General features: G+C 55.8%; 1 protein-coding gene across 7 annotated transcripts; it reads right to left on the bottom strand.

Annotated features, from left to right (window-relative positions):
* Nucleotides 1–12,531: 12,531 nt before the first annotated feature.
* On the bottom strand, nucleotides 12,532–60,780 carry GNAS (GNAS complex locus). 7 transcript variants are annotated; one of them, XM_062204414.1, is made up of 16 exons: nucleotides 58,884–60,780; nucleotides 58,633–58,697; nucleotides 41,051–41,065; nucleotides 28,605–28,653; nucleotides 25,527–25,590; nucleotides 22,670–22,714; nucleotides 18,628–18,682; nucleotides 18,421–18,540; nucleotides 17,016–17,113; nucleotides 14,222–14,276; nucleotides 14,048–14,121; nucleotides 13,900–13,958; nucleotides 13,672–13,792; nucleotides 13,443–13,573; nucleotides 13,242–13,309; nucleotides 12,532–13,032 (listed from the first exon to the last, which is right to left on the bottom strand). In XM_062204414.1, the coding sequence occupies exons 1-16, from the start codon at nucleotides 60,778–60,780 to the stop codon at nucleotides 12,886–12,888; spliced, it is 3,063 nt and encodes a 1,020-aa protein (XP_062060398.1). In that variant the 3' UTR covers nucleotides 12,532–12,885. The 7 variants fall into 7 exon arrangements, with proteins under 7 accessions (XP_062060398.1, XP_062060399.1, XP_062060405.1 ...); XM_062204415.1 differs by lacking the exons at nucleotides 28,605–28,653; nucleotides 41,051–41,065; nucleotides 58,633–58,697 and having other exon boundaries at nucleotides 25,527–25,599; XM_062204421.1 differs by lacking the exons at nucleotides 28,605–28,653; nucleotides 41,051–41,065; nucleotides 58,633–58,697; nucleotides 58,884–60,780 and adding an exon at nucleotides 31,458–31,541 and having other exon boundaries at nucleotides 25,527–25,599.
* Nucleotides 60,781–69,531: the final 8,751 nt, after the last annotated feature.

The following is a 69,531-nucleotide window of genomic DNA, read 5'->3' as shown; positions in this document are numbered from 1 at the left end:
ACCCGAAATGTTCACAGCAGCTGAGACGGGGTCAGGCCGTGCCAGGGGCCTGGAACTCCACCCAGGTGGCCCACGTGGTATTTGAGCCGCCACCTGCTGCTTCCAGGCTGTGTGCGCAGCGGCAGGAGCTGGAACTGGCAGAAGAGCCAGGTCTTGAACCCAGGCCCCACCACATGGGACGCAGGCTCTGAAGCTGTCTCAGCCAGTGCCCCAAAGGCTCACCGGGCTTTTGCTTAACAACACGTAGACTTCCTGTCTTGGAGGAAACCTGTTTCACGGAGACTCGAACACAAGTCAGGTGAACTCGTGTTGTCACAGGCACACCCCAGAGACTCCAGTGCTCGCTCTGCTGTTACTGTTTAATAAAAATAAAAGCCTTAAGGCGAGTGATAAGCTACTATTACGACTTCAAGTTATCACTGAAACTATTATAAGAATGTTTGAACCTCTATAGTAAGATAATGGAAATGCGTATAGCTGTAGATGGAAGCAATTATAGAATTCCATATGGGGTAATTTCTCAATTGCTTGTACAATGAGCTATAATTTTGTGGGTAAAGGCGTAATGATTTGTTATGCACTGTCTGACTCTTTGCATTTTACCTGTATCACCCGCGATGTTTAGAGCTCCAGTTACTAATTAAGGAAAGGCCCCCTCTTCTGTGAGATTGAGTCATTTCTGCATTTGATTCTTGTTCCTAGAGGCCGATAAGAATTATTCTAACTATTCCACGGATACTAATTCTCTTCTTTGAGATGAGTAGCTAGAACCCTTCCCTAAAACGCTGCATACCAGCAGTCTGCTCTCTCTCTCTCTCTCTCTCTCTGTCTGATTTATTTATTTATTTTGAAAGTCAGAGTTGCAGAGAGAGAGAGAGAGAGAGATCTTCCATCTGCTGGCCCACTCTCTAGGTGGTGGCCAAAGGCTAGCACTGGACCAGGCCGAAGCCAGGAGCTTTATCCGAGCTTCATGAGAGGCAGGGTGCAAGTACGTGGGCCATCTTCCACTGCTTCTCCTGGGCCATTAGCAAAGGCCCAGCTTGGAAGTACAGCAGCCAGGACAGGAACCGGCACCCACAGGGGTTGCAGGCAGCTTTCCCTGCTATGCCACAGTGCTAGCCCCGGTTTGGTTTCTCTTACCGCTTATGTTTTTCTTAGGAACCTGTCTTTGATGAGTAGCTTCTCAAGGCTAATCTATGAGTGATCTGAAACTAAGGAAGTTTTCAGTGCAGAACTGAGAAAAGTGTAGTTTCAAGTTAACTGAAGGAAACTAGACTGGAGGGTTTCTCAAACGTTGGGAGGCTAAGACATTTTGGTCTTGAAATCTATCAGGGGGCCAGTGCTGTGGTGCAGTGGGTGGAGCCGCGACCTGCAGTGCCAGCACCCCCTATGGGTGCCAGTTCTTGTCCCAGCTGCTCCACTTCTGATCCAGCTCCCTGCTAATGGCCTGGGAAAAGCAGTGCAACATGGCCCAAGTGCTTGGGCCCCTGCACTCCTGTGGGAGACCCAGAAGAAGCTCCTGGCTCCTGGCTTCAGATCGGCACAGCTTCAGCCATTGCAGCCATCTGAGGAGTGAATCAACGGATGGAAGACCTACATCTCTCTCTCTCTCTCTCCCTCTCTCTCTCTCCTTCTGCCTCTGTAACTCTGCCTTTCAAATAAAAAAATTAATCTTTTAAAAAATTTACAAAAAAAGAGACCCATCAGAAAATGTTGTCATTCTGGATGCTGCCACCAAAGGGACTTGACAGCTGGGAGGGGAGACAACACGAGGGGGAGATATCGACTAGCCACAGACTGGGTGCAATCGGTTCCTAATGGCCCTTCAGGCGTTGGGGAAGCACTGTGAAATGACAAAGCTGCAGCCCGTGGGTGAGAAGGCGCTCCCCCGGCCGTCCCGACAGTGTTCAGAGATTCTGTCTGCTAATGATCTATGAAGCTCTGAAGGCAGCGCCAATCAGAGCACCTTCACCTTTGCCCTCGGGCTGCTTGGTGATCCCAGCCCCGCACACCACTTCCCTTTCTCAAAGTCCTTCTTCCCCGAGCGCAGCCGACCCCAGCCGGCTGTGGCCTGGGAGGCTCCCTGACCCTGGGGCGCGGGGACACCGTGTTTTTTCTTCCTTTCGCACCTCTTTGAAAGCGAAGAACGAATTCTTGTCTCGGGTTCATGGATCCTCGCTTCTGGCAGATGACTCCAACTGTTCTCAGGCTTGGAATTTTTCTCTGAAGCAGAAAAGTGTATGTGTGTGTGTGTGTGTGCATGGGCAAGCATGTGTATGTGCGCATATGTACACGTACATGTGTGTGTCCATATATATGTGTGTATGTATACATGTGCACAATGCACTATATGTTACTGTATATGTGTGCACGCACACGTGTATGTGTGTATGTGCATACATGCATGTACGCATACATGTGTGTCTGTATATACGTGTGTATGTATACATGTGCACAATGCACTATATGTTACTGTATATGTGTCTACACACATGTATGTGTGCATGTGCACACATACATGTTCGCATGCATGTGTGTGTGTGTAGATTGCTGTAGGAAGACAGGGCCCTGGCTTCACAGTGACTGAGAGCCACATGGCCGAGTTCATCAGTTTCGAGAAAAGGAACTGGGATGCCCCCGCTGCTCCCTGGCTGGTTCCCTGCACCTCTCTTGCCTGGGCTGTTGACTTTGTGGCAGGCACTGCTCTGGGGAGACAGTAGCACCGTTCATTCCAGACCCCGGCCTCTGAGCCTAGGCTTCTCCACTCTCTCCCCACCTCCAGCCTCAAGTCCTAGCCCTTCCCCGGGGACACGTGTCTCTAACTTAGGAAGGACTCTGCAAAGCAAGGCTGGAGCTCTCTAAGCAGCAAGATAGAGACGTCCTTAACAATGGAGCATGCACGTGTGTGCAAACATGAGCTGTAGCATGCAGGGTATACCCTGCACCCTGTAGTGTGTGGGTGCACCCTATAGTATGTGGGTACACCCTGTAGCATGTGGGGTACACCCTGTACTATGTGGGTACACCCTGTAGTATGTGGGGTGTGCCACCTGGAGCTCCTGCCTCAGACCCTCCAACTCTCAGCGCACAAGTCACCTCCTATATAAATCCAGAACTTAATCCCAAGCCACTCATGTTGGACACAGGAACCAAGAGAACACAGTGGGGGAGAAGAGGCAGCCTCTTCCATGCATGGCGCTGGCAACACTGGATATCCATATACGGCATGAAGCTAGACATTCCCAACCTCTCCTATGGGTCAAGGATCCAAAGGTGAGACCCCAAACAACAAAACCACCAGAAGAAAACAGAGGAACCATGTCAAGACGTTGGGAGCAAGATTTTTGGGATCTGACCTCAAATGTGCAGGTGACGAAAGCACAAATGGATAGATGGGATGTCACAAAACTAGCTTCTACTGAGCAGAGCGAAGCGACAGCTCCAGGATGGGAGAGAGTAGCCCAGCACCATGCATCTGACGGGGTTAATGGCCGGAATGCGTAAGCAGCTCAAACAACACCAAAAAACAAGTCCCAACAAGCAAACGAAAGATCCAATTAAAAAACAAGCTAATCATTGGAATAGATTCTTCCCAAAAGAAATACAAGTGATAATAAGTAAATGAAGAAATGCCGACGTCACTAGTCACCAAAGACATGCGAACCAAAGCCACCGAGGTATGAACTCGCCCCAGTTAGCGTGGCCACTACCAAAGAGACGTAAACATACCAGACGCTGGCGTGCACATTGTGACACGGCAGGTTGAGCTGCACGGGGGCTGTCTCGTCTCCTATCAGAGTCCCGCCTCTGCCTTCTGATTCAGCTCCCTACTAACGCGCCTGGGAGGCAGCAGACGATGGCTCCTGGGCTTAGATTCCTGCTACCCTCATGGGAAACTCAGGTGCAGTCCCTGGCTCCTGGCTACAGTCTGCCTTAGCCCTAGCTGTGGGTATTTGGAGAGTGAATTAGTAGAATGTTTCTGTCTTCCTCTCTCTCTCTGTGTGTGTGTGTGTGTGCGTGTGTCTGTCCCCCTTTCTTCTGAATAAATGAATAAATAAGCATTAAAAAAATAAATTCCAGGGCCAGTGTTATGGCATAGCAAGTGAGGCTGCCGCCTGCAACACTGGCACCCTGTATCAGTGTTGGTTTGTGTCCTGGCTGCTCCACTTCTGATCCAAGCTCCTTGCTGATGGCTTGGGAAGGCAGCAGAGGATGGCCCAGGTGTTTGGGCCCCTGCAACCCACAAGGGAGACCTGGATAAGGCTCCTGGCTACTGACTGGCACAGCCCTGGCCATTGCAGCCATTTGGGGAGTGAACCAGTGGATGGAAGACCTCTTTGTCTCTCCCTTTTTCTGTAGCTCTTTCAAATTAATTTAAAACACACACACACATCATATACACATGTATATATGTGTATATAATGTGTGTCTGTGTGTGTGTATATATATATATATATTCTGGTGAGGATATAGAGAAAGGGGAATTTGTATATGCTGTTGGTAGGAATGTAAACTAATACAGAACTTCAAACATTATGGAGGATCCTTAAAGAACTAAAAGAAAGGGGCACATTGTGGTTCCTTGGGCGGGTAAATCTGGCGTCTGCAGTGCCGGCTGGTTCAAATCCCAGCTGCTCCACTTCCGGTCCAGCTCTCTGCTATGGCCTGGGAAAGCAGTGGAAGATGACCCAAGTCCTTGGGCCCTTGTACCCATGTGGGAGACCTGGAGGAAGCTCCTGGCTCCTGGCTTTGGATCAGTGCAGCCCTGGCAGTCATGGCCGAATGTGGAACGAACAAGCAGATGGAAGACTTCTCTCTCTCTCTTTCTCTCTCTCTCTTCCTCTCTCTCTCTCTCCTCTCTCTCTCTCTCTCTAACTCTGCCTTTCAAATAAATTAAATAAATCTTGAAAACAAATAGTCTGTTCTATGACAAAGGATGCAAACATTTGTTCTTAAAACATGGAACGTGACTTCTAATGGATTTATGCGAGGAAGGTACCAGAAACCGGGATGAAGCAAGGTGAACTCGGGAGTGTATGCCCGTCATCCCCTCTCCTGCTTCCCCAGCCCCACAGAGCGGATTCCTGTTGGGCAGGCGGGGGACTTGCCTCCCAGGAGGAGGGTTGCCTTCAGCAGCCCAGGTGGCCCTCAGCGCTGAGCACTGGAGAGGAGACCCTCAGCGAACTTGGGATCGGGAAGGAACAACTCGATGGGTGCGAATGTCCCAGGGTCAGCGACATCCCTGAGTTGGTTTGCAATCACAGAGTTTTGGGACTTTTCCATTTTTTTTTTAAGATTTATTTATTTGAAAAGCGGAGTTACAGAGAGGCAGAGGCAGAGAGAGAGAGAGAGAGAGAGAGAGAGGTCCTCCATCTGCTGGTCCACTCTCCAGATGGCCGCAACGGCAGGAGCTGAGCCGATCTGAAGCCAGGAGCCAGGGGCTTCTTCCAGGTCTCCCTTCTGGGTGCAGGGACCCAAGGACTCTGGCCATCCTCCACTGCTTCTCCAGGCCATAGCAGAGAGCAGGATCAGAAGTGGAGCAGCCAGGACTCGCACTGGTGCACATATGTGATGCTGGCGCTGCAGGCAGAGGCTTAGCCCACTGTGCCACAGCACCAGCCCCAGTAAGTGGTCCAGTGTTGCGCTCCTCGACTTCACAGATGGTGAAATGAGAATAGTGAGAATCACGGCCATGAGTTATTTCCTGAAAAGCCCTCGGTCCAGGGCCAGGCAGGCAGCGGGGTCTCAATAAGGCAATCGCTCCGACGTCATCTTAGTTTGCCACGACACTCAGGAACCACAACTGTGATGACATTCCTCCATGGGACGGTGTGCAATGGCGTCCTTAACCCTGGGAGGTTTTCAAAAGTTAAACTCGGCAGTGGCGCTGTGGCCCAGGAAGCTAAGCTGCTGCTTGCAGTGTTGGCATTGCACATCGGAGCACCAGTTCAAGTCCCAGCTGCTCCGCTTCTGAGTCGGCTCCCCGCTAATGCGCCTGGGAAGGTGATGGAGGACGGCCCCTGCCACCCACCTGGGAGCCCCAGAGGGAGTTTTTGGGCTCCTGGCTTCAGCTTGGCCCAGCTCCGGCTATTGTGGCCACTAGGGGAATGAACCAGTGGATGGAAGACCTCTCTCTCCCTGCCTGCCTCTGTCTCTCCCTCTCTTTGTCACTCTGCCTTTCAAACAAAGAAATCTTAATAAAGAAAAATTTAATCTTGAAATTTTAAGACTTTTCTGTCATTTTTGATTTTAGGCTTTTTGATTAAAATGTCGAAGCTACGCAAAAACAGAATAGAAGATGAGCCCCATGCGCCCATCTTCCTCTGAAACAGGCGCGACTCACGGACGCTCTTCTCCCACCTCTCCCCCCATCCATGCTGCGCCGGCCCCGCTGGCGCTGTCCATCTCCCCACTCCACGTTCAGTGACTCACTGCTGGGGTGTCGAGGTCAACATGGTGGGAGGATTTACACCTTGGAGGTCGGCGAGCACTGCACAGCAAGACCTGCCCACCTGCCGGAGGGCTGGTTATTAAACATTTGTTGCTTGGGGCCAGTGCTGTGGCGCAGCGGGTAAAGCCGACGCCTGCAGTGCCGGCATCCCATATGGGCACCGGTTTGAGTCCCAGCTGCTCCACTTCTGATCCTGCTCTCCGCTGTGGCCTGGAGAAGCAGTGGAGGATGGTCCAAGTCCTTCGGCCCCTGCACCCACGTGGGAGACCCGGCAGAAGCTCCTGGCTCCTGGCTTCAGATCGGCGCAGCTCCAGCCGTTGTGGCCATCTGGAGAGTGGACCAGCAGATGGAGGACCTCTCTCTCTCTCTCTCTCCCTCTCTGTGTCTGTAAATCTACCTCTCAAATAAATAAATAAAATATTTTAAAACATGTTGAATTTTGAGATTTTATATAATATAAACTATATTAAGAATATTATAGAGATATATGTATATAACACATGAATTTATGTAGTTATTAGATTAGGAAAGTGTCCATTAATATTTTATTGAATTTTTAAAACATAAATGAGTAGTAAGTTTTAGGAAATGTTACTGTATTTGCTGATATTGAACCAGCCTTGAATTCCTAGAATGAATCTTACTTGGGCACGGTGTATTATTTTTCTTAATGTAATATGGGATACTATTTGCTTATATTTTAAGATATTTACATTGATATTCTTAAGTGAGATTATTCTATACTTTTATTTTTTGCTGTAATATTTTGCAATATAGTTTATGTTGTAATTAATAAAAAATTTGAAATTTTCTTTTCCCTCTCCTCTGGAATGGGCTAAGGGGTTTGGGGTCGCTTGACTTGTTAGCAGGGCTCCCCCACCCCGAAACTGTCCGGACCTGCTGCTTTCCTTTATCTCGTTAGAGACACAGCTCACAGCCGGAGCAGTGTGCGGCTCTCAGCGCTTTCTCGGCTGGAATGCGTCTGTTCAGCCAGCCCTGGAGAAGGCGCACGCTTGCTGGCACCTGGAGCTCCACCTCCCTCACTGCTGCCCACGAGCCCCTGCCGCACCCGGAGCCTGGAGCCTGGTGGCCACAGAGCTCTAATGTGTTCTGTATTTTTCCTATGGGAACCGATTTGCTTAGATTTTTTATATCTCTTCTGATAAATGGTATTTTTCTAGAAATTATTTCATCTTGGCTTTAAATTATTTGCATAGCACTGCTCATCAGTCTTTTATGAGTTGAACATTTGTTTTTCTTTTTAACCTGTTGCCCTTCCTAAGTCTTAAAACATTGGATACATTTTTGCTAACGTTCCAGCAAGCTGTACGTCACAGGAAATTGTAAACTGTGGGTGTGGGTGTGTGTGCTCGTGTTACTGCGAACACAGTCGTCTGTCTATTGTCTGTCTGTCCAGTTGTCTACCCGCTCACGTAGGTGTGTGTGTGTATTTCCCAGAGTGAGGAGCGAACGGAAGGTTCTCTACCAAAGAGAGGTCTGGCCGGGCTATCTCTTCTCTCCCCTCTGCTCGTGGCTATGATGTGATACCATCTTCAGCCATGAAAAGAGAAGTCGAGAGAATTCCGGAAGGATCAGCCCCGCCACTGTAAGCTGCTGCATTGGCACCAGGAATCATTGACCTCCGGAGGCCCGCGAGGGAGACGTCGACGCGGGTTCCTGCCACTCTAACTCGGGTGTCTGTTACTTGAGGATGAACACATTCCTAACAGGTGCAGTAACCAGATAGGAGAAACAGAAAAGTCTAGTTGTTTGTAGTACGTGAGTGTTTAAATGCAGGAAAATTGGGGCCGGCGCTGTGGCCCTGGCCTGCAGTGCCAGCATCCCAAATGGGCGTCAATTCTAATCCTGGCTGCTCCACTTCCCATCCAGCTCTCTGCTGTGGCCTGGGAAAGCAGCAGAAGATGGCCCAAGTCCTTGGGCCCCTGCACCCGCGTGGGAGACCTGGAGGAAGCTCCTGGCTCCTGGCTTCAGACTGGCTCAGCTCTGGCCACTGCGACCAGTTGGGGAGTGAACCAGTGTTTGGAAGACCTCTCTCTCTCTCTCTCTCTCTCTCTCTCTGCCTCTCCTTCTCTCTCTGTGTAACTCTGACATTCAAATAAATAAATAAATAAATCTTTTTTTTTTTAAAGAAATAATATGAGCACTTGGCTGGCTCGTTCCGTGTTACTCTTTATACTTATCTTTATTTTTATTGTTTTTGAAAGATTTACTTTCTTTGAAAGGCAGAGTTACACAGAGAGGGAGAGACAGAGAGAGATCTTCCACATGCTGGCTAACTCCCCAGATGGCTGCAAGGGCAGGGGCTGGGCCTGGTGGAAGTCAGGAGCCCAGAGCTCCGTCTCGGTCCCCCATGCGGATGGCAGGGCTCAAGCACCTGGGCCATCTTCCATTGCTGTCCCAGGTGCGTTAGCAGGAGCTGGCTGGGAAGTGCAGCAGCCAGGACTTGAACCAGCGCCCATATGGGATGGCGGTGTCACAGGTGGCTTATCCCTGTGCCACAATGCTCCCCAACCAAATTCTGAGATCCTGTTTGGGATGCCCACATCTCCTGTGGGAGTCCCTGGGTTCAGGTCCCAGCTCTGCTTCCAATTCCAGCTTCCTGCTAGCGTGTGCCCTGGGGGGCAGCAGGCGGGGGCTCAGTTCCCTGAGTCCCTGCCACCTGTGTGGAAGACACCGGGGGGGGGGGGCTCCTGGCTTTGGCCTGGCCTAGCCCTGGCTGTTGCCATGGAGGTGCCCCCCTCCCACGTCTCTCTGACTCCCCCAGCCATAAAACCCAAAAAGCAAAAACTGTCCTCAGGGAGGCCCGGCCCAGCGACTCCATGCAAGGTGGAATTCCTCCCCAGACGCCTCCCGCTCCCCACCTCCCCACCCCATCCCTGCTGTCTCTGAGCCCTCCTCCCCTTCTGTAATTCTTCTGATTGCTCGGTAAACATCTGTGTTCTCGCTGAACATGAACCGCGGGAGAGTGAAGTCCCACTGGCTGGCACTAATTCCAGACTGTATTTGTTGGATGGATGATGGTAAAAACCATCCAACAAACATTGTACGAACACCATTGGCGTCGGCAGGTATGCTGAGGCGGCTGTTTCTTTTGGTACAATTTTGCTTCGATTTAAATAAAAGTGGAGGTGGATTACAAACTCTGCTTGATTCTAGACCCTTATACTGTGAGGGGCTGGGACTGGTGATTTAAAATTATTATTATTTTTTAGTCCCCAAAAGGTCAATTTCTGTAGTATTTGGCTTGCATCTTTATAAAATGTGGCACAAATTGTACCTTTAGAAAAATGTGTTGTTTTGCATTTGAATAGATTTAAAATTCAGCTTAAAAATTGTTTAAATAAGTGCTTTGTAATCAGAGATTTAGCTGAAACTCTTCATAATCCTTTTTGCTTTCTGAAGATTCTAGAACTTTATTTTTTAAGATTTATTTATTTATTTGAAAGGCAGAGTTACAGAGAAGGAGAGAGAGAGAGAGAAAGAGAGAGAGAGAGAGGTCTTCCATCCACTGATTCATTCTCCAGTTGGCTGCAATGGCCAGAGCTGTACCGATCTGAAGCCAGGAGCCAGGAGCTTCTTCCGGGTCTCCCACATGGGTGCAGGTGTCCAAGGACTTGGGCCATCTTCTACTGCTTTCCCAGGCCATAGCGGAGAGCCAGATCAGAAGTGGAGCAGCCAGGACTCAAACCAGCACCCATAAGGGATGCCGGTGCTGCAGGTGGCGGCTTTACCCGCCACGCCACAGCACCGCCCCTAGAAATTAAATTTTAAAATAGCACCATAAAAGTTACATTTCATACCAGGGTCCCAGGGAAAATGGAACAAAAATGTTAGAAAGAGAAGAGGCAATCTAAGGCCGCCAGCAGGTCTCAGACACTGCTGCGTGACCCAGGGCCTCTGAGAGGCACCACCACGCACACTCCAAGGCGTGGACTCTCACAGAAACCCTGAGCAGCTCCCCAAGGTCCCAGGCCGTGGGCTCCTGACAACAGGAGTCGCAGAATGTCAGGAGACCCCTCCTGCTTCCCGCCGTGTCACACAGTGGTCAAGCAGTGGGCCTTGGCCATCGGAGTGTGCAGCCTATCCCAGGACTCACTGGTAGGATGGGGTGACAGCTGAACCGCTCTCCCTGGACACATACTGGGTACCTGGTGAACTGTGACGTCAGCTGTCCTCCTAGAAGACCCCAGAGATCGCCGCCAGTGTGGACCCACAAGGTGGGATTCTGGGGTGTGCTCTCCCTTGGCATAACCGCTCCTCAGCCCGGGAATGTGGTTTCCAATTTTGATGGATATGCGACTGGTGCTGGGCCAGCCTTTTATATGATCTGGACGAGGGTCCAGAATTTCTGGGGGGAGGGACAGGCGGGTGGCCATCTGGGCAGAGGGCTGGGCACAGGGCTCAGTCTTGGTTTTCTGCTGAACACAGCATTGGTTGGAAGGGGATTTGTGTGGGGCACAGGGCTTCCAGGTGCAGCTATCTGCTGCCCGGAGTGTAGCCTGGGCCTTGGAGGATTATGGGGACCACTGGGGGGCTTCTGGCTGTATTTGCATAGTAAACCTCAACTCCTGCATGGGTTGTGTCTATTTGGGGAGCCTTGGAGGATTCCGGGTATTTGTGGGGGGTCTCTGGTTACAGCTCCATAGCAAACCCTGATTTTTGCTTGGATTGTATTTACTTGGGGGGGGGCCCTTGGAGGATTCCGGGTATTTGTGGGGGGTCTCTGGCTACAGCTCCATAGCAAACCCTGATTTTTGCTTGGATTGTATTTACTTGGGGGGGGGCCCTTGGAGGATTCCGGGTATTTGTGGGGGGTCTCTGGCTATAGCTCCATAGCAAACCCTGACTTCTACTTAGACGGTTCATTTGGGGCGTTTGAGGGCACTTAAATCTGCACAGCCAACAGCCACCACACGCACTGTTTCACTGATGCCTTTGGATAGTGTACGGAGATGGGGGCGCCTGCTCCACTTCTGGTTGCCTGCTCACCTCCGGTGAGTGCATTGCTCTGTAAATTGTACAGGAAGTGGATTTGGGACCTGGATTGCAGAACGATCCTGACCGACCCCCTCTTGGCTAGTGTCAGAGGCTGCAGGGCTGGACGCCGTGAGGGTGGGCAGTGCTGACCGCTTCCTGCCACCCTTCCAGGGAGCCAGCACAGGGGACCAGAGTGAGCAGGGACACACTGGGGGCGAGCCCGTGTGGAGGTCAGGTCCGAGCCACACTCCCGCCGGGCTCTGTGGTGCTGGAGTGCGTCACCATCCCACAGCCATCTGCTCCTTTTCCAGTGTTGGCCCACATTTCCCACTGTTTACTCGTTGTTTGTCTTTGTATAAAGAGGGTTGTATGTTCTTGTCCTCTGCCCAGTTTTCCGATGGCTTTGCTTATTGAATCCTTAAGAACTCTTTGCTTGCTGGAGGAACCAGCCCTGTTACGGTGTCACCAGTGCCCTCCCCCTTCCCTTACTGTGAAGTGGCGCAGTCGCTGCCCCCACCCCCGTTATGGCTTGGGGGTCTTGGTCAAGGTTAGAGATCTGTAAGCGAGGACCTCAGTCGTGAAGCCACCTCTACGTTCAAAGTGTCCTTACGTTCGGATGTGACAGTCACATCCCGTTCCCCCCAGTGTGTGGAATGAGGTAGGGATCCAGTGTTTCAACGTGGTTCCTCGAATAACCCGATCTGTCCCACACTGCATTCCTAAATCCCCCTCCCCAAATAGTTTAGTCTGTATTTTCTCATAAAAACCTAACACTTGGGGTGGGGGAAGAAGTAAACCGACACACCGTGTGACGGTATCGCCACCTGGGTTGGTAGAGCAGCGGTCAGACATGACGCATCCTTGGTGGGACTTTCTGTATCATCTACCAGGTGTTTAAGAAACCCAAGATCAGGTCACCCCCCCAAAAACACCCGGTGCCAAGGTTTTATGCCCCTTCTAACCAGCCTTCAGGCCCGGGCCTCAGCATGGGCCTCCCAAGTTCTTGGTGCAAGGACCAAGGGGCCCGTTGGGGGAGGGAACTGTCCCCGGGGAACCCCAAATAATCCACAGCAGTCACATCATCCTTTGCTCACATTTAATTTTTATTTTGATTTTTTAATGCTGCACAATACAATATTCATTTCATTTGCTTCAATTATTTATTTCTTTATTTCTGTTTGCTGCTATTAATTTTTTTAATGAAAGAGAGAGGGAACGTTTGTGGCCTTTTTCTTTTTCTGCAGGCCGCCTTAAGCTTTCTAAATTTAGAATATCTAAGCAAGCGGAAGGGAAAAGGGGGTTTTTCAGAATCACTCGGGGGAAAGGAAAGGCTGCATTGTTAATCATGCCCTATGGTGGGTGATTAACTGCTTGTACAATTACATTTCATTCTTAATAATTGTGCTTAAGGCTGTCGTCCCGGCTGGGGTTCCCTCTTAGAGCAGCTCGTACTGACGCAGGTGCATGCGCTGGATGATGTCACGGCAGTCGTTGAACACGCGGCGGATGTTCTCGGTGTCCACAGCGCAGGTGAAGTGAGGGTAGCAGTAGTGGCGCCCATCTCCACTAGCGGTGCTGATTCTCTGCGGGCGCAGACACAGCCGGTCAGCCGCACCTGCTCGGGAGCGCCCCCCACCCCCACCCAGTGGGGCCCTGGGGCCGAGAGCCAAGGCCGGGTGCTGGCCAGCTCCACCGCAAGGCAGGGGTGCGAGAGCCCCAGTGAGAGACAAAGTGGAGGAACTGGATGGTTTAATCCCCGCAGCCGGAAGCGCTCCGGACGGCTGCCACTCACCAGGAACTCGTCGCGGATGAAGTACTTGGCCCGAGTCACGCGTGGGTCCTCTCCGGGCTCGGGAGTAGCTGCAAAGGAGACAGACATTTTCTCACTTGAGGAGACGCGAGGGCAGAGCGGAGGGAGGCGCACACCTGCTCGGAGCTCGGTTCCTCCTGCCCGGCCCCCTCGGCCCTCTGCGTCCGCCAGACCCCCACGCACCATCCTCAGGAGTAGTGTAGCGGGCAAACTCGGGGAAGTAGTCCTCGATCTTGGATTTCCCGGCCAGCACCTTCTCCGCCAGCAGGTCTTGCTTGTTGAGGAACAGAATCACGGAGATGGTGCGCAGCCATCTGGGGAGGGGACGCAGGCGTGAGGCCGGCGAGAGCGCGCGCTGCCCGCGGGGGCGCTGGCCCCAGAGCCCCTCCCAGGGCAGCGGCCGCAGACCCACCTGTTGTTCCAGATGCTCTTGAAGAGGTTCAGCGCCTCCTGCAGGCGGTTGGTCTGGTTGTCCTCGCGGATGACCATGTTGTAGCTGCTGCTGGCCACCACGAAGATGATGGCGGTCACGTCTGCCCCGCGAGAAGGCAAAGGCAGCAGTCAGACACGGGAAGGGGCCCGGGGTGTGAGCAAAGCCGGCGCCCCCCAACCCAGGGCCGCACAGCCCGCCCCGGCCTACCGTTGAAGCACTGGATCCACTTGCGGCGCTCGTCGCGCTGGCCGCCCACATCGAACATGCTGCAGGGGAGGGGACAGAGGGCCACCCGGTCACGCCACAGCCCCCCGCGGCCTCGGGCTGCTCTCCCCAGGGCGGACCGCTCACTTACTGGAAGTTGACTTTGTCCACCTGGAACTTGGTCTCAAAGATTCCAGAGGTCAGGACGCGGCAGCGCAGCAGGTCCTGAAACAAAACGCAGGTCAGGGGGTGGCCCAGCGTGGCCCCCCGCCACGGGAACAGCCCGCCTGAGGCCGCCTCTCAGACCTGGGGCCTCTGCGCCTACCTGGTCGCTGGGCACGTAGTCGGCCTGCTTGATCACGTCAATCTTGTCCAGGAAGCTAGGAGAGGAGAGACAGGGCGGTGTTTGCGGGCTCCCAGCCGGGTCTGTCTCCCTTACGTCGGGCTTACATCTCCCTTACATTGAGTCAAGGGCGCTGGGGCCCGGGTCGCTACGGCAAAGCTTAGGCCTTACAAAGGCTGGTGCGCGCACAGTGTAAGACCAGTGCCTTCCAGGGCCAGGGGACTAGAAACGGGTCTAGTGGCACCACGGGCGCTACGACGCAGCACAGGACAGTGGTGGGCCTCGGCTCTTGTGACGTGTGCAAGCCGCAGAGCCGCAGACCCCCCCCCCACCCCCCCAGGCAGGCTGCAGGCTTTGCCATCAGAGCACGGCTGACCCGAAGCTTACTGGACTACAAAATGGCAGGGGTCTGCAACGCGAGGCTGCGGCGCCCCGTCCAGGTCCGGGGCGCGCGAGGCGCCTGAACTCACAACCTGCCTCCCTTCCTTTCCACTTTTTAAGAATCCCATTGATTACAAAGAACAAAGCGGCTGGCACGGAGGAGGCCCCTTCTGCCCTGGCTGCCCGGCACAGGAAACACACACAGTTCCCTTCCGTTCTGCTCGCTCCGCGTCTCAGTTTTAAAAGCAGCTTGCTCGCGCTCCTTGACCAGACTGAACTTGCGAGAAAATGGGGGGGCTGTCATTAATATGCAAAAACAATAATGTGAAGATCGGGTTTTGTTTGTTTGCTTGCTTCCTTTTGGGGGAGGGGCTGGGAACGGTTTTAAGGTGGGCTAATCCCAAAGATCACACCGGGAGAAAAGCCTACTTAAAGCAGCCCCGTAAGTGTGGCCCCTTCCTACCAGGTAGGAGTGCGTCTGGACTGGAGGAGGCACTGCCTTGCCCAATCAATCTTACATCACAGCGCGAGGCCAGGAATAGCTCCCCAGCCACCCTGGCCGCCAGCACGTTGCCATGGCAACAGAACCACAGTTCTATAAATAGATCCTCAGCACCAAATCTTGTGAGAGAGACATGTGGGGGGGGGGGGGAGGCCACTCCAGCTCAACAAATAAAAATAGGCAGCTTAAGAAATGGGCACGGCACCAGTGTCTCCAATGGAACCGAAAGGCGGTGCAGCCAGAGCCGCGCTGGCCACCACAAACTCGGGGCTGTGTAACCCATCCGGGGAGGAAGACGCCCAGAGTTCTGAGCTGCCTGCTTCTCTTTTTTTTTCTGAGTTTCCTTAAAACTTTTCACCATCTGTGTCAGTGGCGCTGTTTTCAGATAAGTTTCAAGCGCCGTGGCAATCTGGCTCAAGAAAAAAAAAAAAAAAACTACCACACTTTTTAAAGCGGTGTGACAACGCCAAGGGCACCTGGAGAAACTATTGTTAATTACGAAATGGCCGTAGCGCCCCGCCCAGCGCTCACCACCACGAAGGCTAAGCCCTCCTCATCTGGTACCTGTACTTGACTTCTGACTTGGTTCCAAAACACAAATTGCAAACAATTCCAGGATTTCCATTTGTTTTGCGTTACTATAATTAGCGCTTCCAGCTTTCAGTTCAAACTTTTGAGAAAAATCAGAGACTTTGCTGGAGCTGGGGTGGGGGTTGGGGTCACAGGCGCTGGACGAGATGGACTTGAAAAACAGACACATTTGCTTGTGCCTTCGGATACGTGGGGGAGAGCTTGTACGTTCAGCTACGTGGGGGAGAGCTTGCTACAGGACAGAGGGAACAGCTCCCGGAGACCCTGACCTGAGCTCACAGGGATCTGCAGGTGGGAGCCACGCAATGCATCCCTCCCTGGCCAAGGTAGCCGCCAGGGCTTCCTAGGACCTGCAAGGCGACTGCTTTGTGCAGTGCCAGCAAGAGAAACCTCTCTCGCTTCTTGCAGGACCCGGATGACCCTATGCTTGCCACACTGTGTGTCTGGGACGCGGGAAGCCGTAAGCTATTTAAAAGGCAACCTCTCAGGTGTGTAGCCAAGGTGACAGGGACAGAGCGAGGCTCCTGGAGGGGAAGGTGGGTTGGGTCTACGGCCGCAGGCCACGGACGGCCGCGTCACTGTCAGCGTCACCGTCGGGTTGCGTACTGGTGTGCGTGGTGACCTTGCAGGACGCCCGTTGCTACCCTCCCTTCACCGGTCACCCTCCCCGGTCATTCCCACCACTGTGCTGTGCTGCGGAGGTGCATGGCTTGGGGTTGGAAACCCACGACCACTACGACCACTTACCGTCCTCGAACCAAGACCCGACGGGGAGGGATAAAGAACAACATGAAACAGAGCTCAGAAGTCAAGGTTAACACAATGCTCAGCTCTACCTAGGTGAAGGGGACATAACGCGAGGGCCACGGCCACTGCTGCTGTCACTCACCTGGCGGCAGGTGCAGCCACGCAATTAAGGACCAACAAGGAACAGGGGAAGCGCACCGGCCCCCACGGTTCCCATTAGGGCCTTGAATCGCAGCCATAAAACAACGCCTTTCCATTCTCCAAAGTGCGAGAGCTGCCCCCCTTCCCTAACGCTTGGAAGTGCTTTCCATTAATTACCTCGAGCTAATTAACTGCAAACATCCCGTTACTGCAAGCAGTAATCACTGTGTGTATGCAAAATAATGTCACTGTGCTAAAAAGTACAATGGAGGGCATTGTAAAACCAGCAAATGGGACTAGAACTCTCCACCTGCCGGTGGCACACGGGTGGGCTTCTGGGACGAGAACCCCCCAGTCAGTGACTCTAAAGGCAGGCGCGCGGGTTGTGTGTGTGGACTGGTGGGCGGGACTTACTACTGGGCGCAGTCAATCAGCTGGTACTCGTTGGAGCGCTCGTAGCAGGCCCGCACTCCTTCGTCCTCCCACAGAGCCTTGGCGTGCTCGTAGAACTCCTGGAAGCAGACACGGGGCTCAGAGGCAAAGGGAGAGGCCGGGCCGTGGCGGGGGCTGTTGCTCGGACCGTAAGCCCACCGCCCACTGGGACCCAGGCTCGGGAGGAGCGGCCCATTCCAGGAACGGCCGCTCAGAAGCAAGTTTAATTCAAAGTGTTAAACATCTCCGGAGCTGCCTACTGGTCATGGGCCGTGGGCCGTGTCCCCCCATGGGGAGGGACAGAATAAGCCACTGAATAATTTTTTCTCGACAAGAACTTCATTTGTAAGATGTGCTGGGGCTCAAGTTTCCCTTCCAGGATGATGTGAATTTTGAAAAAAAAAAAAAACAAATTCAGATAGGGGACTGTCAGCAGGAACAAGAAGTTCAGGTATCAGCGGGAGGAATAGAAAGTTACTGTTGCGATGTGCTTGTAACAGGCTGAGATTTTAAAATTAGAATCTGGAGAAAGCCAGCGGTTTGTATTATACACACTGCAGCTCCTGCCTGGGTTGTTTGTCCAAGTGAATGTTATTTTAAAAACTTTACCCACCCATCCTAATTAATACGACTTCCCTGGCAGTGGAAGTCTGCAGTGAAACTCATCGAAAACACGCAGATTCCCACGAAGGCTCAACAAAAGCCAACAATAACTCATTGTCCTCAGGGCAGACAAGTGTCTTCCTCCTAGGCCCCATAAACTTGTCCATCTTTCCATCTGGTTTCCGTCCCCCTCAAAGCGACCTGAGCTGTCACGGAGCCCTCAAAATAGACCTCTGCCAACGGCGCCGAGCGCCCAAGGCCCGCGGGAAGGCGGAAGAGGATCTTTTGCTCTGTTACGGTTTTGCTCTGATAACGTGGAAGGGTTTTGTTAGTTGCCACGTGGCAAGGACAGATTTTTTTTTTTTTTAATAAAAACCTTACTAAACGCTAAAAGGCAATTTGCTTAAAATGAGAACATCTCGCACCTGGCACTTCGCTTCTGCATTGCGCAGTGCCCAGAGGCGCTAACCGGACAGTGGTGTTGGTATGCCATATTGAATGTCCACTTCTGTTTGTGCCGAGACGCAGACAAGGGAATAACCAAGGCTGCCTTGGCCCAGGATTCTTTCCCCCATAAAAATGTGCAGTCTAGTAAAATGAGGATTGTAGGACTCAAGGCTGCGGTTTGTCCACGGGGGCCCAAGACCTGGGGTTCCTAGGGGGCAGGAGATCTTGCCCATGGAGCTTGGGTGCAGCCCCAAAGACACCCAGTGTTCTCAGCAGTGGGGGCTGCGAGGCAGGAGCCCTGTGCTAAGTCCCGAGGGGTGGCAGGGACGCAGCTTACGGGAGGGAAGTCAAAGTCAGGCACGTTCATCACGCTCAGAATGTAGTCCACTCTGAACTGGTTCTCAGGGTTGGCCAGCTCCACCGGGGGCACCAGGTTGCTCATGGCGGCCACGATGGTCTGCAAAGGATTTAGCAAAGTGGTCAGGGGCACGGCCTGCCCGAGGGCGGGGCCAGAGGGCAGAGGGCAACGGGAGTGGGCACGTACTTCGATGGCCTCCTTCAGGTTGTTTTTGATGTCCTGCACCTTCGTGGCCTTCTCACTACAGTGGGATTGAAAGAGACAGACAATCATATTGTGCAATGTCGATGAAGCGCGCTGCTTTCGAGTCTAAAAAGTATAGTATTCTGTTCTTCAAGGAGGTGTGGGTTCAGATCTGAGCAAAGATCGGGGAAGCCCGAGTGGAAGTGCTTTGAAATGATGAGCTCTTGAACGTGCGCTCAAGACACGCCCAGAGCGAGCAGATTAGCAAAGTGGCATCACGGTCACGAGAGGCTACTGTACCAGAAGTCGCACTTGCTCTCTTGCTAGGCCCATGCGTTCCGCAGGCTGGGAACCCCGCCCCTCAACCAGCATGCACTGGGGGTGGGGAGCGACAGGCCATGATGGGGATAGGGTTTGGGGCTCACCCAGCTGCCAGATTAGCACAGAGAGCCAGGTGCACATGGGGATGCTGATGCTGGTTAATTAGACCCCAGGGCTTTGCGGGCCATTATTTACTTGAATGGTCCCTGTGAGTTCTGGGCGCTGCAGCTAGTGGGGATCACCTGCCGTTCCCACTAATGATGCTTCACACCCAGGGCCCTCAATGCGAGCAGGAAGGAAGGGGGTGAGAGTGCATGCCGGGGCGGGGGGGGGGGGGCATGGGGCAGGACCCTCTGTTATGAGGGTTTGGTTGCTTTTCATTTCAGTGTGTGGGATGGCCCAGTGGGCTCTGTGGAACAATCTATACCAAGTCCTCAGGCCCACAGGTAGAGGTCACCCTTTGGCCTATCAGGTCCTGACAAGCGTGGAGCTTTGTACGAGGCCGTGTCCACCCTGGCGCTATGCATCTTCGGAAAGCGGCTTCCAGCAGAGGCTCAGCCACGCAGCTCCTGGGTTGGATTTGGGGGGGGGGGGCAGGGACAGACATCTCGCTGGGGGTCTCTCTCGCCATGTCGTGGCCCAAATCTTGCCTTCTCCATTTCGGTGGGGGGTGTACAGGTGCAGCACCCTTCTAAGGCCTCAGACAGGACAGTGCCAGCACCCAGAAGGGAGGAGCTCTCACCCCACCCCCACCAGTGGGGAAACTGAGGAAAGGCCCAGCCATGGAGGCAGATCGGGAGAGGGTGATTTTGCTGGCTCTCGAATTAAAAACCTCTCCAGAAATTCCCATTTGTTGAGGCTCTGACTTGCCGATTGGCAGCAGTCACAGAATGGAGACGCCCCTAGCAGGACAGAACTCGGGAGGGGCACACGCAGGGGTGCTCAGAGGCAGGACAGAGTGCTGCTGCAGGGGGTGGGGAGGGGAGGGGCGAGGCAGGTGGGTCTCGGGGTGCAGGCAGGGGGAGGGGCGCCATGGGCTTGGCTGCCACCAGGGCCCCTGGCTGTGAACCTAGCCTCCCCCTTTTCACGGAATTCTAACAGCTAACATTTCATGCTTCGGAATGCGTGTGTGACTGTGCTATTTATCTGAGGAGTGGGTCTCCTTTCCTACCATCGAGCCCCCCTCTCTTAAGCAGGTCTTCGAGACACTGCTCCCTAGGTCAGGGCCGGAGTCCTCAGCGGTGGGGAGGTGTGTGCTGGGGGTGGGGGTGGAGTACCAGCAGCCCCTGGGACCATTTAGGTGCCCCCCAGAGGGAAGCAGGACCTGAGGAGCCGCAGGCCCAGCGTGGAACTGGTGCCCAAATCCAAGCCTCACTCTGGCCCCCCGCCCACTGCGGCCTTCTGGAATGAGCTGGTTCTGCAGGACCACCCTCCACTATGTACCTGCACAGTCAAGGTGGATTTCTGAAACGACGCGCCGCCAGGCCTGGGGTTGGTCTCCAATCGGCTACTTTCAAGTTGGAGATGAAAAGGGAGTGTGTTGGATGGGCCCTGACACTAGCCACTCCCTAGCCCAGGACAAAGCCAACTCCGTTCATCAGAGACCAGCTCCACCTCACCGGCAGGGAAAGCCATTAGCCTCTGGCTGTGCGGCGCCATGGCAGGCAAGGCAGACCCAAGTCTGCACAGAGCCAGAGCGGAGTATTTCTAGAAACGAGATTCCTTCATTCAGTTTGATATTTTGGTCTAAGTTGTAGTATGGTAATTGGAAAACTTCCAGTCTTAAAATACGGATATTTTGAGAACGTGTTCAGCAGTCATCTACGTATGTGAATAGGTGTGGGAGTATATCAAGTATAAAACAGCTAAAATAGAAATCTAAAATCTAATTCGGGTGTGTAATACTCAAACATAAAATTCTTCCATTGAAGCAATTACTATGTAGATGGAGATATTACACTGGAGGTTGGCAGGTGTATCATCATTTTTACTGTCGCTTAATGAATTTAACGTTCTGAAATCCTGAAAAAATGCCTCGGATGTCGCTGAACTACTTAACAAAGGCGCAAATATATGCCAGTTGCTAGAATTCTGATTGACAGGAAAATGGGGGCTGGGGCTGGGAGGTTCACCTTAGGGCTGCCCCTCCCCATCCCTGCACAGGGTGGCCTGGCGGGGAGGGTCAGCTTTCCAGGGCTCCTCGCCCACCCCCCTCCACCTAAGCTGAGCAGCGGGGAAGGGGCGAAGGTGTCCCACACCTCTTGTAGGAAAGACAGGCAAAAGAAGAAAGACAGCAGACAGACGCCAGATACAGGGATTGCTGAGACATGCAGAAAGTTTTATTTATCGCGAATGTTAATACTGGAGTTCGATTGAGAAGAGTCGCAGAGGGGCGTGCAGGCAGGCTGTTAGTAGGCTCGGGGGTTAGTGGATCTAGCACACAGGAGCTGCTCAGGAAGGACTTATCACGCTTCTCAAATGCCAACTTTTGGTACAGTAGATTGTCAGTCACTGAGAGATGCCAGTCTGGGTTGTCGCACACTACACTTTGGCCAATCGGGAATTGCATTCCACTTTTTGGGGGTGGTGGTTTCAGGGATCTTGAAAGGTCAGGTGGTGGGGCCCCCTCCCTGCCCCCCTCCCCCTCCCCCTCCCCGCAGGCAACAGAATAGTATTCTTATTAGAAGTTCCTAAGGGCGAGCAATTGCAGCATGCAAATGTGATAGGACATGGCCGGGAAGATGAGAGACTGTAGCCACCATCTAGGGATAATATATTCTAAAAGAAACAGATGAACAAACATGTGTCAGTTACTTTGTCCCCAACCCCGTATCCTTTGCCCCGCCCCTCCATCACAGAAGCCAGCTCGTTGAAGCACCCTAGGCTAAGTCGATCGGCTCTGTGTGTCATCCTAAGACTCGGCTGCGCCCCCACTGCATGGCCAGCACGCAGAGCTGGAGCCGGGTGCCTGGCACACGTGTGTGTGCGCGTGTCTGTGCGTGTGATGGGTGTGCGGATGTAGGAAGCGAAAGAAAACCATTTACAGTGATGGATGGAAAAAAACTGGAAGCCATCATGGACTTCCTGATCCGCTAGCTCACGTGAAGCACCTTGGGTAAAAATAAATTTGATCATTTTTCTAACAGGCCCGAGGCTTCTCGAGGCGACTATGACCAAGGCAGGCCGCAAGTGGCCAAGGCGCTTTTCAAAATTACGGCCGGTCCGGCACTGGGGATTTCAGGAAGACGGCCAGCTTCCCCCCACTACCCTGCCCTGCTTTTTTTGAAAAGTAAAAAATCAGACAAAATTCAGACCAACCACTGGGTGGATGGAATTTAGTAGATACTTCTAAAAACAAGTAGCCGATTCAAACGGAGAACTGGGGGAAAGATAGAAACCATATGGAAAAACATCATTCTCTAAATCCTAAACTGATTGTTTAAAAGCTGAAATCTATAACTTTCCCCCAGCTGGCTCTAATTATACTTTAGGCATGGCCAAAAAAATGATGTTTTGTGCTTCAATTGCTCGAAGACATTAAATTGTTTGTGTGTCATCTGCAACTGTCCACCAAGATGGCTGATGGCCCACGCATGGTTTGTAGCTCCTTCCCGGTGTGTGTGTCCTGGGTTCCCCGTATGTTCTCTGTGTCTGCCGTGTGCGCGTGTGTGTGTGTGGTGTGTGTGTGTGAGTGACAACATTTTCTGGTTTTGCATGTGCCTACCCATCGCTGTTGCTCCTGGCAGCCTGCGCGTCGTCTTCGCCGCCCCTTTTAAAGAGAGATTGAGAGCTCACCTAATCTGCAAGGCACGGCAATTCACACAAACCCCACACAGCCTCTGCACATTCCAACACAACCAGCCAAGAGCAAATGCAACACTCTGTGCCATCCTCCCCCTCGTTCTCAGGTGCCTCCGGCTTCGCCGCCGGCCGTCGGGGAGCGGCCTCGGTGCGAACGCGGCTCTCTGGAGGCTGCGGTTGGGCACAGGAGGGCCGGATAATTATTTTCTTGTGCTCTCACTAAATGCACATGCGCCAGGGAGCTAAAGCAGCAAATTCTCTGGAGACCAGGGAAGCGCGCACGCCTTCCTGGGTCCGAATCTTCACGCCCTGGACCCACACACAAAGGCGTCACACGGGCCAGGAGTGCCTGGTGCAAAATTAACGGGCTGCCTCTTGCACTGGGGAAAAGTGACTGGAAGATGCCTGCATTTATGGGCACTCATTTCCCCTAACTTCTCATCAGCTGCAACTGTGTCTGGACCGTGAGGCAGCAAAAAAAAAATCAATTTAAAAGACCAAAACCCCCACTAACTCTCACCCCCACCCACCTCCCCAAAAACACCACAAAACCTTGAAACCCAATCTTCATAAACAGGAATTGCTCCTTGTAGGTGGCAGGGCAGGGTGGCTAAGCCTGGGTGGTGGTGGTGGGGGGTGTTTGTGATTGATTAGCTTAGCCAATGTTAATGGTGCTTCCCCCCCCCCCCCCCCGGCACTAAATATAAGGAAGAAAGTTAGCCTGGAGTTAGGAAAACGGACGTTCGACCTCTGTATCTATGAAGGTCAAATTTTATGTTACTGTTAAAAATGTAATCGCGAGGCAGCCTGCAGACAGCTGCGGGAGATTTTAACAGTGGAGCCAGGCCCCAAGGAAGAGCGGCGACCGGGGGGAGGGCCGGCCGCACATCCTGCCTGCAGCCCACTCCGGGTCTGGATGTCACGGTCACAAAAGAGAATTCCCAGCGCCGGGAGCCAGGCGGCTTTCTCTGCAATACTGCAGTGAGGGGAAGGAGAGCGAGGAGGCGCAGCTGGGAGATAAAAACCAAGCAGCAGACCCCCAGGAAGGAGACCCCAGTGTCCTGCCACGGGCTAAATTTAACTCACGGGAGGCACTACCCAGGGCCACCACTGCCCAGGAGGCCAACTGGGCAAAGAGCAAATAGGAAAGAGGAGCTCCAACTTGAATCAAAGGGAGGAACATCCTTTTGGTAAAAATTTCAGACTCTGATGGCGGTCGGCGGAGTCGACTTATCTTCCATCCGACTCAAGCTGATGTGAACAGCGGTGCTGCACCTTTTTAAAAACGCTAGCCATGTCCAGCTTTAATCAAAAATATTTATCCAGAGGGTGCACGGTCAAATTTTTATTTCTGCTTAACAAGCTTCGTAAAGAAGCCCACCCTGGGAGGTGTGGGGGGAACTTTTATTCGAGATTTTCCTTTAAATGACAAGTTCAGGGCCCTAGCCCGTTTCCTGCCAGGGTGGCCACCTCTGGTGGCAGGGTGTCGCTTGAGGAGTTCAGGATTTCAGAATTTTTCAATCTGTGGGAATTCAAAGTGCCTCAGTAGCACCTACGTGCACACCGATGACTCACAGGGTCACCTAACTTAGGGTTAAATCAGCCGGTCCTTCGAACTCAAGATTAAAACATAAACCTGAAACGGCCACTTGTATGGGTGATGTCATCCTTTTCTAGTTGATCTAACCAATTCTAGAATTTTCCAGAGCTGCCCTGGGTGCTCTGAGAGGCAGTAGAATGCACTGTCTCCCCGGTGCCTGGTAGGGCGACATGAAGCCACTCGTGGAGGGAGCCACCCCGACTTAATCTCCTGTCTGGAATGGAGGTAACTGCAACTTAGGGGCTGAGTTTTCAGCTGAACTCGGGCTTAGGCGCAGGCAGGGGCTGCTAAGCAGCTGGCGAACACAGACCCGGGCCTGCAGCTGCCTGTGTCCAGCACGGCTGACCCTCGCGAAGACGTGGACTTCTGCAGGGAGGAAAAGCGAATTTCCTGACCGACTGCCCCTCCCCATTGTCCACATTCTTTATGACAAGCGGGGGGGGGGGGGGGACTGACATACGTGCGCTCCCTCGAACACCTTCCTTCTCACTGCAGCATTGTCCTATCCCGCTGGAGGCCTGCAGTTTTCAAAGGCAAAAATGCCCCTTGACCCCCAGGCTGTCCATCATTTAAAAGCTTCATTTTTTCAGGTGCAAGTATTGATTTTTAACGAAGGCAAACAACGATGTGCCCTTAATGTTCAAAAGTGGGCCAAAAAAAAAAAAAAAAAAAAAAAATGAGGACCTGTTACCAAGGGCTGCCACTTCCAAGTTTAGGTGGCAAACATTCCTGCAAACATGTTTCCCTGAGAGTTCACAACATCCTGAAATCCGCTGGGGGGGGCACTGCAGGGGTCCGCCGGGCGGGCTAGGGGGCGGCCAAGGCGGGTGCCAGCCACGCTGGGGACCACGCAGAAGACCTGGCCTCCGCGGCGCTGTCTCAGGGCCAAGTGCTGTTAGCAGCCCTCTGCGACCAGGCATTATTTTCCCAGGGCGGGGAGAGGTTTTATGTGGAAAGGGGGCACCTTACTATTATGTTTATTTGTGGCACCAGTGATTCAAGGTGAGGGTGGTGGTGGGGGGGAAGAAGCCCTAAGGAGCTCCCCCAGGATCTGCTAATATGTACACGCTAAGGTTAAGTGCAAACTGGCTGCCCAGCCCCTCACACCCACCTAGACTTCCTCAAGGTCAGTAACAAACGTGTTTAACTCTTAGAGCCCTAGCACAGAGTGGACACTTACTCTCCATTAAACCCATTAACATGCAGGATCCTCATTTGCTTCACAATGGTGCTTTTACCAGACTCTCCAGCACCTGGAAAATGAAAGTAAGCCTCAGGTTATGAAGGAGGCACGGAGCCGCTCTGGCCGGGACAGAGCCGCTCTGGCCGGGGACAGGGCCGCCGCCGCCGCCGCTGTGTTTGTTTTCTCCATAGAAGCAACACGCACAAAAAAATACATAAATTACAGAATCACAGACTTGCCATTTTCCTTGACATTTCGACGCAGAGAAAATGATTTAAATGTCCACCTGCAGTATTTCACCATCAGAATAACAAACAAGAATTCAAGCTGCTGCTGCCTTCGCCTGATTGTGGCTGTTTTTTCTTTTTCTTTTGGTTGTTTTAAAAATTGTGGGGTGGCAGAGAGAAGGAATGATGCAATTTGTCATGGGGGGACTGAAGACTGTGAAACAGATTCCTTGAAATATAAGTATTTACTGGCAAAATGTGTACATGGGGGTAGACAGCCACCTAATTCATTGTTTGTCAGATGTTTCATGGTTAAAATACCCAGGATTCACAAACAATGCCCCACACCGCAGTCTCCCGCACGCACGCAGCTGGGCAGGTTTCCCACCCCTTGGGCCACTGAAAAACCCACCCCTAAAGCCACAGTAATGCATTTTTATTCACTTATCACCCCCCTCCCTGCTCCCCCCACGCCCCGTGATCTCTCTAAAGTCCAGTTCTCTCTGGATACAACCATGTTGCAGAGAAAAATGGAAGACCATCAATTATCTGTCATTTTCTCCACAAAGCCCCAAACGCATTAGCACGAAACCCGGGGCTGGAGACCGCATTAGCACAGGTAAGCTGCCGCAGCGGCGCTCAGCTGGGTGCACAAGGCTTCCCTCGCAAGCAAGAATATTCCTGAAGCTCTCCGCATCTCCAGCATCCCAGCCTGCCCCACGGAGCAGGGCACACGCTTCCATCTTAAACCACCTTTCGTTTGCTGAAAAAACACCACGTTTGAAGGAAAAACACACATTTCCATGAAGCTAGAGGGAGGGCTGCTGCTATTCCGCATTTTGATTTTTGCAAATGTACACAAATGATCCTCCTGGAGATCTTGTGTGTGTGCGCGCGCGCACACCCGTCCCCTTGGCTCCTCCCATTCCATTTTCTTACTTTTTACTTTTAATTGTATTAATTGCTTTGTTTCCTGCCCACATAGCAAGGCACTCCTCCTCTCTTGCATTTTCGCAGGTCTATACCCAGTATTTGTGAAAGTTAAAAATTAGTGGCTTCAGAAATATTGACTTGAAAGCACACTCTCTTAATGAGCCCAAGTCACAAATTAAAATATAAAAAGCGCCATTAGGAGATTCTACAGAGAACACCTATTAACCAGGATCTCCCAGGCTTTAATTTCAGAAGAGCTCAAACCTGTGACACCCACCATTTGCGGGCACCAACACCCGTGCCTCAGTTTCCACACTGGTGATACTAAGAGGCGAAATGTTTACTGTGAGAGCTCTTGTGGTTCTGTAATTTATTTAATTTTTACATCATTAAATTAACATGGGCCAAAAAGAGGACCTGGGGCATCACCACGTTTTCTCTTTTTTCTTGGGGGGGGGGGGATTTATTTGGGTGACACTGGCCACTTAAAAATGCAAAGTGGTGTGTCACTGGCTTGGCGGCAGATTCCTGTGCCAGAGGCTATCAATAACTGGTGATAAAATGCAGCCATGGAGGCCGGGACACTTCAGAAGGATGAGCGCATGAGCCCGCGGTGATGTAACTGTGTTCTGAGACACAAGACACCGCGACCGCCACACGGAAGGTGCTGGCACCGCCAGGCATCACCGGCATCTCACCTCAATTAGTATGCAGATAACGTGCAGAGTCTAGACTTCTCCACGTTAACACTCTGAAGTCAAATCATACGCACATTAATATTCACATAGCATAATCCCACCTCCAGAAGTCTGACCTCAACATACGCACCATTTAGTGGCCGAAATTGCGAATGCGCACACGCTAAAGAGACTGCTTTTCACTGAATGGGTCATTTCCTGCTTTCTTCAACCTGGACCCAGGAGAACAAAGACTGACCCCTCCGAAAAGAACCGGGCTCAGGGAGAAAGCAGCCTTTCACGCTTCCTCTTTCCAATCAAGCTGCTCTGTGGAGAAGGGACCCTGAACCAGGTGTTCTAGCAAATTCACAAATTCACCCGGACAGCTAAATCACCTAGGGAGTGGAAAACTTCCATGTTAACGAAGGTCGTGTCATTTTTCTGGTCATTTCAACCTTTTTTTTTTTTAATACTTCTTTCGCACCCCTCCCACCCCCCTGCAAAGCAGCGCTACAGGCGGAAAAGCCGCCTCCTTAGCTAAGCACCTTTCTTTTTCTTTTTTTTTTTTTTTTAATTTTGCCAAAGAGGAAAACCCGCAGTCAGGAGAAAAGCCCAAAACCAACCAGCCAAATGTCACTCGACAAACAACCGATGAACGTCTCTCCTCTCCTCCCACCTGAGGACAGTGAGCTCCTGGGCTCGGCCCCCTCCCCTCGAAAGGACAATTTACAAAAACAACAACAGAAAAACCACGCCATTTCCAGGCCGAGAAGCCATTTACAGACAAATGTCATTTCCCAGCGTTATCTGATTTGTGAACGTCTTTTTTTTTTTTTTCCCTTCCTTTTTCACAAAGCACTCCCAAGGTGCTCCACTAACAGGGAAATGAGTGCGTTTTTAATGGTTTATGGCGGGGGGGGGGGGAGCAGCTGCTACAATTAATTCTCTTCTTTGCTTTTTCAAAAAGCCTGCAAGTCTGGAAGGGGAAAAAAAGGTCATACTGTAAAATGACGTGTCATCTGGCTTCAGTGGGCACTGCGCGCACTGCCGCGACGGGGGGGGGTCTCGCGCCCGGCCCCGCGCGCCCCGCACGGCGGCGCGCCCTCGTCTCCCGTGGCGCCGCGGCACCCCCCCGCCCCGCCGCGCCGCGCCCCGCACCACCTTCGCGTTCCGCGCCACGGCGAAGAGCTGATGTCACCGCCCCCCGCCCCGCGGCCCCTTCGCCCGGCAGAAGACACCCCCGGCAGAGGCGGGTCCCCCCCCCCGCGCCGCCCGCCACCCCATTTCCTGTCCCCGAAACCCTCTTTCTGCCGCAGTCCCGGGAGCCCCGCGGGCCGCCCCCTCCCCCTCCGCAGCACGCACCCGAGCCCCTGGCGTCGTGTAGGCCGCGCGGACGGGGACAGCGAGCGGGCGAGCGCGCCCAGCCGGACAGACGGACCGCGGGGCGGGCCCCCGCGCGCTCGCGGCCGCGCCCGGGGGGTCCCCGCGCCGGCTCGGCCCGCGGGGGTCCGCGCGCCCGGGGCGGGGGGCGCGCTGGGCGCGCGCGGCCTGCGGGGCGCCCCTGGGCCCCGGGCCGGCCGGCGCCCCCGCCCCGCCCTTACCCAGCAGCAGCAGGCGGTGCGTGGCCCGGTAGACCTGCTTGTCCTTCTGCAGCTGCTTCTCGATCTTCTTGTTGGCCTCGCGCTGCGCCTTCTCCTCGTTGCGCTGGTCCTCGGTCTTACTGTTCCCGAGACAGCCCATGGCGGCGGCGGGGCGCGGCCGGGCTGCGGCGGCGGCGGCGGCGGCGGCGGCGGCGGGCGGGCCGGGCGCGGACTCGGCTCCGGGCAGGAGCGCGCGGGGCGGACTGCGGGGCGCGGGCCGCGGGGCGCGCGGAGGGAAGGGCCGCGAGGCGTCGGCCGCACCGAGGGGCGCGCGCTGCTCCCCGCCCCTCTAGCCGGAGCGGAGGGGTGATGGCCGCCGCCGAGGCGAGGCGCAGCAGAGCAGGAGCCGCGGGAGCTGCTGCCGCCGCTGCCGCCGCCGCCGTTCTTATTGCCTCGGCCGGGGCCCCGCGCCGCCCCGACCCAAAAGCGCCGCGGCGGGCGGGGGGAGGCGGGGGGAGGAGGAGGAGGCGGCGGCGGCGGCGAGGGGGGTGGAAGGAGGAGGAGGAGGAGGAGGAGGAGGAGGAGGAGGAGGGGGGATGAGGAGCGGCGGCGGGGAGGGCGGGCGCCGGCGGAGGGAGGTGGCCCCGGGAATCCGGGCAGGGGGGTCCCTCCGCCCGCGTCCGGCCGGGCCTCTGCGGGCCCGGGGAGCCGCCCCCCACCCCCGGGCCGGGGCCCCACGCGGGCCGGGCCGAGGCGGGGAGAGGGGGCGTCTCCGCGCCAGGGACGACCCCTCGCACGACGCCAGCGCTCCACCCCCCGGGCCGCCGCTCCCCCCCGCTCCCGCGGGCGCCGCCGAGGGGCCGGGGTGGGCGGAAGGGGAGGGAGCGAGAGCCCGAGCCCGGACTTAGGAAAATTTTCGAAAAGAGAGAGAGAGCGAGCGAGCGAGAGAGCCCGAGAGCAGGGAGTGTGGAAAAAAAGCGAGGCGGGCACGAAGCAAAGGACAGGGCAACCGAAAAGGAAAATGTGTCCACACACACACACGACATACAGCGGTGATGGAAACCCACGCTGCACACGCGGGGGGCGCGGCGGCAGCGGGGCAGGGGCTGGCTAGATGAGCCGCTCCTCGCGCCCCCGGCGCCGGGCGCCCTGGCCCGGGCCGAAGGCGCCCCCGGCCCCCGCGCGCCCGCGGCCCCTGCGCCTGGCGCGGCCGCCCAAGTAGGAGAAGAAGGCGCAGCCCAGGAACACTCGGAAGCAGCAGGTCGCCCCGAACACGAAGCCGCAGCCGCGGCCCTGCTCGGTGCGCCTCTGCAGCAGGAAGTTGAGCACCCACGAGGGGCTGCGCACCGAGAACACCAGGAACACCACCAGGGGCAGGTGGGCGCTCAGCGCCCCGGCCTTGAGCGGCCCGGGCCGCCACACGACGCCCCCGACACGCGGCGCCGCGTAGTAGGCGTCGTCCTCGCCGCCCGAGTCCGCGTCCCACTCGGCCCAGGCCCTACTCGTGCCCCCGCCGGCGGCGCCCTCGCCGCCCCCGGCGACGCCCCGCGCGGCGCCCTCGCCGCCGTCGCCGTCGTCGGCCACCTCGGGGCCCCTGGCCGCCTCCGGGGCTTCGGGCGCCGCCTGCTGCGGCTGCTGCTTGGCCAGCATCTTCTGCAGCCTCTTGGTCTCCTTCGCCCTCCTCTTCTCCTGCTTCCTCGTCCGCTCCAGCAGCTTCTTCTCCACCTTCCTGCGCGCCTTTTCGCTCGCCAGCTTCTCCGAAGGCGCCTCGCGCGCCGGGCTCTTCGGGGGCCTCTCGGCGTCCCCGCTCCCGCGCGGCTCTCTCGGCTCGGCCAGCGCCGCCGCCGCCGCCGCCGCTTCGGCAGCCACCTCTGCAGCCGCCGCGGCCGTCTTGCTCTGCCTCTCCGCCGCGCGGGCTTTCAGCTTCATGGCCATCTTCAGCATGGTCGCTCGGCCAGCTCGGCTCGCGCCTGGCCCGAGCGCCCCGCTTGCCCCCGGCCTCGGGCTGTCCGGCCCCCGTGCGCCCCGTGTCGGGGCCGGGGACGGGGTGGGGGGGTTGCTCCGCCGCCGCTGCGGTCTTCGCCGCGCTGGCCCGGGGCTGCCCGGGGCTGCCCGGGGCTTCGGGCTGCTGGGCTGGCTGCCTAAGAGTTAGCGCCAAAAACTGGATGAGCAAACGAAAAAGGGGGGGGGGGGGGCGAGAACAAACCAAAAAGCACCCAACAACAGCGAGACACCAAAAAGCACCGAGAGATGTCAAACAACTCAAAAAAGGAGGGCGCGAAGGCGCGATGGCACCAGTTGCTGTCACGCTCAGGCGCTCCTGGCTTGGCTCTTGGGCACGCCAATGGAGAAGAGAAAAGAGAAAAGAGAGAGGATCGGGGGGTGCCCGGGAGGCGCGGGGCAGGACAGCGGCGCCCGGCGCCCCTGCCCCGTCCCGGCCCCGGCGGCTGGCTGGTGCCCGCGCCGGGCGACTCGCACTTCCGCGGGAGGCCCCTGCGCCCCCCGACTTACATGTGAGTGAGGTGCACTCACACGCAAGGCAGCGCCTGCCGGCCGCCCGCCGCTGCCCCACGCCGGGACGGGGTCGCTCCAGCCGCGGTGCCGCAGCCCGAGCCGGAGAGCGGGCGAACGCGCCGGGCCAGCCACCTGACGCAGCCCGCTCCGCGGTGCCGACGCGACTGAGTGTCCCCGCCGGGGCCCGGGTTTTCTACCCGGGCCCGATGACGCCCCAGCCTCTTCAGAGGACCGACCCATAGCGGTGGCCCCTATAAAGCGAAGGGGAAGCGCGAAAAATCGGCCCACCGAGGACGCGCCCAAACGGGCCAAGGCGCGCCCCGGGGGTGCGGGCCGGAGCGGGGGGTGGCGCGGGTGTAAGTGGGGGGCGCCGGCGGTGCGAGGGCGGGGGGCACGGGCGCCCCCAAGGCAGTGGGCGCCCGACCCCGCCTCCCAGACCTGCCTCCCAATTTTCGGTGAGTGGTGTAGCCCTGGGCGGCGTGCAAAGTGTGCGACGCACGGCGGCGCTTACCCCTGCTGCGCGCCTCCTCACCTCCTGCTTCCCGGTTAGCGCGCGCGGGAGCAGCACCATCGCCGCCCGCCCGCCCGCCGGCCCGCGGCGCGCGCCCGCAAGCCCAGTGCGTGGCGAAGCCCGCACGAGCCGCCTTCGGCTCTTGGCGTGAGAAGCTGGGGCAGCTGCTGGCGGAAGCCGGCGGTGGCCGCGCGGCCCAGGCAGTTGGTGCGGCCCGCGTGCTCCCAGGCGGCCCTGGAACAAAGGGAGAAGTCGATCAGTGAACTTGAACTTGTGTCAAAGCTCTCCCAGGTGCCCTGTTCCCGATCACTGGACCCCTGCCCACGCATCCTGGGACCTTGGTTGGGCCACCTGCTGCCAAGGTGTCTGCCTGGGTGCCGTTCGTTCATTCATTCACTCGATAAACGTGTGGTCCACATGCCTGCTGTGTGTCTGGGGCATGGCCTCCGACTGCACGCCTGCCGTCCACGGGGCCCGGGCCTCCGGGCGGCAAACCCAGACCTGCAAGGAAGTCTCGACCTCTCCTTCCAATTTTCTCAGACACCAGAGGAAAAAAAAAAAGTCCCCTAGAACTGGAAACGCAGCTAGGAGTGAGGGGCGACTGGCAGAAGCTTCCAGAAGCCCTGGCCACTCCGTCTCACAGGACCACTGAAGCCCCCCTCCCACCCTCTACCCAACTCAAAAGCAAGAAAGAGATGCCTGGGGCCAGGCCGCTGGGTCCCGTCAGCCAGCCTGCTGCGGGGCCTCCTTTTTCAGTCTGGACAACAGAGGGCAGTTCAGAGTCACCACAGAACCTTCTGGAATTACGAGCAGGAGACAGAGCTTGGCTGCCTGAGCGGCCTCCCCAGCCCTACTGTGGATCCCAGCGCCGACGCCCCTGCCCACAGCCCCCTTCTCCAAAGGCTCGCAGCAACCACTGCTCTAGGCGGATGCCTTTCTGGATAAAACACTGGGCCAGCACTCCCCAGTGTGCTCAGGTGAGGATTCCACCGCCAGGCCCTGCGACGATTTCCAAGGCTGCCGGAAGCGATCGGGACTGTCTCCTTCCCCACCGAGATTAGAGCTTCCTTGAAGATAGGGCCTAACTTCTATATCTCTAGATATTAAAAAAAAAAAAAATCTTGGATGAAATCTGGTTCATCAATTATCACTTTTAAAAATGGGTCCAAGACTTCTAAGAGGGAAGAACAGGCCAGAAATGTTTGTTTTGCTCCATTTGTTCAAAATCTCCCTTCCTGTTTGTACTGTGGCAAAGCACAAATACATTGTATTTTAGAGGTATAGGGTACGCAGTAGCCGCACACCTATGCTAGTCACTGCACAGTTATACAATGAAGATAACGAACTCCCTTACTTGCAAATCCCAGTTGTTACTACTTTCCCCTTTTAGAGAACTGTCTGAGCCTAGGAGGAGGGAGACGGTCCCACGTCTTACACTGACACACGTTCTAGCTCCAGGCAAGGCACAATCAAGACTTTTGTCCTAGAAAGAAGTGGCACACGGTCAGGCTTTACTCCTCATCTCCTAACCCAGCAAAGCCATCCTTGAAAAAAAATGTTTTCAGTGTAGGGTTCACTCGTATTTTATGATGACTGACCACTGACGGACAAAGCACGGACTTTGTAAATAAATGGCAGCAGGTGCAATCAAGGGTTGACACCCAAGCGACTGGCATCGGGAGCTCGGAAACACAAGTGGGGTTGTGGTCTGGTTGCTTTCTGTTTTCATTCGATACAAAGTAGAAGAAGAGAGTTTTACTGAATTCCCATGGGGAGGGAGCGAACACCATCTACAGTTTCCTGCTCAGCAATGGAGCTACCCCGGGGCCCTAAAACTTATCTTAAGAGATTTTCACATTGGCAGGCCACTAGATGTGCCCTTCTCATGTGAGTCGCTAATTTATTTTAACAGGTCATTACCGTTTTAAGTACCTAGCGTATGCTCTGAGCGTAGAGCAATCCGTTAGCATAAGTCTTGAACAGTCCAGACCAGAGAAGCCCTGGTCTGGGCTCCGGGTGAGGTGAAGCTAGAGAAATGTCTGGCTCCTGAGACAGATAAGGCCAGGACATCCTGGGTACAAAACATCCCGAGAGGGGACAGGTCTCGTCCTAGCACAGGTGACTCACTGCATGCCAATGACAGCAAGTGGAGATAATAGCGTGTCCCTAAGCTGAGACGCCAGGTCACCTCACAGAACAGCCGGGTTACACAGACCAAGTCACATGCTACACGTAGAGATGGCCTAGCCACATTCTCTCTGACATTCCGAATTTCACAACAGCGGAAGAACCCGCGTGAGGCGGTCCGGGTCTCCTAAGCATCGTGATCAGAGATGCAGGCTGTGTGCCCTGGTCGCAGGCCTCTCCCTGAGGAAGGAATGCCTCATCTGCCCCCAGAAGCAGCAAGAAGCTCGCCACCGCCTGGAATCCTGAGCATGCTGTTTGCTTCGTGATGTAGTTCGGTTTGGGGATGGCAGTGTTCTCCGTGGCCTTTCATTAGTTGGGGTCAGTGTAAGCTATTTTCCAAGAGCTCATAGAAAATACAATTATAATATTATTTTAATAGCCTTGGAAACAATAGATGGGTTTCCAGTGAAACAGAAACTTGCGCTGTAAGGCTTTAATCATAGTATTTAGCGCTTCCACAGTGCTCTCTGTCTTCAAAGCACACTCTGCACTTTAATTAAACGGCCAATGAAGGATACAAGTGGCTGTTGTCCCACCGTGCTCTTCTCTGACCCCAGAATCCCTGTCTGAGGGCTCTGCCCCGCGACACCACGCAGGGTCTCAAAAACCTAATGCAGTGATGGTCGGGGACATTTTTTTTTTCTTGTCATATTCACTAGTTTAGCAACTTCAGTTACAAAGTAACCCTAAACTCACTGAATGCCACACACAAGTCATGGAGCTTTGGCTCAGCAGACTAGAAGCCAGCGACTGAAGAATGGATTCCACGGCCACGGAGGTATCATTTCCCTATGGAACACCCATCACTAATCTTCAAACTCTCTGTCTTTGATCCCGAACACACTCTGGTTCAAACAGCGGGTGGGGGTGCCCGAGTGCCCACGTCTGGGTCGCCAGTGGCTTTGTGCTGCCAGTGAGGCATCTACATCAATCCAGGACACGTGAGATGCGGGCAGCAGGGACTTCTGCTTGCCTCTGACGGGCAGGCACCACCCAGGAGAGGAGCTTCCTGGCTGTCATGGGTGCCCAGTTTCCAAGGCAGAGGAGTCTTTCTTACAACTCCCCCAGGTGCCCCAGCGAGGGTGGGGACAGGTTTTTACCAAAGCTAATGACTACTTTAAAAGGGGTGGGAAGTCTCCTTGCTCCTTTTATAACGCGTGACGTGGCGTGATGCGCACAGTAGCCTTGGTACAAGATACAAGAGGGACAGACAATTTGGACGTCAAGAAGAGGAAACAAACCCAGCAGCAGCAGCCAGAGGGAGCCCCATCTACGGGACACAGGCAGCAGCGTGGACAGTTCATCACAGAACCAGACGGGACACCCAGGAGGCCTGCACACGCCCCGCTCCCGGACGATGACGGACTAACAGACCTACTTACTAGAGACCCGAGTGGGGTGAAAACACGGGGAAGAGTCTCACACTCTCCAGCAAGAAAGTCAATGTTCCTGAAGCAAAAGACCCTCAGCTTCCCTTAGGGGAAAGGCAATGGGAAAACCTGTGGCTTAGAATTTTGAACTTGGCCTTGAAGATGGAAACTCATCCAGGATGGGGAATACCGCAGGGAGAGGAGTTAAGCACAGGCTTGGGCCGGCTACCTTCTGCTCTTATGTACAGGGTGTCTTATTTAAACCGCCCGGGCCCCAGGGACATTGCCTTGGAGAAAGATGCCCTTTAACAGCTCTTAAGATTGTAGCGTCCCCCCCCCCCCCATTATATTCAGTCTTCCAGTGTAACCCCATGAGGGTGTAGACAATTAACAAATGCAGGCTCAGTTAAAAACCTGCTTAGACAATGTGTCTCTTTCAGTCACAGGCTGCTGGTGGCCAAGCCTGGTGTCTTCACTGTGACTTTATTCACTGATGCAGGTGCGATTCTCATCAGCCGTGCAGTGGCCCTAGTCTGGGGCGACTGAGATTCTGTGCCACCTGCCCTGGTGACCAAAAGCCCCTCTCTCTCTGGCCCCACTCCCATATGCCACGGGTAGACCCTGAAGGAAGACATTAACACGACCTTAGTAGGCCCACCTAGAAATGTGGGTACCTTCTCCTTGTTTGGGGTTTGCCCACACACATTTGCCCTCGACCTGAAAACCAGAGAACTGTCGCCAAGCGCCCCCCGCCCCGCCCCTTCCCAGGGTTTGATCTGGAAAAGAACTGAACCACAGCAGTGCGCCAGGTGCCTTCTCCCCGCAGGAATGCCCTTCGGCCTCCAAGTCAGTGCGTGGCTGCAGGGCCCAGAGGCCCGTGCACGCCGCCCTCCCTGGCCTGTCGGGACCGGGCTCCAGGGTAGCAGGGTGCAGATGGCACTCTCTTGGCCGTTCTCTGGAAGGTTCTAAGGAGGAGTGGATGATTAAGCCAGAGAGCACGGGGCAGTTGCAGCCCGTCTTGGGATCAGATGGAAAAGATATGTTTCGACAAGCTGCCGACTTTAGCTCTACCCACTGCCACGTCCCGGGGTCTCTCTCTGCAGCCACCCAGCGCTGGGAAGAATTCCCCTGCCCACTCTCTGAATGTTCCTGTCTCTGGGTTTGCTTTACTCTCTACTACCTTCTCAGATTACGTTCCTTTTGTGCTAATTACACTGAAAAAATTGAAAGAATGTTGCTGACTTTACAAAGAAGGCAAAGTAGACTTGCTTTAAAAACTAAATATGGCCCACTTCTCTCAGAGGGCAGACTGGGCCTCTGAATCGAGTGAATTCTAGACAGCCAATTCATGTATGAGGACCTAGGTGACAGGATGGATTGCAATGTGTGTTGTTTTAGGGGCCACTGACATAAAATGACAAGTTCTGATTAAGAATGAACACCCCCCCCCCCACACACACACACTTAATTGTAAATTAAGATTTGCCGACGAGGACTGGCTAATTGAAGCTACCACGGAAATATGAAGGAAGTGGAAACTGCCGAAAGCAGACAGCAGTACCCGCTGTATACAGGTAAAAATACAAACAAGAGAAAACCCAACCGAACTGCTCATTCTAGACAGAGGCCGAGAGGAGGCTGTCTCTGTAGGCCCTGCTCTCACTGGGTAAGGAATGATCTTTTAGCGGAACTGGGAGGGTCCCGTATCCCTGCTGGCTGAGCAAAGTGTGAATGACTCCCCATGTCCTGGGGAGCCCCCCAAGGGGTTAACGACTGAACAGTAGCAGCTTAGGATTATTTTTTTCTAAGGAACATTAAATACTGAATTGCTCATGCTGAAATAATGCTACAGCTGTGATCCATGGGGCTGCATTTTGGACACTGGCTCAAGTGACAGGTGTACTTGTTGTGTGCCCAGCTCGGCTGCAGTTGCGATGCCGAACTCACATTTTTCCCCAATTAACTGGTAGCAGCTCCAGCACCAGCCAGCAAAGAGCCTCTTGCCACAGGCATGGAAGACCATGTGTGCCCAGGCTTCACCAGAAATGTCAGCCCTGTGGGAGAATGGAGCCTTGGCTTTCTAGTCCGAAAAAAATTTTTTTTAAAAAAACCCACAACCAGGAAAATCGAGCCAGACCTTCGATGTGTGAAGGCAGGGAAGAAAACGAGGCTCCAACAGGACTCGGCCCTTTTAGGTTCTAAAGCAAACGGGTCTGTCCTACAGTTGGCTCTCGGAGGAGTCCAGCGATGGAGGCAAGCCCAGGATTCTAGGAAATGTGTCACCGAAATTGGTCTTATTAGAGGGAGTGGCACGAGGCTGGGCATGCAGGCTCCAGTCTGTAACGTGCTCATTATACCTATTTTTATCCCGGGGTTGCAGTGACCTAACGCTGAGAAATCAAAACTCTGGCAAAGCAGTGCTCCACACAGGGAAGCGATGGCCACCTTGGAGGGGGAGGCCACCCCACCACGCTTTCCCTGGCTCCCTGCGACCAACCTGTGGCAGGAAGGCCACAGCCACCCATGCAGGTAGCTGACTTCCTAGGGAACGTGGCGACCAAGCCTTGTGGTTCTGGAGTGATGCCAGTGTGCTGGTAGGAGGCAACTTGGAAGTGTCTAGGACCAGCCACAGCAAGCCGCACTATTCCCTCGGGGTGCCTGGGCTAGGTCCTGGGGAGCCTTCCTCGCAGTCCATTCCACTGACAGCAAAGACCCCGGATCCCTGTCTTCATTCCAGGGGGTGCCACATGGGTGAACCACGCAAAGGAAGTTGATTAAAAAAACAAAAAACACTGACTAGTGCAATACCAGGTAGACTTAATATCTTAACCTTCTGTGTAAATCGCCTCCTATTTAATTTCCTTTACCCACTCTTCAATGAGGTAAAGAAATCCCCCTACTTGTCATAACCACATAGCCATTAGATTTATGGGGGTGGGGGTTACAGTAGAGCAGGCAGAGAGTTGAAAGGAAGGAAAACAAGATTGAGCACAGGACAAACATGATGCCAGCGATAGGCGAGGCTTTGAGAAAAACAGACCCGTATCTCTCAGCTATGTGAGGCAGGACAGAAATCCGCAAGGAGGGACAAACACTGCCAGCAGCACCAAACCCTCAGGGAAGCAAACAAGCAGAAAACCTCCAAGACTGATAGCAACTGAACCCTGCTGACCCTTCCTCGCATACCTGAGCGCTCTGTGAAGTCACCCGGCTGTCGCTCGACTTTGATTTGGCTAGCAGAGACCCACTCTTAGAATTCTCTGGTCTGCTTCATGGGCTACTGATACATCCAAGTCACCAGCCCTTGACCCGTCTTCCCCGGGGTTCTCTGGGTGCGGGAAGCTGCCGCAAACACGCTTCCCCGGCTCCATGAATATAACACGGGATAAAGGACCGAGGCTGGGCTCCGGCAGTCTGGGCACATCTGGGCCCTGCCCTGCCTGCACCCCGGTGGGGGCGTGAGCATGAGCAATGAGGGGCAGCATCTGGGGGGGCTTCCACGTGCTCCTCAGGGCTGAGCGATTTGTGGATAGAAATGAGTGGCACGAGACCGAAGCACACGGGGCAGGTACACCAGGGAGCCGCCCTGCCTGTCCTTGTCCCCGGCCCCGACTCTGTCTGCCTGCTTTTCACTGCATTGAGAGAGTAGGAAAAATTCCAGCCAAGAGAATCTAAATTGGCTATGCATGAGAGAGAGGGCGAGAGAGAGAAGAGAATCACCTACTCTCAATTTTAGGGACTTAAAGACAAGGAGGAGGAGGTCCGATTTTTTAAGACACAAAACCCCTCTGTCTACACAGGCAAGTCTCAGCCCTGTCTTCTGCTTGCTGGCTTGAGCTGGCTGTAACCTAGGACAGACTGGGGGCAGGCGGCTTCGGCTGCCTCTGAATTCTAATATGGCTGTGGGCTGTAGCCCCATCCTGGCTGACAGCGATGTGGCCGACGGTCTCCCCCTCGGCTGCCTGGGCGGACCAGCCTGTTTCCTCCTCCCCTCTACAGCACCGCGCCTTGCTCCTGCAAAGTCCCTCTGCTGGCCCCTGGGAGCGCGGGCTGGCTCAGTCCTCACAAGGCTTTTAGCCCGGGCATTTGGGCTCCGAGTGGCTCCAGTGTCCAGGCAAGCTGCTGTTAGTGCACAAAGCCCCCAGATGCTTTTTCAACACTGAACTTTTGACCAAATTCATCGGATGCTTTGGTGTCGAGAAGACAAAAACCGATGTCAAAAGGGAGTTTGTGGACGGCAAAAAGCCGTAGGAATGGGAGCAAGTGTCACGTATTCCTAGCGATGCGAATCGGAGTTTTTAGCTTGTGCTAAACGACTCAGAATTTCCCAGAGCAGAGTAACAACCGAAAGAATGGATCCTCTTAGGGTTACATTGTTCCTATTGATTCCTCTTAGGGTTACATTGTTCCTAGTGCTTGGCTCTGCTGAGGCCAGGAAGCACAAAGTGTAAATGGTCTACATCAAGCAGCCCCTCATCTCAGCCTAGGTGAATTCTGACATGAAAAACGAGACCAGTTCTCCAGACGGGATTGCGATCGCCACCACCTCCTCTTCACCCACCCCCTCGTGATAGTTCTCAAAAAGCCTAAACATGTTCATTTTCCCAAATGCCTACTTATTTTTCCAAGGGGACAAAATCCTCAAAGGCTTTGCTTACCCTGACACTGAACACGCACAATCTGGAGAAGGTGCCCTCTGACCCCCAAGCCTGGTAAACCTCTGGATCCAAATTATGCTCACGGTACAAAGGGACATGCAAGCAGCCTGCGTGAGCCCTCGTGTCTTCCCCCCTCCAAGCGGAACAGCTCCTAATACTGCTTTCTACATGGGAGAGGGGAAAAACCAGTTTTAACCTATTTTTCTATTTTTCAAGTGTTTTTTCCCCTCTACCTTGATCCATTAAAAAAAAATCAGCTAGATCTCTGTTCCCCTGCAGCAGCACGGCCGCCGTGCACAGAGCTCGGAGCAAATTCGCATTTGGACTCAGCTCCGACGCGGAGACAGCAGTAGCCCTGGGCGATGTCAGACCATCGCCGGCTCCCACAAGATTCTGCACATGTTGCATTTCGCTTGAATCCTCTTCCTAAGTGTAAGAAATTAAGTGGTTTCACTCGACAATGCCCAGAATTCGCCTGCCACAAAGCTCCTTGTCCCTGCTGTTTCATGATCGGCTGCCCGTTAATAAGCATCAAAACCAGAAGTGTCTCTCTCGGCACGACTATATAGCGAGGGGAACGAGGGACCCCAGGAAAAAATGTCGGGGAAGTGCTTCCCGGGGTGGGGTGCAGAGTGCCCCCTCAGCGTCTAATCCGGGGCCTCGGGGCTCTCTCAGCAGTGCCGCCGCCGCTGCCCACACAGACACCGAGCTTGGCGGGTGCAGAACAGCAGCCGCGATGAGCAGGCTCAGCCCCTCTCTGCTCTCGGCGATGCTGCACGGGAGGCTCTGCGTGCAGCCTGTGCTTGATGCCGCCTGCCTTGAAAGAGCCAAGGAAGCAGGCGAGAGGAGTACGGAAAAATGCACCTTACGTCTCCTTTCCTCTCTGCTCTCTGCAGCTCTGGGGACCCACGGCTGGTCTGGATGCATTTTGCTCCTTTTTCTTTCCTACATTGCCACTCCCAGAAGCTGAGGCTCTTTCTGGCTCCCAGAAAGAATCCAGGAGTTACTTTTTCCTTTTTTTCCCCCTTTCTAAACAATGCTGCCAGCCTGGCACTGCTGGGCCAGCAGTAGCTCGATGGGGGTCGATGCCTAAGATTAGGGCAAGAATCACAGACAAGGCCAGGGAGCAGGGCCCTTCCCTTCTCTGGTTCTCCAATCGCAGCCTCCACTGACTGACACAACAGTCCCCGCACCTGCTGCGCTCGGTCTCCCTCTCTCCACTTCCCAGGCCCTCGAACGTCCATTTGAACCATGCATCCGACTTAGCACCTGACTCCACAGAAACACATCAGTTCAAAAACAGGGCACTCCGGCTAGGGAAACAGTGCCCAAGCTCGGAGGACCAGCCTCTGAGCTGTGGTCCCGTCTCCCCGTGAAGGCAAAGGGAAAGGCAGCTGGCTAGGTTCAGCCCTTCGGGTCCTGGCTGGTGGCACACGGGAGGGGCTCTGCTCCCTCGCCCCCACGAGCAGCCCCCCACAGCCGCTGCTCCTGCACTCTGTGCTCCGGTAGCCTGCAGCTCTTTCGGAGGCTCCTTCTCCCCAGACATCTCATTCTTTCATCCTAATTGAAGAGCTACAGGGCCATGGAACGGCTGATTTTTGCTGCCATTGGTATAACCCCTTGTGCATCCCTCTGCCCGCTCTCTGCATTTGCTACAGTGGTCCTTTCTCTGCCTGAAATCAAGCCCCTGGTGATGGACGAGTCAGCAGGAAGCAGAATCCTAACCTTGGGAGGCTGCTGAGAAAAACAATCAATGTTTTGAGCTGGCCTGTGTCTGCGGCAAGGTGCCGGCGGGGCCGTTTCTCATCGGCAGGGATGGCGGCGGCGGCGGCTACCTCTGGGCTCTCGATCCGCACCGGCGCCCCTAATTACAAGTCATTGTCAGGGCACACGATTTAGTGAGCCTCGGAGGCTGGGCTCCCCCACCCCCCGACCCTCGACTGAGCTAAGGGATAAGGGGAAGCTACTTGCAAGGCAATGGAGAGGTTCTGGACCTAAGAAGGTAAAATCCAAGCGCGAGTGTGTGGGTCACATCGCCGCCAGTCTGTGCCTGCGCGTGCATGTGTGTGTGTATGTGTGTGTCTGAAACAAAGCTGTGACTTCCACGAAGAACTGAGTGTCCTCCTCCCAGCTCAGTGTCACAGACCCGGAGCGGGGTGGAGCGGGGCGGGGCGGGGGCCTTTCCCCTGGACACTCCAGCATTTAGGGCTTCTTCTAAAGTCTGCTCATTTTGTCACAAGGTCATTCTCATCCTGTCCCCAGCTCAAAACTTTCTGAAAAGAATAGTTCAGGTGGGTAACACTTAAAAAACAAGGAGCTCAGAGCCTGAGCAATTCTGCTCTCGGACACGTCCCGACGCACAGGAGGGGAGGCGTCCGTAACGTCTACTCCTGGCCCTGTAAGAACTGCCCGCCAGAGGCTGCCACTCTTAGCCTTACTTCCTCTTCCTCAAGACCCTGCACCTCGGACAGGGCCCTCTGGGGAGCTGACCTGGCAGCCCCGGGGGTTTCTAGATGCACACGCGCCCATCTGGCAGGTCCAAGGGCGGCCGAGGCCTCCCTGGAGTGCATCATGAGTTGTTAATACACCTGCGAGTAACTCTAGCTAAGGTGTGAAGCCAGACCGGGCACCACTAAGCCCGGTTCTCCTCCAGCTGGGCCTCAGGGCAGCTGGGGGCTGCTTATGTAACACGTAGGCCAGGGCTTGCTGCTTGGTTGGTCTGGCTCCATGCTCCCCATGCCCCCCACTTTCTACCTTGTTTTCAAAGGCTGCAAAGTGACCACAGGGTCTTCCCGCCTCTTTTACTTCTTGCTGGCTCTGTGTGTCGCTACTGTGCATGACGGCGGACACAAGGGGCTTCGCAGCATCGACCTGCTCCCGAAGGCTCCCAGGCCCGTGGAAGGCTGCGTCTCACTTGCCAGGCCCTAGCCTGGGCTCACAGGGGAGGACGGGTCCCCAGGTCCTGGGCTCACACCGGGGGAAACCAAGCGACTGCACTGAGCCCTGCTGGAGAGTCAGGGCCCCAGGCAGGGGGGACAAGAGGAGGCGAGCAGGGATGAGAGGTGGAGAGGGAAGGCGGTGGCCTGAAAGCCCCCCTCCCCAGGCCTCCTTTCTGAATTCTACCTTAAGGAACCCACTGTTAGAGACGTGACTCTCTCTGCTCTTTGGCTGTATAGAGTGCTTTATTAAAATGCAAATGTCCATAAGAGCAGCCCCCTAAGCCTCTGCCAGCTAATGGGATTAACTGAACAGAACATAGCCACCTGCAGGGAGGTGAGTGGGCTCAGGGCCAAATCACCACTTCTCCCATTTGCCATGGGCACACAGAATCCAGGCATCCCCGCTTTAGCTCTCTTTGAGGGGTGGCGACATCTAAGGAGACAAAACTTAATAATCCTGTCAACCACAATCTTACTCATCACAGGAACAGAATGTGTCTGAGCCCCTCGGGTTGCACAGCACACAGGAACACTTGCCTCATCTGGTTTCCAACCCAGGGAGATCTGTCGAGCCGTACACATAAGCCTCTTTCCAGAAAAACACCCAGGCCACGTAGCATGTTGAGCTGGCACAGACCCAGGGGCGAGAGGCACCATGCCAAGGGTGGCACGCGGGTAACTCACGAGCAATGGTGAAAGGCACCCTGGAAATAAGATTCTAGGAGCGGAAGCTGTGCTTTGCCACAGTCAAGGGATTCGAACAGACAGCATCTCTACCCGCATCAGAAGATGGGACAGAGGCCCTGGGTCGGGGGCTAAGGCGGGGATGGGGAACTGAGACCTGGGGCTGGCTCCTGCCAAAGACCCTCGACACAGACGGAAGAGTCTAGGGGTAGATGGAAGAACCCGGGGTCACCCTCTAGCAGGGTTTCAGTCCCGGAAGATTCTGGAAGGCACACTTTGGCTCCAGTCAGAGCACAAATGAAAAGAAGGGAGCTGGCTAAAGCAGAAAGGCCTCAACAAGAGATCAATACCAGGTCCACTCTGGGCCCAGAGAGCGGCCACCACTGCTCTTCACGGAGCAAATGGCGGCCTCGGGCTGCACGGGGAGCTGGCCAGTGGGTCGTCCCCCCTGGGCATCTGGACACGGTATCTGTCCTGACCACGTCAGACCCTCAGCCCCCGCACTGGAATCACACGTGCTCTGCCTCGGTTTGCACAGCTGGCCTGGACATCTCCCAGGAGGTTGCTCAAGTCTAGGGTTTGGCCATCGCCCCCTTGTCTCTGCATGGCGCCATACATTCCCTCCTTAATCCTTTCTTGTAGATTTCTGCTTTGACCCTAAGCTCTCCCAGGGGAGTGGCACCACCCGGAGGCCCTGGTGCTCCACGTGTGGAAGGGCACACACACAAGGCACTGGAGGTTGTAACACCGAACGAATGAATGAAGGAAGGAAGGTGCCCACATGAGGGCAGACTCACCGACCCAGCCATGATCCGTCCTCCCGCCGGGCGCGGCTGACGTGCAAGCAGAGGTGCTACTTGAGAGGCAAAGAGGAGACAAGGCTCGTTTGAGGCACAAGTGAACCCCCAAATTAGGAACCCACCCCCTCAGTGTCCCACGGCCAGGCCGGTATTCCATGTGCTTTGCCAAGCTGGACACAACCAACACGTGGCATAAACCTCGGGTCTGTCATGGTCAAAAGCCCAAAACCTTAGTGACCCCTGTCTCCACCACGGTGTTCTCCTGATTCAGGTGTGCGATTCCACCCTTGGTCCCCAGCCACCCCTGCTCTCGGCCACTGGGACAGCCAGTGCTCCTGCCCCTCCCCTGGCTCCTTGTCAGCCATTTTGCTTTGTTTCAAAGTGCTACAAAAACTTCACCCACATCAGTTAGGAGCATGTCCTATGTCCTGGCGCCCACAGGCTGCGGGGAGAGCGTGGGTTTTCCTGGTAGAGAGGGGCTGACTCGGGCACCAGCAGCTGCAGCCCCTCTGCCTTGGTGTTTTTTTGTTTTTGTTTTTTTTTTTTTAACAAAAAGGCAAAAACTTGGGAGAATACGGTCATCCATGATAAATTAGGACAGGATTTTGATTTTTCTGTTTTTTGTTTTTTTCTCTTGTGCTCGAGCTGATGAAAAGAGCACAGGACACAGAGAGACAGCTGACAATGTCCTCTCCCCCAACACCAGGAAGCTGCGGGTCTGGCCTGGGGTTTGCCTCTGGCCCTGGCGGCCCCCACCCCCCAGCCATCCATCTTGTCCCTGCTCGGCCTCTCCCTTCCGCACAGAGTGGAATTGTCCCCCACCCCCAATGAAGGACCCCAGGAGAATTCAACTTGTTTTTCAAAGGGGGAGGGGGTGAGAGGAGGAAAGGAAGGAAGGGGAAAAAAAAAGAAGACAATGCCTGTGCTGGGGTAGCTGCAGCCTGCAAAGCTCCAGGGACCCGTGCACACCCGATGTACACGTAGCGCACACGCTGTGTGCTGGGTACAATGTGCTTTGTTTTATTCTGGGAAATTATTGAATCAAAGGACTCCTGAAGATCAGATTTGTTTAAGGACAAAAAGGTGCCCGGTGCGCCAGCTTTCCTGAGACAGCACCACACCACCAAGTGGGCCACGGCGTTGTGAAAACACTCGGACAGGCAGAGCGCGCTGGGGCGTGCACGGCACTCATTTCCAGATAAAATGGACAATCGTTTTCCGTTAGAAGATTAACAGCCGGGGAAGCAGACAGGGCCCGCTGTGGGCGACAGGACCAGCCTGGGGCTGGGGTCTGTGCTGGCTCTGTCCTGCACCCCAGCTCCCCCCCACCATCAACACCCTCAAAGCCCCTGCTCTCTGGGACCTCATGGGGCAGTGGGACCGTGGCAAGCTGCGCCCCCCCCCCCCGCCCCCGGCCGAACCGGGGCCCTCGGCTGTGCTGGCCGCTCCCTGCCTGGCAGCTGGCCATCCCCTGCCTGTGCAACCTGACCCCTTCCTGGTTGGAAGTTTCTTGAAGGCAGGGAGCTCATCTGGTGCTGAACTTGGCCAGACGCCCACTTCCCTCAGCTTCCTCTCTGCCGCCTTCTTCCTCTCTCGTTCCCCCCTCCCCGTGTCCTTTTGAAACTGACAAGGGAACCCACGTCCACCTCTCTGCTTCCATCTGGACATTTCTTTCAACAGCAACAAAGAGTGGGCTAAGGGGAGCCAGTCTGAGGGCCCTCGGATGACAAAAGACCAGAGGAGGCAAGCAAAGGAAGGAATCCAGCCTCCCACCCGACGGGCGTGCGAGTGTGCGAGTGTGTGTGTGCGTGCATGGACTGCTTGTGCCCTCTGGGTAAAGAAATAAAACCAGAGCAGGTCAGGGACAGGGTCAGGGACGTCAGGGGACATCAGGGGACGGCATCGTGTCATCTTAACACTAAGTGCAACTTCTAGAAGGGCAAGGGTGGGGCGCGGAGTCCTGCGGCAACGCCAGTGGGCAGTGTGGCCTCTCAGGGACAGCTCTGAGAGGGCGTGGCCCCGTCAGGGAAGGCGTGGGCTGTTTTGGCAGGGGGGGGTGGGCTGGCAAATAAACCCACCCAGTAACCAGACCAGAGTCCCCAATCCCCCCACCCCAAGAAGCACAGAACGGCAGCTCTGCTGTTAAAAATGAGCCCCACGGGGTACAAGACAGGACGATGCCCCCAACCACAGACTCCCCAGAAAATGGGCCTTTTCCCGCTCCTGCTTCCTGCACTGCATCTAGAGAATTCTATGCAATCCTACTTCCTGCTGGGGACGATGCCATTCTGGGCTCTCTGCTGACCTCTGGTGGGGAGGAACTCTACCAGCCCAGGAAAGGTGTTGGAGGGGGGCAGCCCACCTGTGCCTGACATGGGGTGACCTCTGCCCCTGCTGTGCCTGCCCGTCCCAGGTCACAGGTCAGGGCCTAAGTCTGGGGTCGTGGGGAGGGAAAAACAGCAAGAAAGTCTCCAAAGAATACTTGGGATGACAGCAGTGGGGGAGGGGTGCTGCGGTGAGGCTGACTCGGGGGACATTTTGAGATGGCGGAGTGGGGGAGACATTTACTTCACCTATTTTAGGCAGCTCCTTCGATTTATTGCTATTAGAGGAGCTAAGACAAAGAGCAAGAGAGGCGAGCGAGGGCCGGGCTCCCTGGAGAGGAACAATCCCTGCTCCGGGCGTCGGGGGGCTCTGCGTGGGAAGCCCCTCTCCCACCCATCACGCCGTGATTTCCCAGCGGCTGCAGGGCGCCAGGCAACGGCAGTGCCTGCTGTTGGGGCGGGGGGATCTGGCCCTAGACAGCCAGACCCGGCTTCCCTCGGCGGGAACAAGTCCTCCAGTGCTGGCCCGGGCACCGAGGGGCCCGTCCAGAGAGAGCGGACGGATGTGTCGGGGCCAGAACGTGTGCATCGGCCTCTACGGTCCCAGGTGCTCATTCCTCCAGGAAGGCTCCCTGGGTCTCCCCGGTGGAAATCAGATCTCTGCTCACCTCTGGGTCTCTTTCCTAGCTGTGACTGGGGAGGGGGAGAATGGACCTCTGCTGACCTCTGCTCCCAGCAGGGGGTACCCACACATGATTAATCATTCACCCCAGGACAAAACATGGCCATAAAATTTGTTTTCCTATGCAATCTGCCATTTGGATATGCTGAAAGGTGTGTGTGTGTTTAGGGGCTGGGGTGGGGGGGTGGTCCAGGCCAAGAGACCTCTTCCTATTTAAATTTTTCACAAGAGAATTAACCAGATTTTAAAGTGGGAGAGCCTCCCTCTCCCATCTCAGTTTCAGAAACCCAGGACCCAGGAGATAAAGGGGTTTGTCCAAGGTCTCAGACCACGGAGCGGGAGAAGTCTCCACAGCAGAGTCACAGGTTAAAAGTGACCTGTGTGTCTCCGGACGGCCATTGCTCATCCCTAGCCTGGGGGCAGAGGGCCTCGACCTTGTGAGGAGGATGGTGGGGGCGAGGTCTGGTTCAGACACGCACAGCAGCGGTTCTAAAGCCAGGCTCGCAACTGTAACAGCCGAGCGCCATCTGCCAGCCGTTGTGAGCAGCTTCTCCGGATTTTTTTGTTTCTACTTCCCAGCCCTGAACAGTGGGGTGTTCTCATCTCTTTCCCTTAAATAAAAGGTATTTCCTGCTCAGAAAGCCCCCTGGAATTAGAACCCTAGTTTTAAAAGAGTCTCTGGAGAGAAAGAAGTGGTGGGGGGTGAAATCTGCAGATCCACAGGAGGTCGACTGCTATGCCTCCCCCCTTGACTGAGCTGTGCCGACTTCTGGGGCAAATCCCAAGGGGGCTCTGCTGGGTCTCCAGGCTCCCCTCGTCAGTGTCCGGGGTCAGAGCCTGGCTCTGGGCGATCAGGGTGTCTGGGCCAGGGGGAGGAGGGCGAGCCCCTCACACCACCGTCTTGGGCTGGGGGGTCCGCCCGGGGTTTGCCTAGGTGTCCTCTGGTCGACTGCAGGTCTGTACCTGTTCCCAGGTCCCGCCTGCCCGGACCCTACTTTGTCTTTACTTCTTTAGACCTGAAGTCAAACACAGAACCATCCCCCACCACCCCTGTACAACTCATCCACCCCACCACTCTCTTGGCCATGACAAGATCCCAGGAGTACCGCACGCTCATCACAGAATGGAAACTGGCCCTTTCTGGGCGTCACTTGGCAAACACATGGAATCCCAGAAGAAAGTTCTAGAAGCAACCAAGGTCACAGGAATGAGAACCCTCCCCCTTCTAAGCAAAGGTTCTCTTCCCACTACCCTAGGACCCTCCTAAACATTGGGGCTCCTCTGTCCCCCACAATTCCCCCAGTGAACATTGGGGCTCCTCTGCCCCCCACAATTCCCCCAGTGATCAGACCCTCTGCCCCATCGGGGCAGTCCCTGGAAACCAACGGCCAAACCACCCCAGGAGAGCGGAACGTGGGTCCCGCCACAAGCCCTCTTCCAAGTGTCCACCTTAAAACCAGGGACCCAGGAGCCCTCTTCCAAGTGTCCACCTTAAAACCAGGGACCCACGAGCCCTCTTCCAAGTGTCCACCTTAAAACCAGGGACCCACGAGCCCTCTTCCAAGTGTCCACCTTAAAACCAGCGCTGGCCATTTGTTTTGCAAAAACGAAATGATCTGACTTTCTTCCCTTTTAGCAGCTCAGAAGAAAGAAAGAAACGAAATCACATTAGTGCCTCGCTGTGAATAGCTGGAACTTTCCTGGCAATCCAACTTCGAAAAACAATTCCCTCAATGTCTGGCATTTGCTGCTCACTTCTGCTCTGAGCCTTCTAAGCATTTCCTTGGAAAGATGCTGCACTCGGTCCCAGGCACAATGTCAAAACCAACACGGTCCTGGGTGATTTCTAGGACTCTGTGGTGAGGGGCGTTGCAGCCGGGGCGCTTGGCTCGGCCGCGCCAGTCGAGCCTGGGTTCCAGGTGATATTTTTAATTTTACGGGTCTGAGACATAACCTAGCAAGCGATCAGCCCATTTCTCCTCCTCACCCTAAAGTAACCCTGATAGTAAAAGCTGCAAGTGTTTATTAAACACATGTGCATGTCTGGAGTGGAGCACGGCCATTGTCTGCCTGTCTTTATTTTTTCTGGCCTTGGCCATGAACTTGTAGGCCCAAATTCCAGACTCCAAGGGAGGAGGGGAAAACCCTTTGTTTAAAAAGAAATGAGATTCCTGAAGAATCTGTAACACACTCCACTGAAATACCACACACGGGCAAAAAGTCACGTTCTTTAGTCAAAGAAGCCATGAAACTCCTTCCCAGAGTGGTTACTTGGGAGAGGGGCTGGTCAGACAGGCCGTGGGGGTAGGGCGCGTTGTGTTTATCCCAGGAGACAATGAACCTGCCCCAGGATGGGGCAGGAGGGCCAACAATTTCACTGAACACCAAGGGCAACGATCTTGCCCAGGAAATGTCTTGTTACTTCCATTGGCACGACTGCACGGCTGTTTTATTTCTGGAAGATTCTATTCTGCCTTTCCCAGTATGCAGTTCTCCACTGCCGTGGCAATATAGCTTTCTGCCTCGAAATGTCAATGTTAAGGGTCATAGGTCACCTCCGGGCCACAGGCATCAACTACCTGTGGCCTGGGACTCAGGCGGTCCACAGCCATAGCCACAGCCCGGGCTGGCGGGCACACATCACCGGCTAAAGGCTCGGTGAATATTTTCCAGCACCTGGGCCTTGAGCAGCCGCCACCCAGGGCTGGGCCCGCCCCCGGCCGCCTGCATTCCTCCCAGGGTAGGCAGCTCCCTGGCTCCGGACAAAGGTGAGTGCAGAGCCCCGGGGGGAGATGCGATCATCTCAGCCCGCAGGCCAGGAGGCTCTGGTGTAGACCGGCCCTGGTTTAGCCGAGGGACTGCTCTGGTTCACCAGTGTCCTGAGACTTCCCTTTCCTGTCCTTGGAGGGCCAGCGGGCTCACTGCCTCCTCCGTGGGGGCTGAGGCTCCATCGACCCAAGAACACAGCGGACATTTGCGACGGTTACCCCGGTTCGAAGGAGCCCACCTTCCCCTAAAGATGTGCAGGTAAGGGCACACAAGAAGGCGAGGTGGGTAAGGCCAGGCCGCCGGCAGCACTGAGCCAGGGGCACGCTCAGTGTGTGCGGGGAGCTGTGTGTGTGTATGTGTGTATTTGGTAGTAGGGGGTCCTCTGTGTGTGCCTGTGTGTGTGTGATGAGGTGGTAGACATATTTTTGAGTATGGTGGTAGGGGGCGCTGTGTGTCCACGCTATGGTGGGAGGTGCATGAATGTGGTTGAAGGGGCTGTGTGTGTGTGTGTGGTGGTGCTGTGTGTGTGACAGTGGAGCACAGGTGCTATGTGTGCAATGTGTACAGTGGTGTGGGGGTGGTGTGTACATGCATACGCGCATGTGTGTGGTGAGCAATGGTATGTGTGAGTGTGTTGAAGGTACTGTGGTGGTAGTGTGTGTGTATAGTGAGGGGGTGGTGTGTATATGCAGGGGTCTGTGTATGTAGTGGTGTGAGAGGTGGTGTGTGTGTGTATAGTGTAAAGGGTGGTGTGCGCACACAGGTGTGTATACGTGTGTGTAGTATAGGGGGTGGTGTGTGCACACAGTGGTGTGAAAGGTGGTGTGTATGTACAGTGCAGAGGCTGGTGTGCACACACAGGTGTGTACATGAGTGTATAGAGGTACAGAGGGTGGTGTGTGGCATGCAGGGGTGTGTGTGTGTGTACAGTGCAGAGGTGGAGTGTACACACAGGGGTGTGTGTGTAGTCGTGAGAGGTGGTGTGTGTGTGTGTACAGTGCAGAGGTGGTGTGCACACACAGGTGTGTATGTGAGTGTACAGAGGTACAGAGGGTGGTGTGTGGCATGCAGGGGTGTGTGTGTACAGTGCAGGTGGTGGTATGGTGTGTGCACATAGGTGTGTATGTGTGTGTAGTATAGGGGATGGGGTGTGCACATGGGTGTGTGTGTAGTTGTGTGAGGGGTGGTGTGTGTGTGTACAGTGCAGGGGGTGGAGTGTGCACGCAGGGGTGTGTGTGTAGTCGTGTGAGTGTATGTGTACAGCGCAGGGCGTGGTGTGTGCACACACGTGTATATGTAGGTGTGCTGCTGGTATCTAGAGGTCAGGATTGATGCTAAGCCCCCTGTGGGGCACGGGCCAGCCTCCTGTAACCAATGTCAATGCAACTTCTCAGAGAACCCCTCTCTTAAGACAGAGCCCCCCAAAATGCTCCTAAAACCACAGCACAGAGTTAACAGCAAAAAAGCAGCTTAAAAACAAAAGGCTGGCTCTGCTTAAAGCTTTGGGGCCCACTGACATCCAGCCTGACCTGGGTGGGGGTGGGGGTCCCAGTGGAGCGGGACTTTGCCCACTTTCGCAAGGTCTTCCTATCCCCTCCCGTGTCTCACAGATGCGACACTGTTCCTTTGCTTATACTGCCTCACCATCTAGTGGCCACCGGACAAAGCAGCCCACCGGCACTCCGGGCCCTTCTGAGGCCAGCCATTCAAAACCGCTCTGGTGGGGGGCAGTGGACAGAGGATGCACACGACCTTATCACTAAGTTAGCGAAGCACCTTATAGGCCTGCTAGAGCTCCTTGGAGAGCAGCTCCGAGGAGTTAAGGTGGACACTTGCTAAGAGTTCCCAGGTCTGCAGAGCCCTGGATCCTGAATACGAGGGACCCACAGGCGACCCCAGTGACAGGCACAGAGCTTTTACAAAGTGGCATCTGCCAAAGAGCACATATTCAGTGTCCTTCCACTGGCACCGTCCCGGGCTACTGTTGTGGCTATAGAAACTGAGGCCCAGACACGTGGCCCCAGATGCCCAGGACACACTGGCTGGACACTGGCAGGACACCTGCTATTTCCTTTGGCGGAGGCCTCTTGGGTCCCGGACTACGACCCGATGCCTGACTCGTGTTGCCATGAAAGCATCAGCCTTTCTTCCAAAAACCCCTCAGCTGCAAACTTACCTGAAGCTGAGTCCCTGGAAGGAAATCGTTATGGCAACGTGCACACAAGCAGCCAGAAGGATGAAGGGCCCAGCGGTTCAGCCAGGGCGGAGGAGAGAGGTAAGGGGGCTCCTGGCTACAGGAGGAGGCGAGGACAGAGAGGCAGCAGGCAGAGGCTCTTGCCACCACGTTCCCATCCCCTTGTGAGAACCAACACTGAGCTCGACAAAGCTCCACTGTGGCACTCCTTAGCGAGTGGGAACCTGAGTTTTCCTCCTCCCCATTATCATCTCATTAGAGGATGTTCAGAGTACTCACTCTGTCCCACACACGGAATGTGTGTGACAACCTCGGAAGCGCTGACTGACTCACAATACGTTTCAGATCGGATATCAATTTATAGCACCTTGATACCTCTCTCCTCCCCTCAAATGGCATCATTAAAACATTTAGCAAGATCCAACGTTCAAGTTCTGTGGGCAGAACTCCGTGAGTCAAAATACTCGTGAATCCTCTTGAGATTTAACAGATGTCTCTGCGGTGCAGTTTGGGATTTTACCTCTAAGCCGGTACCACACGGGCGCACGCCCCAAGTCCCTCTGCTGAAACACAGCAGCTACAGAGCACGCGTCCCCGACCTGGCTTCCAGCTGTCGCGTGTGCGCAGCTGCTCCAAGTCTAACTTCCCAGGCGTGCGCCTAGCTGGAGACCCAAGCACCCTACGTCTCAACGCAGCACGCGACATCAACGGCCCATAACAGTCGAACGTGTCTCTGTGGTTCCCTACCTCTTCCTCGGAGAGGCTCCTCAGCTTCTGTCCTCGCTGGCCAGCCTGCTCCACCACGCAGCTCCTGGGAAGGAAACTGAAGACACTTTTTTCTTTTTTCGCATGTGTTAACCATGACTGAGCCCAGCACAGCTACGGCCGTTGCGCTGTTTTACAGACAGTGGCTGATCCAAGGCAGGAGGGGGTAGGAAGGCTGGGGGGAGCTGATGGGAGACCCTTCTTTGCAGGACAAACAGACAAAGGTGTCTTCTCATCTGAGCGTCACTTCCCAAACATCAGGTGTCGTGCACCTGCTACTCAGCCTGGCCTTGACTGACTGAAAGAACATTCTGGAATGTAGAGCCAGACACACAGTACTTTTACCCTTCCAGTCCACAATCACGTGAGAAATACAGAAGACAGGCAAACAAACGACCCAAAAAATCTCACTTGGAGCAGGGAGACCAAAAGCCCAGGACGAAAATTTCTAAAAATAGCAGTTGGGGAGGGGGTGGGGGCAGGCACTCAGATGTACCAGGGCCCTGGGCCTTCTCCAGATTTCTCGAATCTGACTTCACTTCTAGTAACTGGCCCTCTTTTTAGGGGAATTAAGAAAACAGTGCCCCTCCTCTGACTCCTTCCAGAAAGATCTCTTCCCTCCCTTGCTCCTGAGCCAGTAGCGTGGCCAGTGGCTCTCTGCGGCTGCCCACTGGTCTCCCCCAGTTGTATAAAGGCCACTTAGGACTTGGCAGATTCTCCAGCCAAACCCCCAAGCACGACCCGGGCCCATTTTCTCTGGACCCTACTCAGAGCTTGACCTTGCTCTCGGGGTGACCGCAGGCCAGGCCGGGAATTCGGTGAGAACAAAGCTCCCATTCAGTCTGACTCACTGAAACCTGTTAAGGTAGGAGTCAGGGCCAGAGCCTCAAAGCCCCTCTCCCTGGAGGGCCCGCAGGGGCCAAGACGGTAAGCTGCACGGACCAGTGCTTTAGCATCTCCTCCCACCGGGGGGCTGGTGGAGACCTTGCCACTGCTACTCCCCCTGAGAACTTTGATTTTAAAAATGGGCAGAGGACACGTTAATTCTGCATTTCGCTAGAAACTCCGGGGAGGAAGAGGTGGGTGTGGAAGAACCCCACATTTGCCACAGGTAAAAGTAACCGATTTTCATTTGCTCTCCATGTATCTCCGGAAGCCACAGTCCTGCTGGGGCAAGGGGTTTGGTTCAATTCGGAGGGGAAATTGATGGTAAAAAGAAGGCATGGCTGGCACTGGGAACCTCAAATCTAACCAATGAGGTCGCCTTCTCTAAAAATATGCATTTTTCACTTAATGTCAACATTTCTGCGTAAAAGTCAAAGGCGATTCCTAAGATCAAGCACTGACTCTTGCTACATGAGGATCAGCTTTACAAGGATCTCGGTGGGGCACACCGAGCAGGGCTATTTCAATAAGCCCCGTGGAGCTGGGCCAGGGTCTAAATGCTACAAATCTACAAAAGCAACAGCGTTGTATAATAATAATTATTATAGTGATGATGGTAACGACGATACTGATAGAAACCAGAGTAAGGACAAAAGTTTTTAGACTGTACTACAGAAAAGTACTTGGGGATTAAAAAATGATAATAAAAAAAAAAACTCAGAAAACAAAACAAAAAACCAAAGAAATCCCAGCAAACAAACAAAGTGCTGGCAGAGGAGTTAAAGCAAATGTGGAAATTGAATATCACCATAGCAATGACAGGTATCTCAGAAATGGGGCGAGCTCACACGTCACGCACACTCGATGGACATTCAGAACCAGGGATCTCGGGGCTTGGCTCTAATTCAGAGGCAGAGGCTGCTAGGCACCTGTCATCTGACAAAGGATTTTGAGAGCCCGGAGTATACCCACATGATCCTGCTTTGTGCTGAAACACTGCTAGCTTATTACTCTATGTTTGGTCACCATTAAATCTTATCTGAATTAGAAAATAGATCCTTCCCTTAGCTTGTGCTTTTTTTTGGGGGGGGGGCAGTCTCTAACATTTAATCTCTGAGTTTTTGGCCTTTTTGCCTATGAAATAGGCCCTAGTATGGTTTTTATTGCCTAGAGCCGTTTCAAAGGACAGATGTGAGTAGATGCTAAAAATATGCAGGCTGTCTTGCTGTCATTATTACAGGTTACTAAAACTACGGCGAGCACTGGGGCTCCCTCTCAGACCAGGAGAGGAAACACGAGGAGGCACTCCTCTGTTCTCTGCTTACTTTTAAGTTCTCCATGGTAGATAATGCAGGTAAACCAAAAAAGTTTGTGAGAACTCTGAGATAGCGGATTCTAGATGGCGGGGCAGAATTTTGGTCTTTGGAACCGTGACTACCGCTGGGAGACAAAGGGAAAGTACCAGAAGCCTCTCTCTTAGCTTCAAAATGTTGTGGTCTGATAAGTGTCCCCTCCCCCTCCACTGCACCAAACGGCTCAGGGAGGAATCCTGAATGCAGAAAAATGGCTGCATCAAAAAAAAAAAAAAAAAAAAGTATTGCTGCAAAACAGGATGCATCATGGTTGCACTTGGCAGCATAAATAAATTATCATAAAATTAATTGGGATTCTCTGTATAAATAAAGTGTCATGGCAGAATGGCCATTATTATATATAGCATTTGCCTGCACAATTTTAATAAATGAAGCAGACACTAAGAAATTCTGATCAGCAAGGAGGGACTCACACCTAAATGGGGTCCCCCCTCCCCGAAAAGTGTAAGCCATTGGAATGATTTGAGAAGGCAACAGAAATGTGGAAATGGCCCGTTACTAGACAGTGTTAGTAAAAAAAAAAAAAAAAAGGCTTCAACTCTTTAGATTTTCTAGAATTTTCATCAGGTTCTTAATATTTATCTATCTATCTTCCTTTTTAAGGTTCCTGTAATGCAGCTAAGCTGTTTGGCAATAAAAACAGAGAACGCACACACAATCTGAAAGCAACAGATGACGCCGCACATCACACCTGAGCACAGACGCGAGCGCCGCGTGGATGCCGTGGCGTGGCTACTGGGACTTGTAAGTCAGCAAAAGGCCTTCTCCTCCCTGTGGTAAAGTCCTCAGCTTTCCTCCTCGCCCTGCCCCACACGGGGCAGCTCTCTCAACACCGAGGCCGGCCAGAGCCTGCAGCCTGACTGCACAGGCCCCAGGTGACAGCTGCGGCCAGCCCGGCACACTGGTTTTGCAGCTCAAGCTTCTGCTAGCCACAGGCCCAAGCTCCACCAGCCTGTTTGCTGAACTACCAACACCCAGGGTAGCTCCATCCAAGGCAGGACAATGGCAAGGTGACCCCCAACACTCTGCCTTAAGATTAATTTTTGCTCTTGGAGGGAACACAAGGAAGTGGGGGTCGACCTCTAATTCTAGGAAGAGCTGGCCTCAGACATGGGCAGCTGGGTGCAGGATCGATGGCTACCAGAATCTATGGTATCAACCTCCAGTCCTGATTTAAATGGACTGTGCTCACCCTTAGGGGCAGAGCAGAAGCCCCAAGTCCTGGGGGCAAAACTCCTTACTGGAGTTCTGGTAGGAAAGCTTCCTTCCACAAATGAGGCACGTAAGGGGATCCCACCGAGCTGCCACCTAGGGACAGGGTGTGCATTGTCACTGGGGTCCCCTGTCTGCACCCAGCTGTGTCCACCCCACTCACCCCCGCCCCCATCACAGCTTGGCACCCCAGAGCTATGCTGGATTACTGGGATGGTCTGCTATGGCCAAGTCATTTGTCTGCAGGAAAAACAGCGCATTGTCATTGAAAGCTTCAGTGTGGTTGGGACGTCTGAAATGGAACCTGCCTCCCTGTGCTATGTGCTGGGGTCAATGACAATGCTGTTACCTCCCTAGGTGACCATCACACGTGAGACTGTGAGCTGTGGGACACGCATCGCATGATGAAGACATTTAACACACACACACAGCACAGCCTTAGAAATTCTTGAAAGGCCTTAAGAGAATAAAGACATGGACATCATTTCTTTACCGTGTACGCTCAAAATTCTCATTTCAGCCACAGATGCACTCCATGGCTAATGGCTGCTTTTGATTAACTGTGGCAAAAAGGGTTAACACCCCAGACTGAGAGAAGTCTTGGGGGTTGGGGGTACCAACTAGAGATAGAGCCTTGGAGAAAGAGGCCTTGGAGAGGGGAGGGGTCCCTAAGAGATGGGGAAAGGTGAAAGGAGGGCAGGGAGGGTCCCCAAAGATTCTGGTTAGAAGAGCATTGCTTCATTGCTTTAACTTTAATCATGACACCTCTGAAAATTATTTTTTTGTACCCAAAGCCAATCTGTGGAAGACCTTACCTTTGAGCCTCTTTGCCCCCGGCTAAAGCTGTTTGGAAAAAAAAAATTCACATGCAAACATTTACATGGTTCACAAGTCAGATTGACAGTTTTAACACCCTTCGTCCACTCATTTAAAATACACTTGGAGCATTTTGAAAACGTTTTTATTTTCATCACATTGGAAACACAAAGATGACACCCCACTTCCCGAAACATAACCCCCATCTTGTGCACCAGAGCCCTCCTACTATACACGCAGTAAATGTAGAAACGGCTTACCTCGGGCTCCTCGCTGGGGGAAAAAAATATTTTTTTTTAAGCACAACCACGCCCACCCCCTTGGCATCGGCCCTGTGTGATTTTGGATCCAGACTTGGCGACAGCAGGCTAGATGTCCTCCATCCCCCAGCCCAGCCACTTCCCATCCCCCTCCAGGTGAGTGCGCGCGCGCAATGCTGAACTCCAGTGTGCAGCCCCAATGCCCCAGATACCTGTGCTGCGTGTCTGGTTTTTCAACTGTAAAGGCGGGAGGGTTTGGCGAACGAATGAGAAGTGAGGAAACACTTAGCGCACAGGGAAAAAGAGAGAAAGACACAGAGGAACAAGGTTACCGAGGCGGCCCCCGGGCCGCTGGCCCAGCCGGGTTCCCGCCACGGAGTGCCGGCGCACAGGTGCCACGCGAGTGTGCAGACGCGCAAAGTTTCAGCCCGCGCCGTGGCGCGCATCACGACGGCCCGTCCCCAAGTACAAGTACACGGTCGGCGGGTAGTCCGGGGGCGGGGGGGTAGCCGGGGACGGGGAACACTTGAGCGTGTCATGCACAGGCGGCCACAGAGAATACGCACACCGACACACACCAACGACAAGCTGGCCGAGGACAAGCCGTGCCAGGCGAGGCGGGGGCGCGCCTTCCCCGATGGCCCTAGCCCACCGCGGCCCCAACAAACCTAAGCCGGCGGGAGGCTGGGCGCCCCTTTCCGGCAGTTCCCGGCTCACCTGAAGCCCCCGCCTGTCCAGCTTACGGTCGCTGGCGCTGGCCTGTCCAGCCGGAAACGACCCGCAGTGTCGCTCGGCACCACTGTTCTCCCTGGAGGGCACACACCCAAACCCTCCCCGGCTCCCCTCCCGCGCCCGGGGCACAGTTAGGGTCCCTCCGGGGAACTTCCTGGCGGGCCCTCCCCGCCGCCACGGGCCGTGCGCCCTCCTCCCGCGCCCCCTCCCCGGCCCGGCGGGGCTGCTGCCCCTGGGCAGAGCCCGCCGCCCGCCGCGTTACCTAGAAGCAGCAGGCGGTGAGTGCACATGTAGCCCATCTTCTCGGCCTGCAGCTGCTTGTCGATGAGCCTGCTGCGTTTCTTCTCGGCGCGCTTCTTGGCGCGCTGCTCCATGGCCTCCTTGCGCATCTGTCGGCGCTTCTCTGCCAGAGAAACCTTCTTGGCCTTGCTGGGGCTCGCGGGCTTGGGCTGGGGGCTCTCAGGTCGACCACCGCAGCAGCCCCCGAAAGCCTGCACCAGGAATTTGCGGAGCAAGTTGCGCCGGGGCTTTCGGCGGCGGCGCGTTCGGCGCTGGAACCAGTGGAAGCAGCCGGTGGCCCTCTCTTCGGACTCGTCCCCGCTGGAGGAGTCGGCGTCGCTGCTGGTCGGCCCCTCGTCGTCGCAGCGGCGGCGGCGGCTTCGGCCGCGCTCAGCTCTGCCCCGCCAGGCAGCCGCGCGAGCAGGCCGCGGAGTAGGCGGGTCAGCAGCCTGGATCTCGGGGCTGGGGGGTCTGAGCAGATGGAGCCTGCGTCTGGCCCCGGAGGCAGGCGCGGCGGGGGCTGCCCGGGGGGCCCCGGCGGCTGCGGCGCGCTCGGCCGGGGCACCCGGGGCTGCCCCGGCATCAGGAACGGCTGGGGCGCCCGGGGCGGCCCCAGCACCGGACTCGGCTGCGGCGCCGGGGGCTGCGCGGGTGTCGGCGTCGGCATCGGCTGCCCCGGCGGCCGCGGTGTCAGGAGCGGCCGGGGCTCCCCCGGCTTCGGGCTCGGCTGGGGCGGCAGGAGCGGCTCCGGCGGCGGGAGCGGCCCCGGCTGGGGCGCCCGAGGCTCCGTCCCCCGGAGAGGGGACTTCTCCTTTCTCCGCAGAGGCGCTGACCGAGCCTCCTTCCATCTCGGCTGCTTCTCCCTCAACTGGGGGTCTCTCGCCGCGCTCCCTCTTATCTGGGGCTCCGGAGACCTCGATGGGCGGGCCATCACTCGCGATTGGGGGGCTGTCCATGTTGACGGGAGCGTCGTCGACCCCGACGGGGGCGCTGCGCATCTCGAGCGGGGGTCCGGCGATCTCCATCGGGGGGCTGGCGCCCGCGAAGTTAGCAGCAGCTCTGACAGCCTCTGGGACCCAGAGGGGTGGCGCGTCGCTGGCGGGAGCGAGGCAGATCGCACTCGGGACCGCGATTGCCGCGCCGCTGCCACCGTCGCTGTTGGCAACTTGTGGGAGCGCCCAGGGGAGCCCGGGGGGTGGGCTGTCGTCCCCAGGGGCCTCTCCATCAAGCTGAAATGGCATAGCCTCCTCGGGGGGAGGGCTATAGCCTCCTCCAAGGCCAGTGCTGGCAGGCCTGAGCGCCCCGGACTTCCCGGGAGGAGCTCCAGGGACCCCCAGGCCGGGGCCACCGGGAGCGAGGTCGGGGACCCCCGACGCTGGCTGGCTGCAGCCTCCCTGGCCAGCAGGCTGCTCGAACTCGAAGGGCATGGCTTCTTCTGGTGGGGGGCTGTAGCCTCCCAGGCCAGGCCCGGCACTGCCCGAGACTCCGGGATCCACAGAGGCCTCGAGGCCTGCGATGGGCCCCGGGGTGGGCCAAAAGCCTCCCATGCTGGGCTGCTGGACCTCAAAAGGCATGGCTTCCTCGGGAGGTGGGCTGTAGCCTCCATTGCCTCCGAATTCCTGGTCAGCCGCCACGGCGAGGCCCTCCAGGGTGCCCCCGGAGACCTCTGGGGGTCCACAGGCCTCGGCGTCAGCCTGTGTGGGGACGGGCTTGCTGGCAGGCGGTTGGGTCTCCATCTCTTCGGCTGGGCCAGGCCCAGCACCGGGGGCAGCTGGCCCTGGGGCCTCCAAGGTTGGCTGTGGAGGCTGCTCCCCGACTTCAGGGGGGAGATGGCGTTGTCCTGACATATTATTGCCGTCGAGGCAGTAGCGCAGGCCCATAACACGGTGGCGGCCTCTTACAATGATTTTGGGGCTCCGTGAGACGGAGCACCCAACCGAACTAGGGTGAAAAAAATTATTTGAAAGAAAGAAAGAAAAAAGTACCAGCTGGGAAGTTCTGCGGCCTCACTTCCCAAGTGCACTCAGGGCCTAGAACCCCAGACCATGGCCAAGGCAGTTCAGTTCTGGCTGGTGAAGTCTTGGCTCCTTCCTGGCCACTGGTGATTCCCTCAGGCCCCCACCCGGCCTGCTCGGCCTTCCTCCCCTCCTCTCTCTATCTCTCTCTCTGCTCCAGGCCAACACAGGCTGCTTGGATTTGAGGAGCGTGCCGATTCGGTCCGAAAATCGCCAGTCGCGCTCTCTCTCTGCCACCAGAGGACGCAGGTCCCGGTGCCAAGCTGGTTCCCCGCGCTGCCGGCCCCCGGCTTTGGGTAAGGGGGCTGGCGAGCGCAGGCCTCGCAGGGACGTTTGGGCTCCTTCCACTCCGCTCCCTGACTGATTTGGAGCCTTTCTCCTCGCTTCTCCCCTTGGCCACACAAAGCTCTCCTGCGCTGCAAGCGAGACACGTGACCCAAGACGTGGGCCTCGGGATGCTGGAGAACGGGAGCAGAATCGCTCCCTCCCCGCCCGCGCCGACTCTCCTCGGGGGGCGGGGGACTGCAGAAGGGCTTTCTTTTTCTTCCTTCACCCCAGGATACCCCTGTACCCCTGCGCCGAAGCCCCTAGCCCCAGATCTCGAGCCAAGCGTAAGGTTCTAGATGCCCGGGAAGGGGACAGTGGCGCGCGCGCGGGAATGCGACAGGTGGTCGTGAGCCCACCGGAAGGGCAGGGAGGAGGATGAGGAGCGAGCGCACAGTGTGTTTTGTAAAACGCCTTGGGTACACTTGCCGCGGTCGGCCGTGGCGAGGCACTTTGGCATCGCCCACCCCCGTGGCTCCTGGGGTCTCCGCAGTGGCCGTGGGCGGCGCAGTAAGGGGTCCCTCTGTTCTCGTGGACAATGATGCGACGCAATATGGGGGTCTCCTGACTGCACCACGGGGAACCAAGCCAAGCCCCCCCCCCCCCCCCAGTGTAGCGGCCGCGGCGGCACGGGACGGGGGTCGCGGGACACGCTGGGGAGCCGAGCCCCACGGGGCGCAGGGCTCAGAGCGCCACACATCCTACCGCTCTGGGAAGATTTCGGCTGCGGGGTTTATGGCTGGTTTGGGGGTGGTCTCGGAGACCGCACAACCCCGTGCGCGCGGAACCCGCAAACACCGCACCCGCAGCAGCCGAGGCGCGCGGCTTCGTGCCTCCGGCCCCGGCCGCGGGGAGGGGCCGTCATCCCGCAGCCCCCAGCCCCGCGCCATGACCGTCCCCGGGCAGTCGCTTTACTTTCCCGCTGCTAGCCCGCAGAAGCTGCGGTGAGCGCGGCCACCAAGCCCGGCGGCTGCTCGCTCGGCTGCGCCCCGCTGGCTGGGACGGAAACAGCCGCACCAACCGGTGGGCTCCAGCGTGCATGCGCACTGCTTTGGGTCTGGGGTCTGCGGAAGGCTTTGCGCCTAGCCGCGGTGTTGCCGCGCTGCGGTGGCTTGGAACCCGGCAAGGACGCACGGCGGACCGCGGACCACGGCTCGCGATACACCTGCAGGGGTCGCGGCCAGGTGGCTGCCCAGCCCGAGCCGCGGGGGGCAGAGCGCCGCGGGCCAGAGGCGGCCGGCGGGGTCCAGCGCCCCTCCCTTGCACCGGGCACCCGCGGCGCCCACCCCAAGCCCCTCGAATGCGCCAACCCCGCGGCGGGAAGGCGGACACAGCCGACCCCGGTACCGCGCGCGGCCGATCACCTCCGCTCTGCGCGTCTACACCCTCCCCAGAGCCAACGCCGAACTTCGGCTCAAACTTTGGCCACCTGCTTCTGCGTGCAGGGGCTCCACCGTAAGACCACCACGCACCCAACGGGTCACCGGGGCCCCAACACCCAACTCACTGCCCTCCGACCCCGGCGCCGGGTCAGCCATTGGGTTGGGGTCACGCCAATCAAGGCTGCCTGGCAAATGAGCAGGGGGCGTCGGACCGGAAACCGGATATGGGTGGGAGGTCCGATAGGGGGCGCCGCGTTGGAAAGTCCAAAGAGCTCGTGCTGCTGGATCCCATGGGTAGGCGCGTGTGTCGCGGCCTGGCCTGGCAGGCCCAGAGCACCGCCAGCGCGGTGGGGTCACTCGTGATGGCTCCCCAGGCTGCGTAGGCGGAGGGAGGCGGCCAGGGGCTCCCAGGCGCCGACCCCTGGGCCAACCCATGCCGCCGGCCGAGGCGAGGAGCATGGCTCCCAGGCAGGGCCGGGACCCGAGGAGGGGGTTGGCTCCTCGGTGCAGAGGAACAGCCAGCATGGATCAAGCGTGAAGGCCCCAGAGTCCAGCACAGCTGGAAGGAAGGTCAGTGACGCTGGGGCCGCCCCCCCCCCCCGCCCTGAGCTCACCCCCCCCGCCCAGCACCGAGGGGTCCCACGATCTCGCTGTTGGACAGTCTCGGGGGACCCCTCTGGTCCGTGTTCTTTCTGGGCTCGTGGTTCTTTGCCAGGAGCCCACGCATCGCGAGGATACGGAGTGGGCAGACACCAATCCCCTCCTAAAAAGATGAGAAGGACCTCCAGTGGGAGCGGCCTTGAGAGTCTTGGTAGGGAAAATGGCGCTCCAATGGGCCGCCGTGGAAGAGCATGGCCGTGCATGGGGGTGGGGGCGGGGGAACAAAGGACCGCGCAGGTGCAAGGTGGGGCATGGCTGGGGAGACGGAACTGGCCACCTCAGCGGGCTCTGGGAGGCAGCGCAGGCAGAAGTGGACAGAAACTCCCGGAAGATGCCATGGTGGGTGGGCTGTTTGGGTGGGATGGAGAGGATGCTGGTTTGTTCTTTTAATTGTCTTACAAGTGAGTATCTACGTCTAGGAGAGGTACTAGCAGCCTGCGGGAGGTTCAGGGAGAGGGGTTATGTCTAAAGGAGGCTGTGGCTGGCCATGACCTTCAAGGGAGAGCCACAGATGCAGTAAGGAGTGAGGCTGAGGACGAAGCGGCCGAGTACCAAGGACCCGCCAGCAGTTCCACCCTCCGGGGGCTTACGTGGGGACAGGGGAGCCGAGGGGGCTGGCGTCACGGCAGAGCTGGCGGAAGCAGGGCGGTTGGAATGGAGGTTTTACAGCTCATCTGCAAGGAAGGGTCTGGGGTTGAAAAGGCAGATAAAAAACCATCATCCAAACTGGCTTTCATCCTTGTGCAGAGGCAAGGCCACTGGATCACTGGATTTTAGGTAAAACGCTCCAAGAGAGAAATCTATCTGGTGGTAGACTCGAACAGTTGGAGCACTGGACAGGAAACAGGGAGACAGTCCAGGAGAGAGCAGGGAAGTTGGGAAAAGGAGAGGTGGGGGTGCCTCAGGGGGAGGGAGCCCAGACCCGGTACATGCAACCAGCCTAGCCTGCCCTGGCGACACCTGGGGCCAGGTCACTGAGGCGTGTGCATCTGCATCGTGGGATGCACAGTAGCACCCGTAGCATCTACCCACTAGATGCCAGTAGCATGCCCTTAGTTGTAACAACCAAAACGATCTCTAGCTTTAGCCAGCTGCGCTCTGGGGGTGGTCACCCCCGCTTGAAAATTGCCACTAGAAGCTGAGAATGGACCCTCAGGCTCGCTAGGAACTGCGTTAAAGGTAAATTGGGACCAGAAGGAGTAAATCCCCGTATTTAAGCCTGATGTTTTCTTTCTGTTTTTCGTTTTTCTGTAGCAGCTGGCTACCAGAATGTAAAGACCCCAGGACATTCGGGTGAGCGAGGCCAAGAGTGGAAACCTCCGGGCAGCAGCGGCGTGGCCAGATGTTGGAGGAGCCGACTCACTCCAAAGGTGGCCAGATAGCCTGGCCACAGGGACCTGAGGAACCTGACTTGGTGAGATCTGGGGGTGAGCAGCTCATGGGTGGACGTAGGGGCTGCTTGGATGTGTTGCTGAGGGTTGGCGATCCTATGTGTGGCCTTGACCTACAGAGGAGGGACACTGTTAGGAACCGCCATTACAGCTGTGCTGTGGCAAAGGACCTCACCCCTGGATTTCCAATTCTGGATGGGTTTCCATGGGAGGACACAGTCAACCTTTGGTAGGAACAAGGAAGGGAAGTCAATGAACTGGTCCGTGTAGCTGGGGAAGAGGACGTCAAGGGGGCTAGTGCCTGAAAAGGCTGAATCAGGATGAAGGACCAAGACCCGGCACAGGTCCGGCTGCAGGAGGCCAGCTGGCCATGAGAGGAGAAGGGACGCTGTCAGCACGCAGCCGGTGGCTTCCTTAAAAAGAAGAAACTTTGCACACTTGCTGGATTTAGGAAGGGAAAGGAAACCGCTGCTCAGGTGTCTGTTCCACCGTGCAGTTCAGACCACACGGCGCTCCAGGCGCTCCAGGCGTGAGCCGGGGGCTTCTATGAAGAAGTAACGTCCTGGGGGGAGGGGATTCTCCTTGTTGACTCCCCGCCTCTCCCACGCGCAGGGGGCTCCTTGGCAGCCCCCGTGTCCCTGGGCTCCCCTAGCTTACTCTCGGCACCGGCCGTGTGGACACCCCACCAGAGGTGACAGGGATTGTTTGGGGTTCTGATTCACAGCTAAGAGCACAGGGCGGATCTGAATGTTAAGCAGCTGCCTGTCAACTTCCTAGGTTCATCCTGGTAGCCAAGGCAGAGAGCAGGACAGAAGAGGGTCCCGGAGGGGAGGGAGCCGAGGCCAGCAAAGGCCACCCTTTTCCTTTCTCCTTTCCTGGTGGCGCTGTGAGTGTGAGTGTGAGTGTTGTGTTTCTGTGGATGTGTGTGGATGTATGTGTGAGTGTGTCAGCGTGAGTGTGAATGTGTGCGCATGTGTGAACTGTGTGTGTGTGAATGTATGTGAGTGTGAATGTGTCACTATGTGTGTGTGTGAATGTGTCTGTGTGAACTGTGAGTGGATGTGTGCGTGGATGTGTGAGTGTGAATGTATGTGAGTGGATGTGTGCATGAGTTTCTGTGTGAATTGTGTGTGTGACTGTGTGTGCATGTGAGTGTGTGTATGTGTGCGTGCGTGTGGGGGCAGGGCGCAGTCTGCACAGGTAGCCTCTCTGCAGCTTGTCCATGTCGTTAGTTGTCAGTGGGTTTCTTTCAAATGAGGAAAACGGGGGTCTTTTCAGCAGTTGTGAGGAAAAGGCAAAGGCAGAAAGAACACAGAGGAGGTCAGACACCCCGGGGCCTCCGCCTCCCGGGGACAGCGTTTTCTGAGTGCTGACCGGGCAGCCAAGAAGACCTTGCCGCTGTTGGGTGAATTCCTGCTCAGGGAGGCTGGCTGCGGCCGTGCTCCTCCTCCCGCGCCTCTGCCAGGCTCGGCGGGTGGAGGCAGCAGCAGCCTGCGCCGTCTGCAGGGGGCTGCGTGACCAGGCTGTTTAAGGCTAACGCCAGCGAAGGACCGGGGCCTCCAAGGGATGCAGTGAGACACTGGCTTGGGGGCAGATAGGCTGCTGTTCAGGATGCCAGGATCTATGCTTATGAAAATAATCTACCTGCCTGGATTAACAAGCCCTCGCCATGAATGGAGACCCCCTCACTCCACTCACTAGCCGTAGCTCTGCAGGTCTCTGCTCACAATAGCCAGCACATCCTGCTTCAGCCGGGCAGGCTGGGAGCGGGGGGCGGGGGACCCGTGTATTCCGACAGCAGCCTGAGTGTGCTGTGGGTTCCTTCTGCAGCCTAGCGTTTCCAGGGGAGAAGAGGCCATTCTAGAACAGGTGCATAGCAGTGGGAAAGGGCCAGGGTGGGGGCTGGGAGGGGGAGCAGGGAGTCCTGGAAGAGAAATTGGGCTTTAGGGGGAAGCTGCTAAGTGTCTGTCATCTGGGGGACCTTCCACCACCCGGGGGGCTTCTGGGCCACGCTGAATCCGAGGGGAGTGGTATAGTCCACCTTACCCACAGCCGCAATTACCCAGAACACATTTTCCTAATGAAATCTAATTGAGACTGCAACATAAGCCAGGCCACTCAGAGGCCAGGTCTGGCCTGGGGGAGCCTGGCCGCCCATCTCTGCCCCTCATACTCAAGTTTGAGAGTGGGGGTCTCAAAGACCAGCCTTTCCCTGAACAGAAATCTAAGGCTTAAGATTTGGGTTCTAGGAGATTCCTAGGTTTTAAATCTTGAGGTTTGGTTGAAGCAGTTGAGGTACTTGTATGAAAACTGCGCTGTACCTGTGCAGTCAGTTTCTGGGCCAGGTCTACTAGAAGACTCTGAAGGCGGGGGGAGAGACCCTCCGTGGTGGCCTTCCAGTGCCTGCCAGGCTGGAACCCCAAAATTCATGCTCCCGTTTCTGGGTATTCGCTTGCCTGCCCACAGCTTCCTTGTTTTTGCCCTGTAATTCCTCAAAACCTTTTTGTCTGTGCCCCTCTGCACCATGCTCCCCCTGAAGTAAGCCCACAGGCCCTGTCTGAGCTTGAGGCTGGGAAAGCAGCCTCCCAGGCCCCCGGGGGACAGTGTGCAGGCAGAAGCAGCGGTGGCACCAGCCTCTCTCGGGTGTCCTGCCTGTGCTGGCCGAGCACTGGAGACACTTGGCCTTGGAGAATGAAGCCCCTGGGCTGTTTCCTCCGGCCTGTCTGCCTCGGGAATTGAAGTAGCTACTGGGGGGCTTTTGAAAAACCAAACCTGAGAGCTTTGGGGAGGAAAAAAAACAAAAGGACAAACACACACCACAAAAATTCACTATATAATATAAGGCAAAATTTGGATGCCAACTTAATTTGACAGATGTAGTATGTTTTTGTTTTTTAAATTTTGTTTATCCTGTGCATTTGCACTGAAGGTAAAACTGCTCTGGGTATATGTTTAAAAAAAAAAAAAGAACAACTGGGCTTTCCCAGGTGCTGCAGATACTGGTGGCCCAGCAGTGTCAGGAGCCAGGGAACAACCAGGGAGATAAAATGTCTGAAGAAGCTCCTGGGCAGAATGGCAGTGGGGGCAGGGGGTTGAGAGAACGGTTTCTGTAATAGAGAAACCACCTGCTGCTCCCTCTGGTCCACCCTGGTCCACAGCAACCTCAACCACACCCCCCGCTGGGGCTGGGGCCCTGATGCGGGCAGGGGTGCGCTCCCTAGCCAGCCTCACACCACCCAGAACACACTCCTCATAGCGCTGCCTTCTGTCTGGTTAGTCATCGATGGAGTCGAGTTGGGTGACTCCAGGCTCCCTAAATGAATGGCCTGTGCACATCTACTTCAGCTAGTTCTGTAGGGGAGACCCAGGCAGAGGCTGCTAGGCAGGCCCAGGGCTAGCTGCAGCCGGGGCTGACACACTGACCTCTGTCTCAGACGCCCCAGTGCCCCGCGGGTGGGGCATCAAGATCTAGGAACTGGGCATTAGTGTCAAGACCCCGCAGGACGAGAAACTCCCTCCCTCCTCTGGAACGTGGGGATTAAAGATGTAACTGGAGAATCTCGTCCCCTGTACTGGGCGCTGGAGACACGTGGGCTGGCGCATGACGTCACTGGCCTCTGGCGCATCATCTGCTTTTATGATTTGTTTTTTGTTATAGGTCACCTTCCTGTTAAGACACGCTTTGCCCACACCGTGGCTTCTGCTCGGTTTCCTCTCCATAGCTGCCCCTCTGCTTAGAGAGCAGTGGTACAGATAAATTCAGTAAAATTCACGCAGGTTATTAAAAACAAAAAGCAGCCCACCCCTAGCTCACTGAAGTTTCCGCTTTCTTGCTCCGTAAACCTCACAGCTGCTGGCAGTCAAGGCTGACGGGATAAAGGGGGAGAGCAGGCTGGAGGCCGCTACAGAACCCTCTCCAGACTTTCTGATTCTGAGAGACACAGGTTAAGTGGTTTGCAGAACTTTAGAAGCCAACTCCTGTCCGCTTGTTGACATCACACAACATTTGAACACTGCCATGTAATTTTCCAACACAGACTCGGTCACAGGTGCACCTCTGGCATGATGAACGCAGTAAGGGAGGAATTCTACATGCGGGGGCACCGCTGCCTGTCGCCGGCTGTGTCCTCCTCTCCCTCTCTATTGGAAGTTTTATACCTTTGGTCTTTTACCTCTGTGGCCAGCTCTAAGATCCGCATTTTGGGAGCCACATCCTCCCTACGAGACTGCACCTCCGGGAAGGGGGCGAGCGAGCCCATTCAAATGCTAACTGCAGCTTAGCAGGGCGAGACAAAGAAGCCAGGGAGACCCAGCGGGTGACTCAGGAAGGTGTGGAGACCCTGGTAGAAAAGTCTGCTAAAGGAAGGTGGCCGAATAGGAGGGTCTGGGGCAGAAAGAGGGTCCCAGGCGTCCGCACAGCGAGCCCCTCTCCCGGGTGGGTGGTGGGTCCTTTCTTGGGAGCGGTCAGGATTCCCATCCGTGGCTTTGTGTGGTCTCTAATGGCTTCTCACCCTGAGCCAGGGTGGGGGAAGGGAGCCGGGTGGGGGAGGGAGTTCTGCCGATGGGTAACAGGTTTTCTCAATTGGGCTGTAAAGTGAGTATCCTCCCCTGTGACTCCGGTAATTCCTGGAAGTCAGGTCTGAAAAACTTGGTTTATTCCCAGGTTGGGGCACCCCCTCCCCCCAGCTTACGGGCCTGGGGGTGGGGAGCCTAAGCACCGAGCACTTTTAAACTTGCAGGACAAAGCTGGCCATGAAAACCGGGCCTGGGGAGACGGCTCCCCCACTGGAAAACACTCCAGAAACGGGCAGGCCTCTCGCCCAGCTCACTGGAAACCTGCACCAGACATTCCCCAAGGC

Source organism: Lepus europaeus, chromosome 10 (assembly GCF_033115175.1).
Source record: "Lepus europaeus isolate LE1 chromosome 10, mLepTim1.pri, whole genome shotgun sequence".
In the NCBI taxonomy this organism is placed as follows: domain Eukaryota; kingdom Metazoa; phylum Chordata; class Mammalia; order Lagomorpha; family Leporidae; genus Lepus; species Lepus europaeus.
Note: the sequence above shows the minus strand (reverse complement) of the source record. Positions and strands in the feature narration are given on the sequence as shown.

What these genes read in the sequence shown, in the direction of transcription:
- GNAS (XM_062204414.1), bottom strand. Translation starts at nt 60,780, where the DNA reads ATGGGCCTGCGCTACTGCCTCGACGGCAATAATATGTCAGGACAACGC. An exon ending in GTTAATGGGTTTAATGGAGA is followed by an intron (nt 22,715 to 25,526) that starts GTAAGTGTCCAC and finishes TCTCTTTAAAAG; the next exon opens with GGGCGGCGAAGACGACGCGC. An exon ending in CTGACTTTGACTTCCCTCCC is followed by an intron (nt 17,114 to 18,420) that starts GTAAGCTGCGTC and finishes GTCTGCTTCCAG; the next exon opens with GAGTTCTACGAGCACGCCAA.